This window comes from Podarcis erhardii (assembly GCF_964252035.2).
Source record: "Podarcis erhardii genome assembly, chromosome: 8".
In the NCBI taxonomy this organism is placed as follows: domain Eukaryota; kingdom Metazoa; phylum Chordata; class Lepidosauria; order Squamata; family Lacertidae; genus Podarcis; species Podarcis erhardii.
In genome coordinates, this window is record NC_138499.1 from 14,558,404 (window position 1) to 14,621,799 (window position 63,396).

Consider the following 63,396-nt stretch of genomic DNA (forward strand, 5'->3'; position numbering starts at 1 on the left):
GATGTCAAAGAGAAAAACAACTACCAGACTTTTAGAAGACATCTGAAGGCAGTCCTCTTTAGTGAAGCTTTTAATGTTTAATAGATTATTGTATTTTGATATTCTGTTGGAAGCTACCCAGAGTGGCTGGGGAAACCCAGCCAGATGGGCGGAGTATAAATAATAAATTATTGTTGTTGCTATTTTTGTTGTTGTTGTTGTTGTTGTTGTTGTTGTTGTTGTTGTTATCTGTTTTTTCGCTTAAAGAAGGTAGATTTTCAGAGGTGGGGTGCTGAGTAACTTTTTTCTGAAATGGGCGCAGTAAGGCTAAATAAGCCTGGGAACCTCTGCTCTACAAGAATACTGGTTTCATGCCAATATAACTAATACCAACATAACTGCCATGCTTTTCTCCAAAGACCCTGATAAATATAATTTTAAGGGAGCTGAACATTCTGTTAAAAGACCCCCAGAAAACTACAATTTATTGGGCTGTGGGGTTGTTGTTTTTTAAAGACTGCTGTGCAGTTTGTCTGGGAGCAAGCTCTATCAAGCACAGAATGAATAACCAGGATATTGGCTCTTTATCAAGCATTCCAGCCTGATTGGTTTATGGGGAGGTTAAATGACATTGTGCCAAGAATGGCTGCTCAATCTTTTCAGGTGGGCGGCGATTGAGGACCTTCACCTCATCTGCCGTCCCCAGCAGCAAAAGCCCACATGTTGGCCAGCGATTAAGGGAATTCCCTGGTTAGCAGAAGTTCCGAGAGGGATTCCCACCAGAAAGTCAAGATGAAATGGGCCAATCAGAGGCTGTGCTGGAGGGCAGTGCCTTGCTGCCTGGCTGGGCATTGGCTGCAGCACTTAACAGCTGGATGCTCCTGCCCTCCGCAGCGCAGTTGGTCAAAATTCCACCTCCACCTGTTATTTAATAAAGTTGTGGCCATTTTTGATCCTGACCGTTGTCTGTCTGAGTTTGTTTTATCATAGCTCTTAGTGCTCATTTCCTGGGGGCAGGTGGCACTGTGAATGGCACCGCAAAGCATTATCATGAGAGATTTTACTTTCTTGGGCTCCATGATCACTGCAGGTGGTGACAGCAGTCATGAAATCAAAAGACACCTGCTTCTTGGGAGAAAAGCAATGACAAACCTAGACAGCATCTTAAAAAGCAGAGACATCACCTCGCCGACAAAGGTCCATATAGTTAAAGCTATGGTTTTCCCAGTAGTGATGTACGGAGGTGAGAGCTGGACCATAAAGAAGGCTGATCGCTGAAGAATGGATGCTTTTGAATTATGGTGCTGGAGGAGACTCTTGAGAGTCCCATGGACTGCAAGAAGATCAAACCTATCCATTCTGAAGGAAATCAGCCCCAAGTGCTCACTGGAAGGACAGATCCTGTAGCTGAGGCTCCAATACTTTGGCCACCTCATGAGAAGAGAAGACTCCCTGGAAAAGACCCTGATGTTGGGAAAGATGGAGGGCACAAGGAGAAGGGGATGACAGAGGATGAGATGGTTGGACAGTGTTCTCGAAGGTACCAACATGAGTTTGACCAAGCTGTGGGAGGCAGTGGAAGACAGGAATGCCTGGCGTGCTCTGGTTCATGGGGTCATGAAGAGTCGGACACGAGTAAACGACTAAACAACAACAAACTTTCCCCATTGTTATCCTTACCACAAAAAAATCCCATCCTGAGGATTCCCATTGTCCAAGAGCTCCCAAGCAGCTTTAATTGCACAACCTAAATTTGCCAGGATGTGACCGAATTCCACCCAAATGAAGCAACAGGCTATAGGAGCCCTGAGCCCCACTGAAAACAGCAAGGTAAAGGTAAAGGACCCCTGACCATTAGGTCCAGTAGTGACCGACTCTGGGGTTGCGGCGCTCATCTCACTTTACTGGCCAAGGGAGCCAGCGTACAGCTTCCGGGTCATGTGGCCAGAATGACTAAGCTGCTTCTGGCGAACCAGAGCAGCGCACGGAAACGCCGTTTACCTTCCCGCCGGAGCAGTAACTATTTATCTACTTGCACTTTGACGTGCTTTCGAACTGCTAGGTTGGCAGGAGCAGGGACCGAGCAACGGGAGCTCACCCCATCGCGGGGATTCGAACTGCTGACCTTCTAATTGGCAAGTCCTAGGCTCTGTGGTTTAACCCACAGCACCACCCGCGTCCAAAATCAGCAAGAGTTACTTTTAAATAGGGATGGACAAATTCTATCAATTTCATTTTCTCTCAGCTTTCCATTTTTAAACCAATTTTATTCTCCACATTTCCACAGCAATGTATGATTTCTTTTTTCTTTTTTTAAATAAAAAGCCTAATGAAAATTTGTCAGGATTTTAGTATTTCTCCCCCACACACCTACACACATTTTTGCTAAGCAATTCCCCCTAATATAATTCATACTTCGGTTTTATTTTAACTAACATATGCATAATTATGCCCCTAATTATATACATTTTTGTACACCGTGTCTCCTCGCAGAACTGAATCGCAACATTGGAGAAGTGCCGATTTTGAAGGATAGTTTCGTTTCAAGAAGTGCAAATTGGGTAGATCATTAAAATGCCAGCAAAAACAAATCTCTCCCTATTTCCTGCTTCTGAATAAACATATATCAGAATGCACTGTTAACATAGCAACACCATGGGTTACATTACGTATGAGCAAAATGTGGAACAGTTTGTCATGGAAATTATCCTGAGCTCCTGGGGAAGTGGTAGAGATATTGCTACAAGTCTTAGAAAGCTGGTGTTAAGAGTGATGCATGTTAATGTAGAGGAGATAGCATGCTTTGAATTAATCTTTCATCCCCCCCCCCAAAAAAAAAGTCTGCCAGCTTAAAGCAGACATCTCTTTTGAGGAAAGAGGGATTGCCATATTTATTCAACCCATGCCAGCTGACTTCACCTCCTGATCAAACACAACAAGAGATATTAAGATGACAGATGTCATGCACATCCTTTAGTCCCTGTTCCTTCAGTGAAAACAGACACACTCATCTTTTATTGCCTTGGAGAATTCTTTGGAAGAAACCCAGCAGCGTGCATGGCAAACAATGGGTGCGTGGGAGAAAGGAAAACAAGGAAAGAGAGAGGCATCTCCAGGGCTGACAATGTCTGCTTAGTGCCAAGTGCCAGAGGCAGCCTGGAGAATATGGTTTGAAAAGAAGGCCTGAAGCAAAGGTAGAGAACATGTAACTCTGTATATAATCTTCAGGGCCGGATTTAGGTTTGATGAGGCCCTAAGCTACTGAAGGTCATGGGGCCCTTTATATGTCCTGCTGTCCTTTGTCAACTCAACAACGAATTGTCGCTGTTTTTTTGTGTTGAATATATGCTATATGGTAATTTATGGACCTAATAGGTATCTAAAGCCATTTGCACATAACAAAATATGTATTTTATCAAAGTAATTGTTGAACTGAAATACAATTAAGAAGAAGTATATTAATAGTGAAATAACTATTAAGCTCTAACTGTATGTAGGTTTTATTTTACAGTGGTACCTTGGGTTAAGAACTTAATTCGTTCCGGAGGTCTGTTCTTAACCTGAAACTGTTCTTAACCTGAGGTACCACTTTAGCTAAAGGGGCTTCCCGCTGCCGCCACGCGATTTCTGTTCTCATCCTGGAGCAAAGTTCTTAACCCGAGGTGCTATTTCTGGGTTAGCGGCGTCTGTAACCTGAAGCGTCTGTAACCCGAGGTACCACTGTATTTGTTTTTTTACCTTATATTTTGGAAATGTACATCCAGTGTTTTTTCCCTTTAATTTTTTGGGGGGTCCCCAAGAGATTGGGGCCCTAAGCTATAGCTTGTTTAGCTTATATGTAAATCTGGCACTGATAATCTTCCTATGTCGTCATATGACAGTGTTCTTTCATCAGAGTCTCATGGGAAGGCTCGCAGCAAAGGACTTGAGGTGTGGCTGCTATTAGAACCCCCCCCAATACTTGCTTGCATGCAGGATTGCATGTCCCAGATTCCTGAGCACTGTTTGCCACTGCTTGCATGCCAAACTTAAGTAAGATTGCTTCCAGAGGACCCGCCTACTGAACTTTCGTTCAGATTTGTTTGCACAAAGCCACTCCCGACATAAGAAGGGGGGGTTGCGGGCTCACGCCCCCTGTCTACATTCTCGCGGGGCTGGCTGCAGCCCCGCGGGACTCAGGGATTCCCTGGCTCATCAATATTCATTTCTTACTGCGCCAGCCAATCAGCTGGCGGTGGGGGTGGGCTCACTAGGGGGCATTTAAGGTCGGGGCAGCCCTGGCTCGCCTGTTTTCTTTCCTTTTAGCAGCTGCGGTTTCCCACCCACCCACCCTTTAGGTTTGCTCTTGGACTTTGCTATGGGCTTCGGCTGGTCGCCGCAAGGGGCCTGGTAGGAGTTTTTCCATTTGGCTAATTGGCTGTATTTTGAAAGCCACTTGGTTTTTTCACCTACCTCGTAGCAAAACGTCACAACACCTTTGGTTTGGGCGGTTAGGCATGGGCAGGGGTATTGTTATGCAAATGAGTTGGGGGGGAGGAGCGCCATCACCTCCCCCAAAATCATGAAGGGTAGTTCGTTAAAGGACTCCGGGGGGTGTCACCTCGTCCGAAACCTATGGAGGCTAGGGCCTAAAGTGCGCTCCCGATGTGCATCTCGGGGGCTCCCCCTGTTGGTGCTTAACCCTTCCCGGTTATACCGGTTAGTCTGATAGGGCCAATGCCTAAAGCCAATACCGCTCTTACCTGTAATCAATAAAGTTGTGGCCATTTTACGCTTATTAACCTTAATTCTGGTGTCCTGTGTCTTTATTTATTCCATCTGTGGGAGGGGGCGGGAATCGCCACACAAAGTTTGTGGGGAAGTTATATGGCTGTTTATGGAGTGTTCATTCCGATCTGTTTGCCGAAAGTTCATATGGCGTTGTGTCAACCAGTAATTGTTATCCCACCCTTTCGAGTGCGTGTTCCTGTCACTTTCCTTACTACAAAATGTCTGGTGTGGTTTTGGTTTTTTTTTAAAAAAAGATGAGTTTGTTGTGTAAGAGCACTAAATTCAATTCAATTGCACAATCTGAATTCACCAGTATGCGACTAAATTCTCTCTACAAAATAGCAAGAAGCTGGAAGTGCCCTTAGCTTTTCCTATATCTTCATTTCAGGAAAGAAGAAGAAGAAGAAGAAGAAGAAGAAGAAGAAGAAGAAGAAGAAGAAGAAGAATGGGCTTCCCCAGTCACTCTGGGTGGCTTCCAACAAAATATTAAAATACAGTAATGCATCAAACATTAAAAGCTTCCCTAAACAGGGCTGCCTTCAGATGTCTTCTAAAATCTGGTAGTAGTTGTTCTCCCACATCTGGTGGGAGGACATTCCACAGGGAGGGGTGCCACTACCGAAAAGGCCCTCTGCCTGGTTCCCTATAACTTGGCTTCTCACAGTGAGGGAACCGCCAGAAGGCCCTCAGCGCTGGACCTCAGTGTCTGGGCAGAATGATGGGGGTGGAGACGCTCCTTCAGATATACTGGACCGAGGCCATTTAGGGCTTTAAAGGTCAGCACCAACACTTTGAATTGTGCTTGGAAAATTTCACTTAGTGAATTTATGTGTGCCAGCCATGTACACACTAACCCTTGAAGACCCCCCCCAAAAAAAAAAGACTCCTGGGAACTGTACTTTATTCCACATAGAATAAAAATTCCCAGTACCCCTAAAAAATTACAGACCCCAGCATCCTGTAGAGGAAAAATGTGCTTTAAGTTTATGAGAAGGTGTGTCACATAACCATTAAGTTCTGAGAGGTAGGTTCTCTTTACAAAATTCAGGTGCCTGACAAATTCATGTCAAGAAACTAGCTTAATCAATAAGGCTCCTCAAGGCAGTAGCCATTGATAGCACTACTCTACAAACATTTCCTCCCAGTTCTGCTCAGGAAGGTTTGTTTTCCTTTGATTACGAGAGACGTGGGACATGTAATTTTTGCATTCATTCTTTAAGTGGCTCTGCCGTCACAGGTAAAGTAAATGTTTATTGAAGGTAAAATTATAGCTGATATCTCAAAGGAACAACAGGCAGTCTAATTATTTCCAAATCCACCGCAGTTGGGCAGTACCTTTATTTGGCCCAACTAAAAACCAAAAACCACTAAAGCAGGTTTTTGAGTTACAGTACTGGAAGTAGAATCATAGAACCATAGAACTGTAGAGCTAGAAGGGAACCCGGGGGTCATCTAGTCTAACCCCCTGCCATGCAAGGATCTTTTCCCAATGTGGGGCTTGAACTCATGACCCACGGCCCTAAGATTAAGAGCCTCATGCTCTATGAAGGTCAATGTTGGCACCTGGAATGAGAGAGGAGTTAGAGCTGGCATGGGGGAACCTCAGCCTTCCTGTTGATGCTCATTGACCATGCCGGCTACAGCTGTGGGAGATGGGAGGCCACAGGTTTCCTACCCCTGGGTTGGAGCCTGCCATCCCTCCAACATTTCAGAGGGAATAGGGATACATATGGAGGGTGGTGTTATGTACTGAAGTTCTCACCCTGGGCCAGCAGGGGGATACTTTTCACTCAGTTTCACTCAGTTTTCACTCAGGTCCACATATGCAAATAAGGAATTGAAAGTGACATTCAGTGATTGGATAGTTACAGAAAGTTGTTACTGTTGCGTTGTAGTGGAGCTCTATATAAGCAGGCTGGCTGAACCCTTCAGTTCAGTTCTGTTCTGGGTCTGTGAATAAACAAGAGCTGTTTGAAGAATCGCTGTGTCGTCTGATATGTTCACCCACAACTTAACAGGTGGGGAAGAAGAGGAGGAGATATTATGTGGGTATAAATAAGAGGGAGAAATAGCCCGGTAATCACAGTTTTGCCTCGGACAAATGGCAATGTATAGGTTACAAATTTATTGTAATGTATGATGGTGGTCTTTGTTTTTGTTTTGCTTCGGTTCCTGTCTGTCTTTTGTAAGTTTTAGCGATCTTAAATTTGGAGGTTTAAGTATAATATGTTGGTATGGGAAACTGTCGTGTAACGGGCCAATGGCCGTAATAAAGATCAATCCAATCCAATCCTCGGACAAATGGAAAGATGTCTGCAGCGGCTGATCTGCGATTGCACATTCGTGTCTGGAAGAAGCCATCACATGATGTTATGGTCCTCAAGTGAGGAGTTTGCATGTGTGAACCAGCCCACAGTCTTTCCCCATCGGGCAGTGAAATTGTAGGGCAGGTTTCGGCCCGTTCCGTCCCCGTTCCTCCCTCTTTCAGCACTGAAAATGGCGCATGTGTCAGCAGTTGCGCATGTGCTGATTGTGCACAATTGGGGAGGTGCCTGTTTTCTTTTTTGGTCAGTTCCTCTACTTACTGTATAACAGCAGGAAATAAATTCAAAATATAACAATGGTATCGGTATCGGTGTTAGTCTTCCTCCATATATTTCCTGGCTTCTTAAAGTGCCCCCCTTTTCTCTATTTTCTCTTCCTATGTCGTTTCAGGACAATATTTTATTTCCTTAGAATAAAATGAATTGTTGGTGAGCCTAAGATAAACTATAATGGCTATACTGACATATAATAGAGCCATTTTATTTGAACACCATGCTTGCATTTCAGCAGGTCCAAGGAAACAAAATATTTATTCTGGTATCGCTTGCAGATAAACGGTTCTGATGTATGATTCATCACCTCTCTATTTCCATGCAAAAAGAAAACTGAATAATGTTGATCACACATTTGTCTGCTTCCTATGTTATATTGCCATTTCTAGAAGACCTAATATTTCCTCCCAGCTGATCCCAACCCATTTAATAACTGCCTTTAAAATAGAAGTATGTGAAAAAGCTACTGTTCTTGTCCTAAGCACAATACTGTTTTGCCAGACAGTTGCGTACTTCCTCTCGCTTTGATATTGCCACTAGAACAGCCCATTCCTCTCCCACTTCTATACCTCTGCTTTTGAAAGCTGCAGGTTCATGAAAGGTTGCTGCCAAAATCTGAGAAAAGAAACAATTTGGTGGTCGATCTCAGGTCGTGGTCAGACAAAACCCACCATAGAATGGGAGTGGGGGCAATGAATTTCAGAGCTCCACCAACATTTCACAGGCAGAAATAGGGCGTTTGTGTACTTGTAATGTGTATTCTCACCCCCATTGCCCAGCCTTGTGCATATTTCCTCTCAGCAGCACCTTAGAGACCAGCTTTGTTATTGGTGTGAGCTTTTGTGTGCATGCACACTTCTTCAGACACTTCTTCTTCACATGAAAGCTCATACCAATAACAAACTTAGTTGGTCTCTAAGGTGCTACTGGAAGGAATTTTTATTTATTTATTTATTTATTTACTATGGCAGACCAACATGGCTACCTACCTATAAGCATTTTTCCTCTGTTAGTTCTGCATGTGTACTGCTGGACAGACAAGGAATTCTATGATTCTGTTAAAAACACAGCCATTCATCAAGGTTTGTGCTTGTTCAGATTTTGCAGCTTATTTCTCTAACCAAGTAAATACAAAATGTAAGGGTTTGGGGGGTTTTTTGTTTTTTTAAAAAAAACCAAAAAAATATAGTGGGGCAAAGTGTCCATAAAAATGAATCTATTAGTGGAAAGAGCATACAAAAACACATTATATCTCAGAAAATTGCTTTGGAAATATGTGCATATGAGGGGAAATTGTATACAGATGTGTGCTTATTAGGAAAAACATACGCTGAAATGCTGGTGGGTTTTCATAAGGACTTATTTTTCGATTGCAGGCTGATGTGGAAATGCAGAGAACCAGCCTTGACTCTGCGATGGGTGCCCAGGATGTGCCAGTGTCACTGGGTCATGTTCGCGTTTAATGTTGGCACCCCCCGTGGTGCACTGACATCACTCACACACCGCTGAGTGGAACCTGGGGGCCCCTGGCCCTTTCATTTTAAATTTGTGGGTGCCTGGGCACCCAGGGCCCCGCATAGGCACCTATGTAGAGAACTGAGAACTAAACCTAAGATCTGAGAAACAAAAACTGAGAGGAACCAAAACTGACAGATTTACCCATCGTCAAAGTGCAAGTAGATAAATAGGTACCATTCCGGCAGGAAGGTAAACGGCGTTTCCGTGCGCTGCTCTGGTTCGCCAGAAGCGGCTTAGTCATGCCGGCCACATGACCCGGAAGCTATACGCCGGCTCCCTTGGCCAATAAAGCGAGATGAGCGCCGCAACCCTAGAGTCATTTGCGACTGGACCTAACGGTCAGGGGTCCCTTTACCTTTACATACATATTAAAATTCCTGTACATAAACAAGTATATTTTGGCTTTTGGAACCAATTTCTACTCCTGAAAAATGAATCTTACTTTGACACTTGCCTATTGCTACAAATTTGTTTGTTTCTCCTTCGTGGTTTTTTTCTAAAAAAATATTTTAATTCTGTGACCTTTAAAAAAATTGTTATTGTAAAGTGCTGCCACATTCAGAAGTTGCAATCCTTACCAGTAATTTGCTTTCTTTAGTTCCTCTTTCATGCATGCTTGAAATGAGTTCTCTGGGTATACTGAACTATGCTTGAAAGTGATGGTTGGTTAGCCATGGTTCTCTTGGAGAAGAGAGGAGTTAAAATGCTGAGGAGGGGAAAGGTTGTAGGCAGAAGGGAGCAGAGTTGCACAACCTTGATCTGTGCTCCTCCCTGTGCCCTTTTCCAGCCCTGCATATTATTTTCCTGGAACAGCTTCTCAAAGGGTTCTCATTTGTACACAAAAGGAACCGTTCTCCTACGACAACACCTTCCTACGATCAATGCACATTAGAATAATAGAATCATAGAATCATAGAGTTGGAAGAGACCACAAGGGCCATCGAGTCCAACCCCCTGCCAAGCAGGAAACACCATCAGAGCACTCCTGACATATGGTTGTCAAGCCTCTGCTTAAAGACCTCCAAAGAAGGAGACTCCACCACACTCCTTGGCAGCAAGTTCCACTGTCAAACAGCTCTTCCACTGTCAGGAAATTATTCCTAATGTTTAGGTGGAATCTTTTTTCTTGTAGTTTGGAACCATTGCTCCGTGTCAATTATCAACACCAATGTAGAGCATAAAAAAAAGAACAAAGCACATCGTGGCCTTTCTTTGCACAACACGGTGGCTCAGTTTCACCAGGAAGACAATTAGTTTTGACGCCTCTGCCCGACAGGATCATGGGAAGAACTTCCCCAACATATCAGTAATTGTGGGTCAAGGTGTCAGTAAAAAGCTGAAGTTGCTTATTTGACACAGGGAAGGGTGTCATCCCATCAGAAGCAGGGCTAGATTAAGGTACTAAGCTGTTTCAGGTTTAAGAGTCCCCCATAGCATTTCCAAAAATGTGTATTATTTTAACAGAAAGGGCAAGGAAAATAGAAATAACAAAGTGAGCGCAGTCTGCATTTGACTTGAACCGAGCCTCACCTGTTGGATAGCTTATGAACACCTGTCCTAATGCAATTTCAGTAAAATTATAATTTATTGCATAAATTTTCATAATTATTTCTGCCATGCATCTGGTTGGCTACTGTGATAATAGGATGCTGGCCTCATCATCTAATCACAATTGCATTAAGCTTGGCTGGTTTGGAGAGGCAAGATTTCTTCCTGATTGCCCGGTTTTTCTGAAGTCATTTGCATGTTTCAGGTCTTTCCAAGGTAAACGCATGATATCATTTTGACTAAGTCATGCTGTAGATGACTTCCTCAAACACACCTGCTATAGCAGCAGCACTGATGGATCCTTGTAATCCGAAACAACTATTTTATTTACTTGTTTCTTTCCCACACTCTTTGTATGATTTTGCCCTTGCCTTGTTGAACACAGCGAGTTTTAATTCTGCATAAACATTAACAGTATTATTTATTACATCAGCAGAAAACCCCCTTTTTTTGCAGAGCAACAGAAAAAGACAAATCTCTGCCCCAAGTAGCTTACAATCTAAACATTGACCGCAAAGACTGTGGATGAAGGGAAGCACAGGCAATAAAGGATGAATACAAGAAAGAACAGTTGTACTTAGAACTGGTTTCAGCTATACCAGGCATGGCCAAACTTGGCTCTCCAAATATTTTTGGGACTACAACTCCCATCATCCCTAGCTAGCAGGGCCAGTGGTCAGGGATGATGGGAATTGTAGTCCCAAAACATCTGGAGGGCCGGAGTTTGGCCATGCCTGAGCTATACAGCGGTACCTTGGTTTAAGAACAGTCCGGTTTAAGAATTATTTGGTTTACAAACTCCACAAAAACGGAAATAGTGTCTTGGTTTGAGAACTTTACCTTGGTCTAAGAACAAAATCCGAACAGTGGAAGGGCACCGGAGGCGGAAGGCCTGATTAGGGAAAGTGTGCCTCGGTTTAAGAACGGTTTTGGTTTAAGAGCGGATTTCCAGAATGGATTAAGCTCGTAAACCGAGGTACCACTGTAAATTGCTTCAGCAAATTACCGGGTAGTCACATTTATTTTTCCAGGGGAACATTTTCAGCCTAAGGGACGCATTATCTTCTGGTAATCTTCTGGGGGCCACATACCAGCAGTGGGCGGGGGCCAGAGGCGGAAGTGCGCAGAGCAATGAATATGCGTTCTACCTTTGTACAGCAGGCTACCCGCACTTACACACTCCTTTCAACCTTTATCTAGGCAAACAAGAGTCATTATCAGAATTCAGTGACACATCTGAGCCATGCAAAACCACTCAGGGAGGGTGTGAAGCAGAGATGGTGAGGTTGTGCCACGCCACTGACCTGGCAAGAGCCCCAAGAGACAACTATGGAGTCCTGAGGTTCCCCACCAGTTCTACTCCGGTTCTTTCTAAAAGAAGCTGGAAAATTATTTCTCCTTCTCCTCCTCCTTCTGTCAACAACATCATCATCTCGTTCTCTGTGTCATTATCCAGGGAGAGCTAAGTTTCAGGAGAAAAATAAGTAAACAACTACTACACAAAGCAAGTGCCTGTCTGGAATTGGAAACCTATCTGCAGTAACTAGCTATTAGCAATGCAGAGTGGTGTTTTTAAAAGGCTAAATACTTATTTAAAGGTTAGAAAGCTGCTGAAAGCGATAAGAACCTAGCAGCCTAGCATCTCCAAGGTACAATAGTCAATAAATACCATGTGCTATGGAGAGGCTTTATGACACATTTCTCAGTTCAGAAGATATCCCTGTAGGTTGGAATATACAATTAGCATGACGCTGTTCTTGAGAAGGGAGATTTATGCCACGACTTCTCTGGAGAACAGCACATATTTTTGACATGGTTATAGTGTTCAAACTGAGAAAGTAAGGAAATGTTCTCTCTTGTGAAGCTCCAGCTTGATTCCAGATGGCCAAAATAACCTCATGTGCCATCTGCTCAAAGACACCAGGCACAGTAAAACAATACTATCCTACATACCGTATATTGCTTCTTGAGTACATCATTTCATGGTAGGGAGCAGATGGCGCTGTGGTCTAAACCACTGAGCCTCTTGGGTTTGCTGATCACGAAGATTGGTGGTTTGAATCCACACGACGGAGTGAGCTCCCGTTGCTCTGTCCCAGCTCCTGCCAACCTAACAGTTCGAAAGCACACCAGTACAAGTAGATAAATAGGTACAGCTGCAGCGGGAAGGTAAACAGTGGTTCCGTGCGCTCTGGTTTCCATCCCATTGCGTCAGAAGCGGTTTAGTCACATTGGCCACATGATTTGGAAAGCTGTCTGTGGACAAACGTCGGTTTCTTCGACCTGAAAAGCAAGATAAGTCGTCTTTGACTGCACTTAACCATCCAGGGGTCCTTTACCTTTTTTTTTACATCATTTCATCTAGTTTTAAAATGTGCATACATTCCCATAGGAATGTAATAAATTAAGAAGAGCGTGCTGGATCAGACCAGTAACTCATCTAATCCAACTTCCTGTTCCAGAACCCTCTAAGTGTCCCTATTTTCCAGAGACCGTCCTAAAATTACAGAAGCCATCCCAGTTTCTGATTTGATCCCAGAATGTCCTGCTTTTCCTTAGGACGTCCCTATTTTCATTGGAGAAATGTTGGAGGGTATGCTGTTTTCATAGGGGCCAACCACATGCCTGTGGGAAGCCTTCCAGCATGAAAACTGCCAATATTGGTGGGGGGGGGGCATGATCTGGATGAGTTTCTGACCTTCAGCCTAAATCCTCCCACTTTTGACCTTATACCTATATATTACAATCTTGGTCAAATACTGTTGCAGTTTTTGGTCAAATACTTCTGCCTCGCCACTGCAACATACATACTATGTATCCTCATGTAGGAGCCATGAGAAACTGTTGGGGCGGGGGGGGGGGGGATAACAGCTGTTTATTCCTTAAATTTTGACCAAACTGCGGGAGGCAGTGGAAGACAGAAGTGCCTGGCATGCTCTGGTCCATGGGGTCACGAAGAGTCGGACACGACTAAATGACTAAACAACAACATTCCTTAAATCTTCTCCCTTTCTGTGTTGTCTATTGAACCTCGAGAGCCAGATTCAGGTTTCACACAAGTACATGGTACTTCAGTTTTGGAACGTCTCCGTTGATTAACGTTTTGGAACTTGAATGCTGAAAACCCAGAAGTAAACGCTTCGGTTTTCAAACGCGCCTCGCAAGTCGAACAGGAAACGCAGCTTCTGTATTGAGTTTTCCGCTTTGAGGCTTCCATTTTGAGTTTTCAGTTTTCAAACGTTTCAGAACTCAAATGGTCTTCCGGAACAGATTATGTTAGAAAACGGTGGTACCTCAGGTTAAGTACTTAATTCGTTCCGGAGGTCCGTTCTTAACCTGAAACTGTTCTTAACCTGAAGCACCACTTTAGCTAATGGGGCCTCCTGCTGCCGCCGTGCCGCCGAAGCACGATTTCTGTTCTTATCCTGAAGCAAAGTTCTTAACCTGAAGCACTATTTCTGGGTTAGCGGAGTCTGTAACCTGAAGCGTATGTAACTCGAGGTACCACTGTATTGGTAACTTAACAGGTTTATACAACTCCCTGCTAGTGTTCTTAGTGCAAGCCTGCAGCAGGGCTCTTCCCTGGCACAGGAAAGGAGGGGTGGGTGAAATTCAGAGACTGGTTTGTACTTACGTCAGGAGTGGGGAACCATGGCCCTCCAGCTGCTGCTGAACTATAACTCCCATCTCCCTGGCCATGCTTGCTGGGGTTGATGGGAGTTGTCGTTCAGCAACATCCGTAGAGCTAAAGGTTCCTCACACCTATCTTAAGTGAACAGGACAGTTCAAAATTCATTGTGCTTGGCTAAAGCTCACTTTCCCTGGCAGCAGATGTTAAGCAAGCAGAAGACAGCATTCCGTCGATTAGCCAAGGGCAGAAGTCCAAATTCCTAGTTTATATGGCAGATGTGACCAAGCCGGAGACTTCATACCACTTTCCAGTCCACAGGGGTCAGAGTTGCTCCCTGCTATTCCCTTCCATAGGGACGCGGGTGGCGCTGTGGGTTAAACCACAGACCCTAGGACTTGCTGATCAGAAGGTCGGCAGTTCGAATCCCCGTGACGGGGTGAGCTCCCGTTGCTCAGTCCCTGCTCCTGCCAACCTAGCAGTTCGAAAGAACACAGGTGCAAGTAGATAAATAGGTACCACTCCGGCGGGAAGGTAAACGGCGTTTCCATGCGCTGCTCTGGTTCGCCAGAAGCGGCTTAGTCATGCTGGCCACATGACCCGGAAGCTGTACGCCGGCTCCCTCGGCCAATAAAGCGAGATGAGCGCCGCAACCCCAGAGTCAGCCACGACTGGACCTAATGGTCAGGGGTCCCTTTACCTTTACCTTTTATTCCCTTCCATGGCTAAAGCAGGCTTTGTGAAAACACAACAGTTTTATGTAAGCACACAAGGTGAAGTTCTAACCTCAGCCCTATAAGTTGATGGTTCAAGGCCTCTAGAGTCTGATATTTAGGAAGGAAATGATTGTTTATTATTTGGAAACAGAAATTGTGGTCTACTTGCTTTGCACCATTTAGCATGCATCTGAGCATGTCTCCTTGTTTAACTTTGGCCATGTTCACTCCAAACAGACCTGGGGGAAGGAAAGCAATTAAAACTTCAGCAAATATGCCTTCACCACCATTCTGTTTTCTTCCTCTGGCTGCTGATTGCATAAGAGCAGCCCGTCTCTAGTGCTTGTACTAGCTGGTTTTGGCTGCAGGCATTCACAGGACCCTTGCGATTAAGACACTTTCAGACTTCAATTAAACGGTGCTCCCTACTTGTGGCAAAAGCAACAACTGCTGCTACTTATTTCGGATTAATTACTTAGCGTTATTTGAGTATGTGGGAGCCTGTCTCTGTGCAATTGGATGGATTCGATTAATAGAAAGTCCCAAACTGTCCATTCAGCTCTTTTTAATTAAAGGATATGCACAAATGAACACATTGTCAATGAGTACCTAGAGAGCACTTTTCTCATTCTGAAAGATGGATTCATCCTTTAACCTGAGTTTAGGGATGTTCAGTGCATATGTGTGTGTATTTCAGTCAACAACAGGAACTGTATTGCTCTGTTGCAGCCAAAACAACAATGGGGTTCGTTCTACCTTAAAGGCTAACAGATTTATTATGTATTATGTACCCCTGTATTATGGCAGGGAGTGCCAACATGGCACCCATAGGAGTAATGGCACACGAGGTCTTCCCCAGGTACCTGGAAAGCTTCTGAGTTGCCTCCATCCACCCACATTGCCCGCTTGGTCATGAGGCATGAGAGTAGTTACCTTTCTCTCCCTGGTAGATGGAGCTAAGAGGGACACGGGTGGCGCTGTGGTCTAAACCACTGAGCCTAGGGCTTGCCGATCGGAAGGTCGGCGGTTCGAATCCCCACGACAGAGTGAGCTCCCATTGCTTGGTCCCAGCTCCTGCCCACCTAGCAGTTCAAAAGCATGTCGAAGTGCAAGTAGATAAATAGGTACCCCTCTGGCAGGGAGGTAAATGGCGTTTCTGTGCGCTGCTCTGGTTTTGCCAGAAGTGGCTTAGTCATGCTGGCCACATGACCCGGAAAAGCTGTCTGCAGACAAACGTCGGCTCCCTTGGCCAGTAAAGCAAGATGAGCGCCACAACCCCAGAGTCGTTCGCAATTGGACTTAACTGACAGGAGTCCTTTAACTTTACTTTTTACATGGAGCTAAAGGAAGATGTTGGAAGAGTAGCAGTTCCACTAGTGTTCCCCAGCATGCTGCCTCTGGTGTCGCAGCGCCAGCTGAGCAAGCAGGGGCTAGGAGTCTCTGAGGAACACTTGCCTGAGAGCAGAATCCATATATAAAGTCAGACAGTCTAGAGGTCAGGGAATCCTGTTGATTACAGAGCCAAGGACCCAGATGGTGAGCAGGAAGCAGCCCGGTAGGGCCAGGAACCACAGGCACTGTTTCTAGCGTCTGGGTGCTGCTGAGAGACCTATTTAAGGAGGCTGAAGCCAGCTGGTTCTCATCAGTGCCTTCTACTCCTGTTCTTGAAGCAGTGGTGTAGCTAGCTGCTTGGGCAGCCGGGGCAGTGCTCACGCCCTGCATCTGGGGGCAAGGCAAGCCAACCATTGGGCACGACAAGTCAGGGCAGGGCTCACTGCGCAGAGCCTTGCTGCCACCTCCCCCTCAGCTGTAGGGCAGCTGAGGGGGAGGCAGCAGGCACACACAAGCCCCATGCTGTCATTTCGGGCAGCTTGGAGCCTGTAGGCACCTAGCCACTGTGTCACTTCCAGGAGACATGTGTGGCTCGGGTGCGCTGCAGGGCCTGCAGTAAGTGCCGTGGTGTGGCGCCCAGTGGAGTCATTCCACCTTTTCTCCCTTCTTCTGGCAGCTGTTCAGCAGGTGAAGCTAACTTCTGGCCAATGACATCTGGTACTAGACAGCTGTTGATAGCCTTGACAGACACAGGGCCTTCTCGGTAGTGGCGCCCACCCTGTGGAACACCCTCCTTCAGATGTGAAGGAAATAAGCAGCTATCCTATCTTTAAAAGACATCTGAAGGCATCTGAAGTTTTTAATATTTAACGCTGTACTGTTTTAAACACTTGATTGGAAGCTGCCCAGAGTGGCTAGGGAAACTCAGCCAGATGGGCGGGGTATAAATTATTATTATTATTATTATTATTATTATTATTATTATTATTATTATTATTAATTTGTCGAATGTAAGAACCCTGTGATGTTCTTGAAATGTTAGGGGTGCTCAGCAACTTTTGGGGTGTCTTGGTTTTTACTGTTTGAAATATGGAAATGCTATGAAATGCCCCAGATTGTACAGAGAGTAAACAGACTTGGGGAGTTGGTGGATGGATCAGAACAATCAGGAACATGTTCAGCATCTGGCAATGTCTCTTCCACCCCAACTTTCCTGATCTGTTTTGAAGTTTATGAATGCTGTTGGTGAAGAAGGTAACATGCAGAGGCCTCCTTAGACAAGAAGTAACTCTGGACTGACGAGACACCATCATACAGGATTTGATCGAATTTTAGGCACTGCTTTCGTAGGTTTTAATGCTGACCTACAAACAACTGTTGCGGGCTCTTTCTGTATGGTAAACTTTAGAACGTAACTCATTGTTCTCTGCTCCAAACTCTTTTGGTGGAACTGAGGAGGCTATTAATCTTAATAGCTTAATATTCCCCCATTCTCAACACTATCATGCCATCAGCCCACTCAAAACCAATTTCCCCAAGGGACTTTTTGTAGACTATGTAACTAGACAGTCTGAAAAATTGGTTAATTGGGCTTATAGGCGTTTTCCAGCACTAGGTGTGCAAAAGCCAATTAAATATGGGGCCAGCTGAAGACGAGAGATGCTTGCTTGTTTAGGCATCAGTCACGGGGTATGCCTGCAGCATGGCTCTAAAGTGAGGGGAAACCAGACCTGGCCTCTGTATTCTCCAGATCGAAGTCCTCCAAGTCAGCAGTGGAGGCTGGAGGCACCAGGAGAACAGGAAAAAAGTCCTGCTTTGTTGCTTCCTTCCTACATTCTCCCTGTAATATGCTCTTGAGCTGCCAGTCGTCTGTTCCCAGCTTAGTGACTCTCCTCAATAGGGGGACCACTTATCTTGGCATTGCCAACCATGCCGACGGTAGTACAGTGGTACCTCGGGTTACATACGCTTCAGGTTACATACGCTTCAGGTTACAGACTCCGCTAACCCAGAAATAGTACCGTGGGTTAATAATAATAATAATAATAATAATAATAATAATAATAATAAATGTTATTTATATCCCGCCCTCCCCAGCTGAAGCTGGCTCAGGGCGGCTAACAACACTAAAACAGTGCATAATAACTTTGCTTCAGGATGAGAACAGAAATCGTGCTCCGGTGGCAGCGGGAGGCCCCATTAGCTTAAATGGTGCTTCAGGTTAAGAACAGTTTCAGGTTAAGAACAGACCTCTGGAACGAATTAAGTACTTAATCCAAGGTACCACTGTATTTAGAATTCTGAGAAAGTGCCATGGGTACCGGTCACAAAATGGCTACCCTGGGGGTGTAGCATATCACAAAAAGGATGCCGTGGGGGTGTAGCAAAACACAAGATGGATACGACCTTCTTCAGGCCCCATAGCAGATAGACAGGGGCACACTGTCAACTGCAGGAACTGCATTGGCGACCCATGTCTTATGAATTGCCAAAAAGGAGGGCACAGATTTGCATAAATTTTGTGCATCACTGCAAATTCAGAAGTAAATATCATCATTTAAACAGAGACGGGAGTATATTTCACCACAGTTTGGGTGCTAACTGTTGATGGGCAACTTCAAGAAAGATCTCCTTTCTGATTATCTTTTATCTTTAAACTGGATGTGGTTCAGACAGTTCATTAAGAGAACTCCTTCGTATGTGAAGGAAGATACAGTACATCCTACTTCCTCAACTGTTGGTTTTTGATTCCTTTAGGATGGGCTTTCTGATGTGTGGGAGGAAAATGAAAGAGAACTGAGCTTCAGTTGCTGTCTTCTTCTGAGCCAAGTGGGAGGTTAGACAGATGAGAGAGAGAGAGACTGATGGGTTTGTTCGCTGGAATGTTAATGTTCTGTAACATTTAATATATGATGCTGTCTGTGGGCTTGGGCGACTCTTCACTTTATTAGCTCCGTGTTATGAGCAAGTCCCCAAAGAACCACACTGACATTTCTGCTGGATCATTTACATTCTGATAGTACTCAGTGTCGTTCAAGCAAATTAAGCTTAAGTACTCTGAAGAATCAAAAGATGGATTCAGATCAGAATATACTATGGCGAGATGTGTTTCTGTTTCAATGACAACTATTATTTCCGAATTTGCATCTATACATATGAATGAGCATATGCACTTTTTATTCAAGTACAGTACATGTCCTCTTTTGTCTTCTTTTCTCCTTCTGTGATGCAATTCTTCTTTTGAGGAGATGCATTAAGTGGCCACCGGGCCAATTTCATTTCCTTGGAGGAGCCTGCCTGTGCTACTGAAGTTAAATGGAACACATCATATGCATGAAGAAAGAGTAGTACTTGTTGTTTAAAAAAATTAAACCACATTATGACAGAAGAACCAGGGCAGGGATGGAGAACCTCTGGCCCTTTTGATGTTGCCAGACTACAACTCCCATCATCCCCTGATCAGGTGAGCAGGGCTTATGGTACTTGGAGTCCAACGTCATCTGCTGGGCCACAGGTTCCACATCCCTGAACCTAGAGCTTGTAGCCTGTGATTTAGCACTGAAGACTTAATATGGCATATGGGGCAGCCCAAATTAACCCTCCCTTACAAATTTAAGGAAGAGGCTTGCCCTGCCCTGCCCTGCCCTGCCCTGCCCTGCCCTGCCCTGCCCTGCCCTCTAGTTTCCTCCATTCAGGGCGATGGATTCCTTTTTTATATTTATACATTTTTATTGCTTTTTTAACATATCAGTTCCAACAATCATACAACATATCTTCTCATCTTATACAATGTTTTAGACTTCCGTCAACACCTCTATGATTTTCCGTTCTTTATCACTTATTCTGCATTTCTTAATTTCTATATTGCATTTAATGTCTTTAACTAATAATTCTTTTCATAATCTTTATTGTAATATTTCAGATAATCCACTTTACAAAACTTCTTGCAGTCCTACTAGTGTAATCAGGGTGATGGATTCCACCTGCTGTGTGGCACAACACACTGAAACAGGAATTTTGGAGGAAGGAACAATTTTGAAATTTATAGGGTACATGTGTATATAAAGGTGCATATCACCATCATTGTTGTTATTTAAACATTAGGCACTTATTACTTAAAAGGTCTCAAAGTGACTTATATTATACCAGTGGAAGTACACATAGAACAGATACAACACACACAACTGCCACAGGAAGCTTTGGCTTAGTTCAGCAAAACCACCTCCGTCCATCAAAGGCCCAAAAAAGATAAGTCTTTACTGGCAACGCCGAAATGATGTCAGCAAAGTTGTCAAGTGGACCTCCCAGAGGTAGAGAAGCCCGTTGGTGTAGTCTAATAGCTGAGATCTGGCAATATCTTATTCAAAGGCCTTCCTAAATAGAGAGCCATAGATGGCCATATAGTAGCTATGCAAAAATGGGCAAGGCCAGATTACCCTTCCGTTGGTCCCATCTAAGCAGACCACTAAGGTTTATGGAGCACATAAGAGGGCACATTCAGTTTGGGAATTTTGTCTGTAGATTTTCATTCCGATAGATATGCATAACTTTTAAAGCTAGTTGTTTAGGCTTCAGGATAGGGCGAGCTACGAGTCTAAATATAAGTGAGCAGCTTTGGCAAGTGTCCAGAACTGCAAACACACTTTCAAATGCACCGCCACTTTCCACAGGAATGAATCAACAATCTCTTGATGTGCCTTCTCCCAGCAACTGGTGAGTATTAAAATAGCGAATGACTGACACCTGCAGGTTGAAAAGAAAATTCCAAGTATTATTTGATGATCATAGGAAACATACTTTTTACCATAGGTTGGCCATTGCACAATGTTTTTTGGAGTTATGAATAGAGTGTCAACAATGGGTATCCCAAGCCCAAACTAGACAAGACACTAATTGCATGAAGAAGGGTCATGGCTCATGCAGAAGGTCTCAGGTTCAGTCCCCATCCTCTCCAAGTAGGGCTGTAAGAGACCCTTGACTGAAAGCTTGGAGAGCCACTGCCAGCCTGCGTAAATGAGGCTGAGGGAGATAGACCAGCAGGCAAATAGCAGGCAGTCCAGAAAGGGTTGTTTTTCAAAGCTCTTTGATGCTGTTGTGGTCCCAATCTGGATTACCCCACACTATATGCATTGGAACAGTCTTCCATTGGTATGAATTCTTCTGGGCTCATCTTTCTGGTGCTTTGGACCTGCCCCTTTGCACACATGTACAGACGAGCATTGCAACTTCTTATTTTATTCTCTCTTCTGCTTGGTTTTAATTTTGCACCATAAACCACTTTGAGACCCCTTTGTGGAGAAGTGACTAATGAATGCAACATCTCTGAATTCAGCAGCACTTAGCTCAGAGAAGACACGCAATGTCTGCTCAGAAATAAATCCCATTCGGTTCAATGGAGCCTTATTCTCAGATAAGCAGGTGCAGCATTTGAGCCCAGCAGACATGTTAGCGCGTACAGTGGTACCTCGGGTTACAGACGCTTCAGGTTACACACTCCGCTAACCCAGAAATAGTACCTTGGGTTAAGAACTTTGCTTCAGGGTGAGAAAAGAAATCGTGCAGCAGCGGCGCAGCGGCAGCAGGAGGCCCCATTAGCTAAAGTGGTGCTTCAGGTTAAGAACAGTTTCAGGTTAAGAACGGACCTCCGGAACGAATTAAGTTCTTAACCTGAGGTACCACTGTATATACTTTCTGGGCAAGAGTCCACCACAGGAGATGGACAGAACACCATCCCTAGCTGGAAGAGGTGTAATATTGTTATTATAAGATATCAATATTGCACGATAGTAGGGTTAGAAGCATGGCTGGACAGCTCAGCTGGTATAGCATGAGACTCTTAATCTCAGGGTTGTGGATTCCAGCCCCACATTGGGCAAAATATTCCTGCGTTGCAGAGGGGTGGAATAGAGGACTCTTGTGGTCCCTTCCAACCCTGCAATTCTCTATGATTGATTTTAGTTCTTATGCTGAAGGCTATTCATAGATCTAGGCCAGTGTGGTGTAGTGGTTAAGAGCGGTAGTCTCGTAATCTGGGGAACCGGGTTCGCGTCTCCGCTCCTCCACATGCAGCTGCTGGGTGTCCTTGGGCCAGTCACACTTATTTGAAGTCTCTCAGCCCCACTCACCTCACAGAGTGTTTGTTGTGGGGGAGGAAGGGAAAGGAGAATGTTAGCTGCTTTGAGACTCCTTAAGGGGAGTGAAAGAAGAAGAAGAAGAAGAAGAGTTTGGATTTGATATCCCGCCTTTCACTCCAAACTACTCTCTTCTTCTTCTTCTTCTTCTTCTTCTTCTTCTTCTTCTTGGCATAGCTGCTGTCAACCTTCCCTTTTTTGGCGGGAAATTCCCTTATTCCAGCACCATTTCCCGCTGCTATCCCGGATTGTTAGATATCCCCGTAGATTGTCCCCAGAACAGGTGAGGCTGCTGATCTCTTATTTTTGAGGCTCCCAGGGACAAGTGAGGCTGCTGATCCCTTATTTTCAAATCTGAAAGTTGACAGCTATTGAGCTAGGAATTCACTATAAGAATCCTGCATTGCAGGGGGGTTGGACAAGATGATACATTTCTATGATACAAAGCAGAAATATCCCCAGTGAAAGCAATGTGTGTGTGCTGGGGGAGCAGAAGAAACAACTTTAAATCTTGAAAATAATATTTTAGGAGGGGAAACGTCAGAAAACAACAAAGTTCCACAATTTCCCTGGTCAAAACTCCGAAGGGGAAATCGGGGGAGAGAGAGTTTAGGACGTTCCTGGTCGACTCCGAGGGGAAACGTCAGAGATGGAAAGAAGAAAAGTCCAGCTGCCATGGAGACGTTACCTTTTCACCCCCCTCCCAATGTATTGACTTCAGACCATACTCACGTTCGTAGATGTGCCTCGTGGATCCCGGGATCCTTTCTCTTTAGCCGGCTTGACCTTGCCTTTGCTCCCCCTGGCTGGGCTTTTGGTGACGATTGATTACCGCCCACAAAGAAGAGGAGGCAGGGAGGGGAAGAAGGATCCCTGGGCTAAGGTTGCCCAGTGGCGCCCGATCCCCTCTATCTCCCCCCTCACCTTCACAGGAGGACCAAGTGTCCCTTTGTGGTCGCCAAACTGTTACTGGAAAAATCTGAGGGCTCCCTTGGACAAAAAGTAAAGACACCAACCAGAGTAAATCGGAGCAAATCAGCAGCCTGTAGGCTTGGCCTTTATTGACTGTTGCAACAGGGTGCTCCCCTCACTTGCAGGTGAGAGGAAAGACACAGAAAAATGGTGTGCAAGACCTTATAAAAACTTTTGAAATTCCCCTCCTCTAGGTCAAGCCCACCCCCAGAAACATCATGCATACATTACAGAAAGGAGGGGTTGAGGGAGGAGTTGCAGTGGGAACCTGATTCCCTTCTCTCCTGGTTCCCTTCTCTCCCCCTCCCCATGAGTCACTTCCAGGAGACAAAGGGGAGTTGGCAGTTTCCTGCCCCCAGAGGCAAGATCTGATCATTGTCCTTTGTTTCAGTCCATGCTGAATCCACTCCCATATGCAAGTTCTTTGTGATCTTGATTGTCTTCTGTCTAGGACCATCAGGGTTGGCATAGCAACTGGGCAGGGCTCCTGAGGATGTGCTGGGATGGTGAAGGGATTATGGGTAGGGTATGTAGTGTGTGAGGGTGAGTGTGTGTGAAGTTTGTACAAACAGAATGATTGGGGGGGGGGTTCCTGCTACACTGTTAGTGTTTCCCAACGTTGGGCCTCCAGCTGTTTTTGAACTACAATTCCCATCATCCCTGACCACTGGTCTTGCTAGCTAGGGATGATGGGAGTTGTAGTCCAAAAACAGCTGGAGGCCCAAGGTTGGGAAACACTGCAAAGTTAATTAAAGTTTATATTTTATTTTCTTCAGTAATGCTTTATTCTGGTTTGTTTTATTTGATGTTTTAATGTGGCTCGAGTTCTTTCTTTAAAAATATAAAGCGATATGCAACTGAAACGAAGGACGGTATACAAATTCAATAAGTAATAATAAACAAACAAATAAAGCGGCCTTGTTCCCTCAGGCGAACCCTTCAGCCACGCTGCCAATTGTTACGTCACAAACGGAAAAAGGGAGGTCGTTTCCCGCAAAGCACCATGGGGCTTGTAGTTTCACAGCGGCCTGCGGCGGAGACGCAAAAGCGACGCGCCCGTGACGTCAAGCCTCCGCGGCTTTAAAAGCCCCCAGCCCTGCCCTCACATTTCTGGCGTACTGATTTAGAAAGGAGGGAGAGGGTGGAGGAGGAGAGGACGATCCCATTGGTTCTTAGAGCGGAGCGTTCTACTCCCTTGGCTCTCCGAGGCTCCTCCCACCCGCGGGGACCGGAAGCGACGTCGCGGGGAGGGGCGGGGCTCCCGGAGCCCGTAACGCGGAAGCGCGCTGTGAGGAGACCAGAGGGGGGAGGAGGAGAGGCGAGAAAGCGGGCTGAGCGAAGGTCCAGCTTTGGGCCGCCGCTGCCGCGTCGCTCCTCAAGGACCGGGGCCTGAGGCTGCGTGAGGGGCGGGGGGCGCCGCCAACCGCCGCCCCCGACCCTTCCCACCCCAGCCGGGGGAGCCTGCCATGAATGTGGACGTGGAGTTCCACATTCGCCACAACTACCCCTGGGCCCGCCTCCCCGCCAGCGTCAAGCAGGTACGGACTGACCCCTCCCGGCACCTGTAGAAAAGCGGCACTTAGCTCTCTCCCTATTATAACTGACCCCTCTGGCTTCCCGTACCTCGCCAATAGCCGTCTGCAGAGACCTCCGCCACCACTTTCGCTTCCCCTAGCAGGAACTATGTGGGATTTCCCTTCTGAGCCAGACGGGGGCGGGCAATGTATCCAACTTGGGACATACTCATTGATTTCAGTGGGTCTGCTCTCCAGTAAAAGCGGGGTCGGACTCCAGGCTCCTCGGACTCCGTTTTCGTTCTTTGCTAAGAAGTCCGAGGTTCCGCCAACGGCGAAGGCTTGAGCCCCCTGCTAAGCCCATTCGGGTTTTTTATGTTTTGAGCAGCAGAACTTGAACCCAGCTCTCTTCTGCTCCCGAGGCTAGTGGGTTTCATGTTACAGTGGTAACACTCCCCTATACAGGGCTGCTTTCAGATGTCTTCTAAAGGTTGTTCAGTGGTACCTCGGGTTACAGACGCTTCAGGTTACAGACTCCACTAACCCAGAAATAGTACCTCGGGTTAAGAACTTTGCTTCAAGATGAGAACAGAAATCGTGCAGCGGCGGCAGCAGGAGGCCCCATTACCTAAAGTGGCACCCCAGGTTAAGAGCAGTTTCAGGTTAACAACGGACCTCCGGAACGAATTCAGTACTTAATCTGTGGTACCACTGTACAAGCAAAGGAATTCCCACTAAACATCAGGGTGGGGACTTTTGGACAGTGGAACAAACTCCCGTGTGAGGTGGTAGCTTCTGCTTCCTTGGAGGTTTTTTAAGCAGAGATTGGATGGCCACCTGTCTCATATGATTTAGTTGAGTTCTTGCATTTCAGGGGGTTGGACTAGATGACCCTCGTGGAACCTTCCAGCTCCACAGTTCTGTGATTCTAAGTCCATTGCTAGTTACCCCAACGTTTAATTCATTTCAGCAGTGTAGTGGGGGAATGGGGAGTGGGCTGATCTACTTCAAATTACCCTTTTCACCCCTGGTGTGTAGAAACTTTTTCTTCCCAGGTACTTGTTTGTTCATTTGCTAGTTAGCTAAAAGCATCTCTGCACTGCTACATTGCAATAGGAGCCAACTTCTAGGGGCTGTGGGGGCTTCGACCCCCACAATAAAATATTTGAGGGGGCCAGACCCCACCAAGTTGTTGGGCATTCCCATTTAAATGGTGTGTGTGCACTGTGTCATGTGAATGATTATGCGTGGCAGGACTTATCTGGCCTCCCCCAAGTATTTATTCAAGTTGGCCCCCTGTACAGTGGTATCCAATATACATAATGTCACATGTGCCACAAAATGCGGTAAATAAAACAACCCGATAAAACTAAAATGCTAACTTTTCTTCACCCTTTTCTCCTCTCCCCCAGTATTAGGATAGGTACTGCCAAGTCAATGTTTGTTGTCAAACTTGTTGAACTTTGGCCCACCCTCACCTGCTCAAACTTCTGCAACTTTTCAGGGCCAGCCAACCACATTTTTCCTGCAGGCAGTTGTATGCATATTGTGATTAATTTGAACATGGGGTTAACAGAAGGTAGATGAGGATCTACAACACTAGTAGATCTTTTCCAGTAGGTCTGAAAGTATTTCCTTTCGTCCTTTTTTGTAGAATATTTCATTGGTATTGTAATAAAATGGCATTGATCAACTTCAGCAAAACCTGTAGTGTATTACAAGGAAAGAAAGAAAACTGAGTGGAGAAATTGTCAAATAATTGAATCAGTGGATGCATTGCCAAGGCTTCAACTATCTGTGACATAGCCCCTCCCTAAGTAAGCATGTGTGGCTTGGAGGTCTGATATTACTTCTGTTTACCTAGGTAATATATGGGAACCATGCCAATATGGAATTTTCCATTCATTTTTTTAAAGCATTTGCAACAACAAGGCTCTAAATTAGGTTGCTGAAGTGAAGAAACCTTGGAGAGGAAAGGTAGAAGTGGATTTTTGTGTGAAAGTGCAGTGAACTCCATTCAAATGCTAAAAGCAAATTTCTGGTGCGTGCTGAGGGACACCCTGTTCCTTGTTTTTTAGTGCATGTTCAGCCCCCCCCCCCCCAGTAGCTGACCGCAGTTGGTTGACATAGGATTTTGAGCATTTGTTTAAGTTTTATTCAAAGTAAACTCATTGAAATTAATGAGTGTTACTGAGTTAGGTCCATTAATTTCAGTTGGTCTGATCTGATCTTAGTTGAATACCAAGGTTCTGAAGTCTGTGGATCCTGCTGTAGTCTAATGCTATTGTTCTGTTGTACCTGTTTATTTTAATCCAACCTTTCCTCCAGAGAGATAAGGGGGGCACATTTTTTTTCTTCAGGAATGTCCTGTGACGTGGGCTAGTGAACACCCACAGGAAGTGAAGAATTGAGGATGCTTGTGTATGTGGTCTAGGGCAACACTCGAATTGCTTTACGCTGGTTTTTATGAGAATAAGCCGTATATGAACATATGAAGGTGTCTTGTGATATAGAGCCTTAGCACATCTAGCTCTGTATTTTCCTTTTGATTGGCTGGCAGCCGTTTCCCAAATTTTCCCTGGCCTTCTTGCTGGAGGTGTTTTTAACTTGTGATGCCAGTGGCTGAACATGTGACCTTATTTCTGCTAAACATGGGATCTTCCACTGGGTTACAGGCTGCCTCAAAAGCCACACATAGGAAAACATTGTTATCTACCACTTGCAATCTGCCTGAAATGTTTGATATGCTGTATGGAGATTAAAATATGAGGCAATCTGCCCAGATACTCACAATCTTATAGGCACAATAGAAAAGGAAAAAGCAGTGGTGTGGAAAGTTCAAGCACTGATTACGTGAGGGCAAAGCAGAGCTCTTCCCATCTCACATTAGGGTTGGAATGAGGAAGCTGTAGCTCTCCAGGTGTTGCCCAACCCCAACTCCCATCAGTCCCCACCAGTGTGGCCATTAGTCAGGGATTATTGGTGTTGTAGTTCAGGTTCTCTATTCCTGCATTAGGGAAATGATGGTGTATTAAGGCCATAGGCACCTGCACAAATCTGGAGGTGGGATGGTCCCCTCTGTGTCTCGTTTGTCAGGCCCCTGCAGGCTAGTAAATTATTTTTCCAGGCTGATCACTTTTTGTGGGCTTTTTTAAAAGGCTAATATATTTCCTAGTTTCTTGCAGGAGCTCTGTATTGATTTGTGTTGGTTAATTATCTGTAGAAGTACAAAAGCACCACTTTATGCGTATAGGTCAGACAAATCATCTAAAACCTAGTTGTTCGTCTAAGCCAAGTTGTTTGATAAAACTCTTGAAGGGCAGTCTTATAGTTCAACTTTCAGAAAGCCTGAGCTGTAAATTTATCTATTGGGCTGAGGATCAACAACTGGTCCAGCACTCAAGATCGACCAGCATGAGGAGGTTAGGACCCAGCACATCTGCAGCTGAGCTGGCTTAACTCCCTCATCCTTGGCTCAGATGGAGGTATGTGAGCTCATCCTGGCTCAGCCAGTCCTCAACTACCTGAGCCAAGCCCAGCAGATCTTAATCCAGTGTAAGCCCTGGAAAAGGAGTGTTCTGTGTTTGGGACCAGAAAGGGAAGATGTACACTGGATCCTAAGCCTGAGCAGCTCTGTCATGTGACTTGGCATAAGATAAGATGGTAGAAAGGGTGGTACAACTCTAAACACTAGTTTAAAGGCTTGTTTTTTTTTCTCTGCCAGGCTTAGGTTGATTCAGCCAGCGGTAGCCTCACTGCTGAATAGAGTGTGGATCTGGTGTAACTTTACACCAGGTTAAATTACATCCGTCTGTTCTACGCCAGCTTCTTGTGTACAGGATTGCTCCCTTACTCATTTCGTTAAATTTCTATGCTTTGTCTCGTAGGGGCTTGGAAACTCACAGCGAGACTATGAAAAGCAGGTTGTGCTCTATAGTATTCGCAATCAGCTACGGTACCGAAATAACTTAGGTGAGTAGAGAAACAGAGTGGGGGAAAGGGCTTTTGAAAACAGATATTGTCATATGTAACAGCTACATCAGAGAAACCTGTCCTCAGCTGGAGTTCAGTAAAATTGTACTACCACTACTGATCATTTTTGTATTAATTGTATTAATAAACACTTTAAAGTGCCAAGATAAATAAGAAGGAAATTAACAGGGGAAAGGGGGACACCGATGGGATGGATGAACAGGGCAGCTTCAGGCAGTGTCTGGAAGATTGCATAGGACCATTCTCCATGCCACAAGCTTATTCCAAGTTCCTTCTTCCAAAATGGACATACTTCAAGAGCTTTGCCAGTGGGCTGCCTTCTTTTTCAGACTGGATTGTTTGGAACTAACTCAGTGTCAAATAACGATAATTGCATTTGCCATAGGAATAGTATGTGGCATAGGATGTCCTCTCTTTTGTGCCATGAAGTGCAGCATACTTGCATAGCTTCCTCTCTTGGCGTTCTCTCCCCTCCCTTTTGTGTGTGTGTGTGTGGATACACAGAGCATGCTCCAAATCTCTGTGCAAATGGAGCTTCAGGTTTGCTCTGGAACCTGTCCCAAGTTCACATCCCGTAAAATTCTTGGCATTTCTAACTGATTTGTGGAGACTGTTGCTACAACCTGCTGACCCTTCTTTACTCTCCCAGTCAAGCATGTCAAAAAAGATGAACGCAGATACTACGAGGAACTGTTGAAATACAGCAGAGAGCACCTCATGTTGTACCCGTACCACTTGTCTGACATCATGGTGAAAGGCTTGAGGATAACCCCCTTTTCGTACTACACAGGAATAATGGAGGTGAGTTTAGATAAATGCTTAAACAAGGCATTTTGTGTGTCCCAGGAGTTTGTGGCGTTTCAGCGTAACATGATCCCTGCCAGCTGGAGTCACATGCCCATTATTGTTAGCTTTTTGCCAGGCTGCTGTTGGTAATCAGCAGCAGGAAATGCAGACCCATTTGCAGTGGCATTTTGGGCTTGCAGCCAAATTACTCTGATGAAAGAGCTTGCAAACTTCTATTCAGAGAAAGTAGCAAACGGCGCTTGAGTCACCTCTCAACATATGGGAGAAACAATGTGTAGCGTGGTGCAGATTTGATTGATAATTGCTGGTAATGTGTAGTTTGTGCCCTGCTGCTTCTAGTGAGAGTTTTGCCACTGAATTCCACAAAAATAGGCCATGTTTGCTTCCATTCTTGGACTGCAGTAGAGCACACTTGGTTACTGGTATTGCTAAAGCAGCATTTTGCATGGAGCAAGTGGAGCTGCTGTTATATTATCTCCAGTCCTTCCTTCGGTGAGCTCGGGGGGGGGGGTTGATTTATTCTTGGTCTGCCATTCTTCAAATGCATTTCCGTTACAACCTTTTGCTACGTTGCAAGGTGACTGGGTCTAGGATTACCCCTATGTGTTGAACTAAAGACCTTTAAGAAGAAGAAGAAGAAGAGTTTGGATTTGATATCCCGCCTTTCACTCCCTTTAAGGAGTCTCAAAGCGGCTAACATTCTCCTTTCCCTTCCTCCCCCACAACAAACACTCTGTGAGGTGAGTGGGGCTGAGAGACTTCAAAGAAGTGTGACTAGCCCAAGGTCACCCAGCAGCTGCATGTGGAGGAGTGGGGAATCGAACCCGGTTCACCAGATTACGAGTCTACCACTCTTAACCACTACACCACACTGGCTCTTAAAGATATCACGGAAGAGAATAATCCATTAGTCCTGTCTCTTTCTGTTGCTGGTGATGACTGTAGCATCTAATGTCTTGGCTAAAGTATATCTACCATAATCACCAAACTGGAATAATCCCAGAGCTGGTGCATAATGCGTACATGTTTTCATGTTCACCCATGAAGTTTACTGGGTGATTTTGGGCAAGCCCTCCCAAGATGTTTGCGAAGATGAAATAGAAAGGGGAAAACCTATGCACACTATGTCCTTGGAACACCGATAGAGATCCGTTGAAATTTATGCAGGGCAGCTCCAAAATCAGTGGCCTGAGGATCATGAGGTTCACATGCCTCTTGTGCCTCAATCCAGCACTCTGTTCTGAGCATGGGACCTGTGCCATTGTAGAGATAGATCACTACAATTCCACCCCCATTTTTCACTCTCTCTGCTCCCCCTCCCGTCTCCAAATGTATTTTGGTGAGGGAAGCCCTGAAATGCATTACTGTTGTGTTCACATCATTTTTCTCAGTTGAAATGAATAGGACACACTCTGTGCATATCTAGATCTGGTTGTAGTTTTTCCTAAAATCTACTTCATTTTGTGCATCTTATTTTAGGTCCTTGAGTTAGAATTTTGTTTTCACTAGGTTACATCCAGTGGACTTCCATTTCCTCTCCTTTCCCCTCCCCGGCAAGCAAGCAAGCAAACAAACCAAACAAACAAGCTAATGGAGAAACACAAAGCCTCCATAAACTGGGGTTTGGGTGTAAAGTAGTTTTCAAATATTTACTGATGTAGCATCAGTGCACAGTTGTGAAATGAAGAAGTACAGTGAGTCAAGCTGACACTGCAACTTTTCCTTTTCCTTTTCCTTTGTAAAGGATATAATGAACAGTGAAAAAAGCTACGATTGTTTGCCCAACTTTACTGCTGCAGACTGTAAGTATAAGATTTCATTCTGTTTCCACAAGCTAAACAAATTTCCATTTGGAAAACATGTTTTAAGAAAGTCTAGTTTTAAAAGCACAGCTGCATGACAATTCCTTTTTGAAGTTGTAACGTTTGTTTAATTGTGGGGATTACATGCCTGATGTTTGAAAAGAGAACAAAAAAAGATACTGATGAAAAAAATTTACCCCAAACCAGTTATGGAAATAAAACAGTAACCCACAAGTTAAGCACGTGCTTTTCTAATAATTGCTTGTTGCCTCAGCAATAGGCCATAAGAATTGCATTTATATAACTTAAAATTGTTCTACTTTACCCATTTAGCAGTGCAGCACATTAGCTTTAACAGAGATAGCTGTTGGCCCAGTAATTCTTGGGAGTAAATGAACCAGTGTGTAAATTATAATGTCTTTATCCTTCCCATTAACTTTGTTTTCTGAATTGCTGGCCTTTCAGCTACCAGAGGGAGACAGTGATAACTTCTGATGAGTTGCTCACTTCTGAGGCTACCCATCTTCCAGTTGTCACTTTTGACAGTGTTATTACAGAGGCAGACTAAATGGTGACATAAATAACCCCTTCTTGCTGCGCCAAATACAGATCTAAAGCCCACGGTTCCAATACAACTGCTAAGAGAGCGATCCTGTACACAAGACACATTAAAAAAGCTGACGTTAAGTTACGCCAGATCCACCTGCCATTCAAGAGGAAGACCGCTGCTGGCTGAGCTGGCCCAAGTCTGTCAGAGGAAGAACAAGACTTTAAAACAGTATTTGATTTACACTACCCTTTTTGCCAGAACACAAGGCTGAGTTGCACAGAGTCAGGGTCCATCTTAAGTCCCCCACTGCACCCCTTCCTGCCTCCACCATGCCCCCATAACACCTTCCTTTTTCAGGGCCTACACTAGCCTCGACTCAGGCTGAGCCAGGATGAGCAAGTTAATGCTGCTTTCCTGGGGCTGGGGACTTTATGCCAGCTGACCATGACTGAGCTGGCGACCTCTGCATCCTAAGCTGCTCATCCTGGCAGATCTTGCCATGGATTGCCTTTGATAAAAATGGTAACAAGGGCATGCATTGTCTGAAACCTAAGGGCTGCATAGGGCTTAAGAGGAAGCAGTTTATGTTTCAAGTTAATCTAATAATGTTTCCATTCGTGAGGGTGCTTTGGATGGAATTTCAAGGCATCTTTCGAGTCAAGGATGAAGCTATTTAGGGCTAAAACTGTATGATGTAAATGTGTGATAAGAGGATAGCTCAGGACAATATGCATGCTTGTAGAGAGAATACATGAAAAATATTTAGATGTCTATCTTTCTTTATAAAATCATTTATATGCCCCATTTGGGGGCATAACACATCCAAGATGACTCACAGTACTATAGAAGTGCAATGGAGTTATTAAAAAGGCCAGTTAAAAACCAACTGGAAGAAAAAATAACCGATTTAATAAAAGATGCTTTGAAAAAGGCCATGTTTTAAAACCTTTTTAAAAATCTGTGGTGTGGATATTAAAGGGGAGGACCATAATCTGGGGGCCACCACATAATAGGCCCTGTCTTTTGTGCCTGCCCGGATGAGTATATCCAATTGAATAATGGCAGGCTTCAGATTCATCTTCTCACAGATGGTGTATCTACCAGCCTTTCTGAAAATTCTGCTGTTTGTCTGCAAAGCAACATATGAAAGCAGTACTATGCAATAATGTTTCTTTGGCTCAGAATAGTTTTATAAGTATAGCTCTGTTTTGAGGGACTTAAAAACTTCCTTTCCCCCTCAGGCCTGAGACTTCTTGGCATAGGAAGAAACCAGTACATTGACCTAATGAACCAGTGTAGATCATCCAAAGTAGGTGTTCACGGTTCCCCTCCCTCTCTCCCTCCTCTCTTCTATGTGATTTAGTATTTGGACCAAGTTTGGTTTTCCAAAGTGTGGGTTGCAGCCCTAGCAGAAAAATTAACTAGTCGTTTACTGAGGGGAGCAAAACCCAGTGGCACCTTCTATAATCTTCGTAATCTTGCATAATGCGTCATTTGTGCCACTGATCTCCAAAAACCCTTCTGGATTGCCTTAGTCTCAAGCTTAACATCCTCTGTAATAGAAAATGGTACACAGTGTGTAAAAGGTGTTATTTCCGGGTGCCGGAAGTTATGCATCATAAATATGCACTTACCTTGCTTCAGAAGCTGGGAGAGCCCAAAGAAGAGCCTCTGTTGAAGAGATGAGTACACAGGAAATGCAGGTGGGAAAAAGCCAGCCTTTCGTCCTCCAGATGTCATTGGACTCAAACTCCCATTAGCTCCAGTTCATGTAGTAAAGGGTCAGAGATGATGGGAGCTGGTGTCCAGCATCATCTATGGAGCCACAGATTCCCCGTCCCTGATTTAAGGCTTTAGCATTAGCACTTTTGAGCTGTGCTCTGAAATGAACCAGTTGAATTGGGACTGGCAAAAGCTGCTGTATTCTGAGCTAACTGCTGTTTTCAAGCAGTTTTAAAAGGCAGTCATGTCCCATGTATAACATATTGCAGTAATTCGTTCTGAACGTTACCAGAGAGCCAGCGTGGTGTAGTGGTTAAGAGCGGTGGACTCGTAATCTGGTGACCCCGGTTCGCTTCCCCGCTCCTCCACATGCAGCTGCTGGGTGACCTTGGGCTAGTCACACTTCTCTGAAGTCTCTCAGCCCCACTCACCTCACAGTGTGTTTGTTGTGGGGGAGGAAGGGAAAGGAGAATATTAGCCGCTTTGAGACTCCTTAAGGGGAGTGAAAGGCGGGATATCGAGTCCAAACTCCTCCTCCTCCTCCTCCTCCTCCTCCTTCAGAGTCATTAAATGGATGTTCCACAGGCTTTGGTAAATTATGCCAAGCCTTCATCTCATCTCATTCAATGTATCCCTGTTCTGTGTGCTTGATACATGGATAGTATATAGCAAACTGTTCTCACCTGAGTTTGCAGGATTTGATGAAACATAGCGGAAGAAAACAACCCTCTGGAAATGTTAATCTAAGGGCATTGAGGTCTTCATAGAGCAAAAGCAAATCCATGAATTGTGTCCAGAGATTTATGTGCAGCTGCTTAGAGTTGGCATTATAAATAAGATCATTGAGTGCCTGGCATCCATTACATGTCTAGAGTTGTGTCATCAGCCATGGCATTCTCACCCTAGAGTGCATTATGTGAGCTTAACCTTGATATTGCAGAAATACAAATAACTGCTTTTTTAAAAAAACAACCTTTCCCCTCCCCTTGGAGTGTGTGTGAGTGAGTGAGTGAGAGAGAGAGACAGAGACAGAGACAGAGACAGAGACAGAGACAGAGAGAAATACAAGCAAAAAACAGAACTGAAACTTCTCTTTCTAGAATCTAACAGTCTTAATTTTATCCTGCATATTTTTTATTAAAAATGCAATGAAGGAGCCTGTAAATTTATTGCACAACCTGTTTCTCAGGATTAATGATGAAAAGTGGCACAGTTCCCCTCCCCATCCTTGTTATGGTACATTGTTCAGGAGGGTTAAAAACCTGAGTGTGCCATACCCAGAAATATGAGCATTTGTTAGTTACTTCTGCTTTGTAAGATAAGAATTTGGTTACTTCCTTGTTGTCTCTCACAAATGGACTGTACCCCTTCAGAAATTCTTCAGAAGGAAAACTGCCCGCGATCTGCTACCCACGAAGCCAGTTGAGATTGCAATAGAGCCATGGTGGGTGGTACAAGCTGGTTACATCACAGAGGACGACATAAAGGTATCTTCATACAAAAATCCAAAAATTAATCAGCCTGCATAAATGTCAGGCAGAAATCCTGTACACAATTACCTGGGAGTAAATCCATTTGAACACAGCGGAAATTACTTCTGAGTAAATTTGTTTAGGATCCCATTGCAGGTTATGTACTTTCGCTTCACCCTCTAAATCAGAATGTGTAAATACTTACTGCCACTATCACAAAAAGTTCTTGCTCCAAAGGTATTTCACACAGTTACTTTGCAGTTACAGCACTTACAGTATTTACAGAAAATGGGTCAAGTTGCCTTATATTTTCTGTCTGTGATGCTAGCTGTGTCAGTCAAAACTGCATCCCACATAAGGGCAAATAGGACTCCTTAAGTGTTTGTGGAAAATGACACATAATTCCATTTTAACAGCTGCCTGCAGGTGCAAACCTACATCACTATTAAGCAAACAGTGCTTGTTCTGGCGACTCATATGATGGTTCTGTTTAGTTCTCATGGCTGAAGACCATTTATAGATCTATACTATACGAATTTTTAAAAGCAACCTAAGTTAGAAGCTGTAACCACATCACAGGGGAGTGAATACCGTAATTATGTATTACAGAAGAAGTATTTCATTTTTGTCAGCCCTCCTCCTGCTTCCAGACATTGGCTAACCCTGAATTCTAGCTCTATGATATTTTTCAGGGGTGGGTCATCTATCAAAAAGTTTATTCTGGTACTTAATTGCCGCTTGATTAACCTACCAAACAAGCTCTCTATGTGGGTTGTTATACTTCATCATTGTCAAACTTTTCAGTCTGAAAGCTGCATGGACTAATAAAGATCTGTCAGTTACTCCAAATGTGTGATTTAATATGTACTTTTCTCTCTAGATTTGCACTACCTCTGAAAAATCGGCTATCGATAAGATCATCGATTCAGGTCCTCAGCTTGCTGGATCTCTGGATTACAATATAGTTCACAGTGAGTTTTGCTTTGTTTTGTTAAACAGATGAGTAATAAGATATGCCTGAGGTTATACTTCAGACAGTGGCCAGAATCTAAGCAACTTTTGCAAGGGATTCACACTAAAGCAGTGAAATTTTTGCTTTTTGTTACTAGAACTATGCTATGCTGTATCACAAAATTTCAAAGGCAGTTTTGTCATGTGGAATTGGGAGTAGTTTCAGAAGTTGCCCGAATCCTGATCAGGGTAACTTCTCTCAAGCCCTGAACATTTTTTATTTCCTCCCACCTGTGCAAAGCTGTGATCATGTTAGTTAAATGCACATAAATTGCGAGTTACCTGTATAACACATGTCATGAGTGCTCCTCATGCAGTTTTGTGGCACAGGCTTAGCTTCTATAGTGCTCTCTATGCGTAATGGTATAATGTTAAGTTTGATGGGGTTTTTGTGGATTTTTGTATAGTGACTTTATTTTTCTTTCTGTAGGTTTATATAATAAAGGCTTTATTTACCTTGATGTACCAATATCAGATGACAGTTGTATAGCAGGTCAGTATGGACTCGCTGCTTTCAGAATAAAGATCCATAAAGCAGTATTTCCCAACCTTGTGCCTCCAGCTGTTTTTGAACTACAACTCCCATCATCCCTGACTAGCAAGACCAGTGGCAAGGGATGATGGGAATTCTAGTCCAAAAACAGCTGGAGGCACAAGGTTGGGAAACACTGCCATAAAGGGTGCTACATGTTCAGGAGCGGATTGAATAGCAAAGTTGTGACAAAGGAGGAGTTGGAGTGTGGATTAAAATGGGACTGTGTGTAAGATGCGGGTTGTAGTGATGGTTAAAAGTACAAATTTCTGTTTGTTTTGCTACAACAAAAATGCAAAATAAGATTGAATGGCAGCACTTTTGTAGGTACCTAAGATGTAGACCTTGGTGGTTAAAAGGGATTTAAAGTGTGACATGCCTGGTAGATGTAAAGGTAAAGAGACGGTTGTTAAGTCTAGTCACAGACGGCTCTGGGGTTGCGGCATTCATCTTGCTTTACTGGCCGAGGGAGCTGGTGTTTGTCTGCAGACAGCTTCCAGGTCATGTGGCCAGTATGACTCAGCCGCTTCTGGCGAACCAGAGCAGCACATGGAAACACTGTTTACCTTCCCACCGGAGCGGTACCTATTTATCTACTTGCACTTTGTCGTGCTTTTGAACTGCTAGGTTGGCAGGAGCAGGGACCGAGCAATGGGAGCTCACCCCGTCATGGGGATTCAAACCGCCGACCTTCTGATCGGCAAGCCCTAGGCTCTGTGGTTTAGACCACAGATGTACGGGACCATAAAATTCCTGTTTTGTAAATGTAATTTGAAAGATCAAAGTATCTCATTAGCTTGGTGTGAGTCTCTGTTCTCTAGGTCAGATTCCTGAGAGAAAGAGAGAGATGCAGGAATAAACATTTTAATGCTGATAATTAATAAGCAAAAATTATATATACATCAATATACATTGATGTGTGTGTGTGTGTGTGTGTATACACACACACACACACACATACATTTTACATACAATACATATATACATTTTTATACATCAAAATTATATCCTTGAATCACAACCTTAAACATGGCTTCTCTTTTCAGTTCCCCCGCTTGAAGGTTTCGTTATGAACAGAGTGCAGGGTGACTATTTTGAAACCTTGCTGTACAAGATATTTGTTTCAATAGATGAACACACAAACGTGGCCGAGGTAAGTCATTGTTTCAGCGTTTCTCTGTGCCCTGCATACGAGTACCTGTCGGGAAAAGACATGCTAAATTAACTTCACGCGAACTCTCCACATAAGGGGGGGATTGGGATTCTGTCTGTCTGTCCTCCCTTGGCTAACTCCTAGGGATGTGGACCTTAAAGCTTAGCGCTGATATGCCTGACTTGCACAGGTGATAGAAGGTTGTGCAGATGAACGCACTGGATTTGATTTTTGAGAATTACCAGTAACCTTTTCCCTTCTATCCTTTCAGCTTGCAAATGTTCTGGAGATAGATCTGTCACTAGTGAAGGTAGGCCTCCTGTGTTGCTGCTTAAAGTGTGTGTGTGTGTGTGTGTGTGTGTGTGTGTGTGTAGGTGGGGCAACCCTTCGTTGCACCCATGTTTTATCTCTTTTGAAATTGTAAAACAAGAATGCAAAGTGCTGATTTGCAAATGTTGTCTTCACTTTAGAATGCTGTCTCCATGTATTGCCGGTTAGGGTTTGCCCACAAAAAGGGCCAAGTAATAAATCTGGACAATCTTCATGCATCATGGCGGAATGTCCCATCTATAAACAGGCTGAAGTAAGTATGTGTTCTGCCAACAACAGGCCTGCTGCCGGAAACCAGCTTCCCAAAGAGCACATCCTTGGGGATCTTGTCATCTTCCATTCTGTAGACATGACCAAGCCAGCATAGATGTGGCTGGGACAGGAGTTGTGAACATGCTGGGAATTAGGGTTTAGGAGAGCACATTGCTGCTTGAGCCTTGTGGTGCCCAATAGATGTGCATATCGTTAGGAGCTCAATATCAGTGTGTCTTGTGAGTTGTACTGTTTAACAAAGTCAGGGCAGCCGTGTGTACATGCACAACTGGGAATAAACGCAATTGAATTTAGTGGCCCTTAACTTTTCAATAGTCTGGCTTATTATTAGCTAAAAGCCACCGGTCCTTGTCAAAATAGCTTGATAAAATACAGTGGTGCCTTGCAAGACGAAAAGAATCCGTTCCGCGAGTCTCTTCGTCTAGCGGATTTTTCGTCTTGCGAAGCAAGCCCATTGACGGATTAGCGCTATTAGCAGCTTATCGGCTTAGCGGATAAGCAGATAAGCGGCTTAGAAAAGGGGGGGGAACCCGCAGGAACTCGCAAGACATTTTCGTCTTGCGAAGCAAGCCCATAGGAAATTCATTTTGTGAAGCACCTCCAAAACGGAAAACTCTTTCGTCTAGCGAGTTTTCCGTCTTGCGAGGCATTCGTCTTGTGGGGCATAACTGTACCGTATTTTTCAGCCCATAGGGCGCACCTAGGCTTTTTTGGGAGGGGGAATAAAGAAAAAATATTATTTCCCCCCCAGGCACAGGAATGGGGTGGGGGAAGCCTGAGCCCCCAGAACAGGCTGCTATCTGCAAGCCTAGGGAGCCCGGCGGGAAGTCGCACCAGTCTCCCCAGGCTTGCGGATATCTTCCCGAAGCCCGGGGCACGTGGCTCAGCGCACCCCACCCAGGCTTCAAACCAGGTCGGGGAAACAGTGGGAAGGCGCGCTCCGCCTCCCCGCTGTCCCCCGAGCTTGTGGGGCTGGCGGTGGGGAAAGCAGCGCTTCTCCGCCTTGTGGGGGCTTGCGGATAGCTTCCTGAAGGCTGGAGAGCGAGAAGGGTCGGTGCGCACCGACCCCTCTTGCTCTCCAGGCTTCAGGGAAAGCCTGCATTCGCCCCATAGGACGCACACAAATTTCCCCTTCATTTTGGGAGGGGGAAAAGTGCTTCCTATAGGGCGAAAAATACGGTAATCACGTGACATTAATTTACAGCCCTACTAATTAAAGCTGGAATATAAAGCCTGAGATCCATGACTTGAACCAGTTTATCTTTGCTCAGATTCTGGGGACTTCCCAGGCCACGACCTGCTGCCAAATAGTGCTTCTTCCCAGGGTCACAGCATCGGGGTTGCCAGGGCTTGAGAGAGGGATGTTCTTACTTACGGACTCATGTTCTGCTGGTGCTTCTGGTCGAGCTGCTGGGGGAAACAAGAAGCTGGTCTAGACAGGCTGTTGGTCTGAGCCAGTAGGTCTCTTCTTATTACCCTTGTTCCCATTCTTAGAACTACTTTGGATCCACAGAAGATGCTGCTGTCCTGGGAGAGCTCAGAAAGCAGGAGTCCTGTACAAGAGGCGGGATCATCTGCTACAGATACCGACACAAACAGCCAAGATGATCCAGGTGAGCCGTAGAGCAAGTGGTTGCCCATCTAATAAGTTAGTGTGCATTGCAGTGCATTCCTTTTTATGTTCTGTATAGGTCAGTGCCTGTCATTCACTACTGTGGTCTGAATCGTGGGCTAGAGCTAGGCTACACATTAAAATATTTGCTTGAAAAAGCAGCTTGCTCTGCATATGGAAAATCTTTAAGGCCCCTCTTCCAATTGGCTTGTCCCTGCAAGCAAGGAAATCTAGAAGGGGTATACCCCTTATACCCCTTCTTATACCCCTTCTTCTACCCCTTCTTCTACCCCTTCTTCTACCCCTTCTAAGTGGGAAGAATTCCCCCTGTCCCACATGCAAGAAAGGAAGAGCCACTAGGCTGGGTTGGAAAAGAACCAACAAGGGTGTAGATGATTTTTATAGAGATATTATTCAGCATTCATTTTTATCATTTTGAGGTGTACAGCTTTATTCCTCTGTTAAAACATGTGCATTGGTAGATTAAAGCTTTGCAGAAGGGAAATATCCTAGCTACGTGCATAAGCTGCAAACATTGTTCAGATTTTTTGGTGAACTGTTCTGGGGTATCAAGGGTGACCTGACCCAACATTATGTCATCAAAACCCCACGGCATAAATAAAATCCCTTTACCGTTTGAATGTGGCCAGAGTTGGTCATGGATCTTCAGTTTGAGATGGTGAGGTTTTTTCCATTCATAAGTAGTCGGTTTCTTGACATTAGGTGAGCAAGCCTCTCTGTGACATCACAGCAGTTTAACCAATAGCACCCACAGGGATTGCACCACTTCAGGTCTTTCTCAGACGGTTCTGATGTCGCTGGAGGTGGAACACTTGCAGATGTAGCACAAGCCCGCTAAATAAGAGAAGGTCAGCTGATGATGTCAAGTGACCCTGGGCAAGTCAAGATGTCAAAGGTTCAAGAGGAGGGCAGACTCAGTGACAGACACAATGGCCTGATTTGCACATCCTGCTAAGCCAAACCATGGCTTAGTAAGGGGTCAGCAAAGTGTTTGTGGCTTGGGCCAGTTCATGGTCCTGCAGATGCCACGGTAGGCTGGAGTGCTGGCGCAGAGGAGGCGTGTGCAGCTTTCCATTGGCTGCAGGAGCTTCCTGTAGCCAATGGGAAGCCTGCCAAAGTCGCGGAAGGTGGTCCCTGCTCTGCTCTGCACCGGTTTAGCGCAGCACACAGCCTTCCAAGCGAGCAGCAAGTATCCCCGAGAAGGCCGGTTAAATGACCCCCCATGGGCTGCTTGTGGCCCATGGGCCTTAGGTTGCTGACCCCTGGCTCAGTGTGAAGGCCTGGTCTCCTGAGGATAAGATCAGGGCTGTTTTTGTTCTTCCTTGGTCATTTTGCTGCTGAGCTAAGCTTAGTGTTTCATCCAAACCTAGGTTTGTGGATCAGCACTCTTCTAGCTAATATCAGTTTACAACTCATGGTTTGCCCAGGAGAGCTGAACTTCAGGCCTGAGTTTGGAGGACATGCTAAGCAAACCATGGCTTACCTCAGCTCATCACATCAGATAAAGGAATGGAGAGGAGAGGCGCAACCACAGTCTTAGCGTGATGTACGAAGTGTGATGTTGCACTGTTGTCAAAACTATTTAAGATGGCAAATCTCTGTGTGTGTGTTTGCTTCCTTAGCCGATACTGCCAGTGTGAGCAGCTTGAGTCTGTCCGGTGGTCACACAAAGCGCATAGCCTTCCTGTTTGATTCAACGCTCACTGCCTTTTTAATGATGGGGAATCTCTCACCAGTAAGTTTCTTAGCTTCTTAATATTTAAGTGCTAAAACTCTTTAAAATATTTCTTTAGTGTTTTTTTTTGATAACTTTTAAAAGATAAGTTTTTAGATAAGTTCTTTGTCAAAATGATAACTACAGTCATTTTTTTAAAATAAAAAAAAACAAAGAGTCCTGACTTGCATTGTGAACGCTTATTGAATACTGGGTAGATTCATAATAATTCAGAACTCAAGGTTATGCAATTTTACCTTCCTTTGCAGAATTTGAAAAGTCATGCCGTCACCATGTTTGAAGTTGGGAAGTTGTCAGATGAGTCTCTGGACAGTTTCCTTGTAGAACTTGAAAAGGTAAATAATAGTTGGTTTGTTATTGTTAAAGGAAGGTGGTAGTCAGCACAACCTTTGCATGAGCAGGTCAGGCTATACAGTGGTACCTCTGGATGCGAATGGGATCTGTTCCGGAGCCCTGTTCGCATCCTGAAGTGAACGCAACCCACATCTGCGCATGCGTGGGTCGTGATTCACCTCTTCCGTGTATGCGTGTGACATCATTTTGAGCGTCTGTGCATGCACGAGTGGTAAAACCCAGAAGTACCGCACTCCATTGCTTCTGGGTCGCCACGGAGCGCAACCCGAAAATGCTTATCCCGAAGCTACTTCAACCCGAGGTATGACTGTATATAGTTAAGTTGATAGTATCTTGCATTAAAGGCTTTGGTAAAAAGGTAAAGGACCCCTGGACAGTTCGGTCCAGTCCAAGGCGGCTATGGGGTGTGGCGCTCCTCTTGCTTTCAGGCTGAGGGAGCCAGTGTTTGTCCACAGACAGCTTTCCAGGTCTTGTGGGCAGCATGACTAAACTGCTTATGGCGTTCTATTTATTAAAGGCTTCACAGTTACAGCACAAATGCATTCAGATTTGAAAGAGAAATTTAACATTAACCTTCAAAATAACTTATATGTTGAAAGCACCTTTTTCTTACGAGCGAAAGTTCGAACTTGGTCAATTCACCTGGAGCCACATAAGTCACTTAAGGGCGGATGCAGCCCATAGCCCATTGCTGAGCAGTCTCCCATAAGACGTTGCTTCCCTCCCACCCACTTGCTTTTAGTAATTGTGGCTCATCTGATCATTCAAATTGAAGAAAAATAGATAAGAAGCTTCAGTCATTACCCTTTGTATGATTACATTGTCAAATGGTGTTTTCCTTCTGCTACGGCCTGCACATAACATTTGTTTAAACTCTGTATAGGGTATCAAATGTATAGCTACACATAATTATGTACAGAAAACTGACCTGCAGATAGTTTGCCAAAGCTATTGAAAATACTATAGTCATAGTTTCCTTTTTTTTAATAGTGAAGATAACACACAAGTACTAGAAAATATAATCACATTTATTCATCTGACATGTAAATATTTTTTCTTTTCTTTTGAGGATCAGAGCAGCTGCACGGTCATAAATGCTGAGTTGGGAATGTTTTGTCATATCTTAATTCAATTTTCTATGTCAATAGTATTTGCACAAACAGCTCATGCAAAGTACTTTTTGTTGTTGTTGTTCCCTTATTTAGGTTCAGAGCACAGGAGAGGGCGAAGCACAAAGATACTTTGATCACGCACTTACCCTGCGAAACACTATACTGTTTCTGAGGCACAATAAGGACCTAGTGGCTCAAGTTACACAGCCTGAACAACCCAATAATGGTACAGTGAAGACATGCTTTTATTTTACGTGTTCTGTACTTTTTACTCTAATGACACACTTCCACCAGCTTTGAAAACATGCTCCAAACTTGTACTTATAAGTATAACCCCTTTGGGAACAGAGGTCCCATTGTCCATTATTAGCTGTATTAGGATGCTAAACATCAATCTTGGCATGCTATTATCGTTGCGATAGACCCTGGAGTCAGAAATGTACTCTGTATAAGGCCAGTTAAGAATCTAGGCGACTGAGAAGTCATCTCATTAAACAAAGTCGACCTGACTTATTTATAAACCTACGCAAGTTCTAGAGTTTGCAGGTAAACATATTGGAAAGCATTGTCCAAAGAGTGCATTAATTTATGCATCAATGTTCTAAGCACATAGTGTTTGCATTAAAGTTTTAAGAGTAGATCCCAGGTGTTGGTTATAGCAGTCACATGGGAAAGAAAGAAAAATTGTTTTATTTCTTTTTCATTCCCACCATCAGATGATAGCAACCTGCCTCTACCCTGTTACATTCAGCAAGCACAACTTTTGGACCCTTTGCTTTCCACTTTGCAACTGCTAACTTTCTCCCTTCTCCCTATTTCCCTCTCTTTCTTGGTCCAGATGCACCAGTAATTCAGAAAGTCACTTGAGAGAATATGTATCCCATGTAATCTGTAGGTCATCACATGCTTCTCGGGGGTTTACATCGCAAAATTTGTGCACTTTTAACTGCATGGGCGATACAATATCCTGCACCATCTTTTTGGCCATAGCCATGTTATTATGGGAGAATGCAGCAGCTGTAATTCCCTTTAGCTAGAAGCACTCAGCCCCCTCCGGACTTAATAAATCCCGGTGACCATCAATTTCCTGCAGGGCTGAACAAACATAGTGTGCGTGTTTGTACACCTCTCGAGTTAATTTTGTTTTAATGGGGAAAGAATTTATCTTGCTCTGTCAGTTTTTTACCCCTTTAAAACATTCAGCAGCATGGGCAGTCATTAAATCCAGTTGAGTCCTATCAAAAACTGTCAGATTCCGGGGCAACAGCATTTAAAAGTGTTGTTGTTGCTGTTTAGTTGTGTCCGACTCTTCGTGACCCCATGGACCAGAGCACGCCAGGCACTCCTGTCTTCCACTGCCTCCTGCAGTTTGGTCAAACTCATGCTGGTAGCTTTGAGAACACTGTCCCACCATCTCGTCCTCTGTCGTCCCCTTCTCCTTGTGCCCTCCATCTTTCCCAACATCAGGGTCTTTTCCAGGGAGTCTTCTCTTCTCATGAGGTGGTCAAAGTATTGGAGCCTCAGCTTCGGGATCTGTCCTTCCAGTGAGCACTCAGGGCTGATTTCCTTCAGAATGGAGAGGTTTGATCTTCTTGCAGTCCATGGGACTCTCAAGAGTCTCCTCCAACACCATAATTCAAAAGCATCAATTCTTTGGCGATCCGCCTTCTTTATGGTCCATCTCTCACTTCCATACATCACTACTGGGAAAACCATAGCTTTAACTATACGGACCTTTGTTGGCAAGGTGATGTCTCTGCTTTTTAAGATGCTGTCTAGGTTTGTCATTGCTTTCCTCCCAAAAAGATACAGAGCATGAACCCCAATTATGGTGGAGGACTCTTCACTACCAATTCACTCTTATCAGTGGATAAAGTGTCTTTTGATTATTTGAGAGGGTTGGAGGAACAGGACATGAACTAATACTGTTAAGATAATGAATTGCTTAAATAAGCCTTCACTTGTCATAATATCTACAGCTCAGGGTGGGGGGTGGATACTATTTATGTAGCTTCCAGCTGCTTATGCGGTTGGTTTACTTTTGAAGTTGACCTTGCACAGTTGGTTTATGCCCCCTGGAGAAGCTTAAAAGACATTTATCTTTTTAGACTTGAGTATGCTTTAAATTTCCTAAATCATGTTGGATAGTGTTCTTGTATGGGGTACTATGGTTTAAAATTGGCAAAGGCTAAGGAATGTAGTAGGGACGCGGGAGGTGCTGTGGGTTAAACCACAGAGCCTCTTGGGCTTGCCGATCAGAAGGTTGCCGGTTCGAATCCCTGCGACTGGGTGAGCTCCCGTTGCTTAGTCCCTTCTCCTGCCAACCTAGCAGTTCGAAAGCATGTCAAAGTGCAAGTAGATAAATAGGTAGCGCGCCATTGGGAAGGTAAACGGCGTTTCCATGCGCTGCTCTGGTTCACCAGAAGCGGCTTAGTCATGCTGGCCACATGACCCAGAAGCTGTACGCCGGCTCCCTCGGCCAATAAAGCGAGATGAGTGCCGCAACCCCAGAGTTGGCCATGACTGGACCTAATGGTCAGGGGTCCTTTTACCTTTTTAAGGAATGTAGTGCTGTAAATCCATATGTCCTATTCAAAATAGGATTTCTTGTGACCAGCATGTATATGCTAGTTTGGGCTAGAGAAAAGAATAGTATAGAATAAAATTTTCTTCACCGAATATATAGGAGCTGGAACAGACCAAAGGCCAATTTAGTCCAGCGTCCTGTTCTCTCTGCAGCCAGCCAGATGCCTATGGGAAGCCCAAAACCAGGCCATGAGCGAAACAGTGCCCTTTCTCAGCTGCTGGTATTCAGAGGCACCCTGCCTCCCATAGTGGAGGCGGAACATAGCGATTGTGGCTAGTAGCCACTGAAAGCCTAAAACCTCTTGAGTTTGGAGAACAGTCATTGCTAAGCAGTAGACCATCTGCTTTGCATGCAGAAGGTGCACAACATTGTAGACAATGTTCCAATGGCCTGATTTCCTGGTTCCAAATTTGGCTAAATTTGGTTTTAAATCTGCCCAAGCTGGTGGCCATCCCTGCATCTTGTGGCAGCAAATTCCTCGGTTTAACAGCGCACTGGGTGACGAAGTATAGATGCATTTGCCTGCCTTTAATCTCCCTATAGAGCCAGTGTGGTGCAGTGGTTAAGAGCAGTGGACTCGTAATCCGGTGAACTGGGTTCGATTCCCCACTCCTCCACATGCAGCTGCTGGGTGACCTTGGGCTAGTCACATTTTTCTGAAGTCTCTCAGCCCCACTCACCTCACAGAGTGTTTGTTGTGGGGGAGGAAGGGAATGGAGAATGTTAGCCGCTTTGAGACTCCTTTGGGTAGTGATAAAGCGGGATATCAAATCCAAACTCTTCTTCTACTTCTTTTTCTTCTATGTTCAGCTTCACTGAGTGTGGTGCTGATAACACCAAGGTTGCAGGTTCAATCCCTGTATGGGACAGCTGCATTTTCCTGCATTGCAGGGGGTTGGACTAGCTAGACAATCCTCAGAACTCTACTGTTCTATGATTCTATGACCCCAGGTTCTAACTGTGTGTGTGTGTGTGTGTGTGTGTGTGTGTGTGAGAGAGAGAGAGAGAGAGAGAGTTTTCTCCCAGTTTCTCCACACAGTGAATAATTTTATGCGCCTCTATAATTTCCCCTTTTTTCTTTTAAAAAAAACAAAACAAAATCCCCAAGCGTTATAACCTTTCCGCATAGAGGAGCTGCTCCAGCCCCTTGATCATCCTTCTGAAAAAGTATCCATGGTTGGAATCCAAAGAACTGCCCAGTGAGTGAACAGCGGTTCAAGAAATTCAGATATACATACCCATGGAGAGCCTGTATTTATATTTATTGAACAGCTGTCTCCTTGGTTCCTCATAGTCAGAACCCCTTCAGAGCAGAGGGGCAGTTCAAAAGCAGTTGTGGAAGGAGATCCTGCTATTCAAAGGAGGGCAAAGTAAATAAATAAAAAAACCCATTTGGTATGCATGAAATAACTCTTTGGTTCAACAGTTATTTCCTTTTGACATGTAACTTTCCTTGTGGCTGGTAGTATGTGTCAAAGCTGATTTACCATGGGGTAGGTGGCATGAACAGTGCCTTCTGTATGCTTATGGACTCCAGTTTCCATCATTCCTGACCATGCTGGCTAGGAATGATAGGAGTTGTAGTCTGACAACATCTGGAGGGGCACCATCTTACCTACCCCTCCCTAGCTGATAGCATCTTTAAGTCGTTGTGTTGAGATTTTATCCAGGAAGAGAGAAGAGACCCGTCTAAATTTGTATTTTTCCTCCCCCCTTCCTGTACCCCTTTCAGTTGTACATGTTCGTTCTCTATCTGTATTCCAAGTGTCTTTGACATCGTTGATGTAGGTTTCCCTCTGGATTTGCTGCGCTGCGAAAGCTTGCTTGGCTTGGACCCTGCTACCTGCAGCAGAGTTTTGAACAAAAACTACACGCTGCTGGTCTCCATGGCGCCTCTCACCAACGAAATCCGACCCATCAGCAGCTGCACACCCCAGGTAAGAGAGGAAATCTCCCCAGAAATGAAATGGGAGGGTTCCTTCCTGTGTGACGCTTTGCTTTTAGTATTTACAGAAGGCTTTTGGTCAGCAGTGTGCATGCACTCTTTATCTGTGTTTCTGCTTTTCTTCCCAGCAGTTGACTTTATAGTTTTTGCATGGTTTTATCCAACTAGACCTCCACAGCTGGAAGACAGCCCCTTCTGTTTGCGGAGGGGTCTGGCAGAGACTCTCCCCCCACTCCCCAGAGTACAGGGCTGGAACAACATTTTATTTTATTTTTGCCTGACTCCCCTTCTCATTGCACCACCATGCACTAACATTCCTTACTGCTTCAGAGGCTCCCCATGCCCTGCATGGCAGATCTTTGAGGGGCAAAGGTGGTGCAAGGGAAGGGAACATCAGAAGTTTCCTTCTACCCATTCAGACCACTGGTCCATCTAGCTCGGGACGCAGGTGGCTCTGTGGGTTAAACCACAGAGCCTAGGACTTGCCGATCAGAAGGTCGGCAGTTTGAATCCCCACGACGGGGTGAGCTCCCATTGCTCAGTCCCGGCTCCTGCCAACCTAGCAGTTCAAAAGCACGTCAAAGTGCAAGTAGATAAATAGGTACCACTCCGGCGGGAAGGTAAACGCCGTTTCCGTGTGCTGCTCTGGTTCGCCAGAAGCAGCTTAGTCATGCTGGCCACATGACCCGGAAGCTGTACAGTGGTACCTCAGGTTACATACGCTTCAGGTTACAGACTCCGCTAACCCGGAAATAGTACCTCGGGTTAAGAACTTTGCTTCAGGATGAGAACAGAAATCGTGCTCTGGCGGCGTGGCGGCAGCAGGAGGCCCCATTAGCTAAAGTGGTGCTTCAGGTTAAGAACAGTTTCAGGTTAAGAACGGACCTCCGGAATGAATTAAGTACTTAACCCGAGGTACCACTGTACACCGGCTCCCTCGGCCAATAAATGAGATGAGCACCGCAACCCCAGGGTCGGCCACAACTGGACCTAACAGTCAGGGGTCCCTTTACCTTTACCATCTAGCTCAGTAATGTCTACACCAGACATAGGCAAACTCGGCCATCCAGATGTTCTGGGACTACAACTCCCATGATCCCTAGATAACAGGACCAGTGGTCAGGGATGATGGGAATAGTAGTCCCAAAACATCTGATGGGCCGAGTTTGCCTATGCCTGGTCTACACTGACTCACAGCAGCTCTCCAGAATTTCAGACATCCCCAGCCCTACCTAGAGGCACCAGGGATGGAATATTTTACATGTAAAGCATGTGTTCTATGGCCCAGTCAGAGAAAAATGCCCCCCTCCCTTTCCGCTGATGGGGGTGTCTTGCTGATGGAACTCTCCCACTCCTGGGACACTCCCACCAGTGGAATCTTAGGCAGGATCGAAGCCTATGGTTGTTTCTGTCCCCGTCTTTCAACAAGGTCCCCATGCCTGCCCACAAGAATTTTTCGGAAAACGCAGAAATCTTTATTCTTAAAAAGCATTTTACACTGCTTTCCTTCACGGTTTAGTTTCAAGCCAAAAAGCCACCGACAGGAAGGTGACATAGTTCAAGCTGGTATGAAAAACCATAAAGTCATAATGAGTCGGTAAAGGTAAAGGGACCCCTGACCATTAGGTCCAGCCATGACCGACTCTGGGTTTGCGGCGCTCATCTCGCTTTATTGGCCGAGGGAGCCGGCGTACAGCTTCCAGGTCATGTGGCCAGCATGACTAAGCCACTTCTGGCGAACCAGAGCAGCACACGGAAATGCTGTTTATCTTCCCGCTGGAGCGGTACCTATTTATCTACTTGCACTTTGTGCTTTCGAACTGCTAGGTTGGCAGGAGCTGGGACTGAACAATGGGAGCTCACCCCGTCGCAGGGATTCGAACCGCCGACCTTCTGATCGGCAAGCCCTAGGCTCTGTGGTTTAACCCACAGCGCCACCTGGACAATGAGTCTGTAGGAAGTGCTTAAAAGGCTTTTCTGAAAAGGAAATGATGCTGCGAGCTTTACACCCAAACCGTGGCTCTGCCATGCTGCAAGTGATTTGGATGCAGCAGAGGTCTCAGTCCAGTTCTGCCCAGCGCTGCTGGTTTCTGCTGGCAGGGAAGCCTCACCAGTGAGGAGTTACCAACATGTCTTCCCAAATGCTTTTTTGTTTCTTAATATTAGTCAGGTGTGAAGCTGCAGTTGCTGTTAGAGGAAGCCTTGTTACTGCATATCAAGGTTATAACAGCAACGTTCGTCTTATTCTTGCTTCAGTGAGTGCCTTTTTCATCTTTCCCTAGCATATTGGACCAGCTATTCCAGAAGTCAGCTCCGTATGGTTCAAGCTCTACATTTATCATATTACTGGACAAGGGCCTCCATCTCTGTTGTTATCTAAAGGAACGAGACTCCGGAAACTTCCAGATATATTTCAGGTAGGCATTACATATTTGGAGTGAATGAGAGTCTTCTGTAATAGTATTGATTCTATGAGTCAGTAATATCAAAAATAACACGATGGCCAGAAACAATTACAATGTGAATAATCACATGAGCAGTGTTCCAGAGTATTTTTCATTCTCATGTATATTATATCTATTCGAAAAAAAGATTGGTTAATGAAGAAATTACATATCTTTCTACTTACGGGTGTTGAACTAATTAGCTGATGAAGAATTCAACAAAACAGTAGTTGTTATCCGGAAACACTCTTCAGCAGAGTTCAGAGTTGGACATCAGAATTGGACATTTGCTGATTATACAAAGCTTCACAGCTTGTTCTCCGCCGGGTAAAGTCTGGCACCATGATTCGTTCAAGGACTTTCAGAGACTTCAGTTTGTTAGTTTTGATGTTTTGAATTATTCCTATAAAGTTTTTCACATTGTAATTGTTTCTGGCCAGCGTGTTGCTTTTGATATTGCTGGTTTCAGCAAGGTAAGCTGTTGCACTGGAAATGTGGGCAACCTTAATTCTGGGGTAGAGGCCTTTGGTCGTGTTCAACTTTTGGGTTCAGATCAGTGTTTTGTATAAATAGCTCTAGAGCAGGCATAGGCAAACTCGGCCCTCCAGATGTTTTGGGACTACAACTCCATCATCCCTAGCTAACAGGACCAGTGGTCAGGGATGGTGGGAGTTGTAGTCCCAAAACATCTGGAGGGCCGAGTTTGCCTATGCCTGCTCTAGAGAGCTGAGATGGCTCAGTCAGCAGAGCATGAGACTCCCAACAGCATCTAGGGGGCCACAGGTTCTGGTGTTAATAGGTAATACAGACATGTAGAAAACAAATTGTCTCTAAATTAATTGAAAAGCATGTGTGCCAATAAATCAGTACAAATAGGATGATTGCATTACTTTTCAGATTTTTGAAACAATTCAACTTGCACAAATAAGATTTGGGATATTTCTTTTTTTCCTACCAGCAGAAAAACTAAACCCCTTTAACTGAGGCTGAAAAGAGAGCTTGAAAAGCAAAGCCAGATGGATGCAGACAGTGGAGGACTTTGCTCTTGCTGCAGTTCTATAGACCTTTCAGTCTTAATCTGACCGCTGTGTCTTCACTTCTGCTCCCTAGGGCTATGACCGCTTGCTAATAACATCTTGGGGGCATGACCCAGGAGTCGTCCCAACTTCCAATGTGCTCACCATGCTGAACGATGCTTTAACCCATTCTGCTGTTCTGATTCAGGTAAGGAACAACTTGTATAAATATGAAACTGATGATATTTCTCCTGGACCAGAGAGGTGCAGAGGATGTGGCAGAATTAAAGCTAGTTTGCATAATATACAGATGTCCAATGGTGGCTGGAAGATGGTTCATTTACTGCAGTTTCTTATTTGAGGTGCTTGTAATTAACTCTTGGGATATGAGAACAGACTATAACGTGATGGCGTGTGGCTCAGATGGTTTTTTTAGACCAGACTTAGCCAGCCTGGTAACCTCCCAGATGTTGTTGGATTCCATCACCTATCTTCTCCCCTTCCCCTGACTCCCAGTTCTTGATCGTATCTCTCAAGAAAAAGCATCCTAGCTTGAAACCATACTGGGATTTTTTCCTTACTATTAAAGGAACCTTGATCTTACTAACTGAACTCTTTATCAAGCAACAAAAGAGAGTTTCCATTCTTTTAATTCTGCAGAATTTAGTATTAATAGAGAATCATGGCACCTTAGGTTCTTGGTTCTCTGGCAGTAATTCCCCATGATCAATGAGGGCTAGGCGCCTCTGAAAAGCTGGAGATTGTCACGTTGACATGGATTTTGTGCCTTAACTCTCACTTTGGTGTTTAGGGACATGGTATGCGTGGTATGGGGGAAACTGTCCATATGCCATTTCCATTTGATGAAACAGAACTGCAAGGAGGTAATTCATGTTTTCTTGTACTGGCATTCTCCGCTCAGAGACAATTTGTGCGTGATTGAATCCTGCTCACAGTTACTGCTCACAGTAACAAGGTGAAACTAAAGGGTAACAAGGAAAGGGGGAAATTAGCAAGTTTCTCTCCAGGATTTCAGGCATTTCCCATTGCCTGCTGGCTGGAGACGCTGGGGATTGAACCTGCGAAACACATGCACGCAAAGCATGTTTCTCTGCCACTAAGCTATAGTACCCCTCTTTGCTTTTGGCTTGGTGGGTATCAGACTTGTATGTTGCTGTGAGAATTTAATCACTACCTTTTGAATGATATTTTGGTTAGGAATAATGTAACTGATAATACACTTTCCCAGAACCCCCCCCCCCCAAATACAACATGATGCAGACATAAAAGCCACTGATCATTGCTGTCAATTAACAATGATTCCAAAAACTTGCTTCTCTCCCCCACTCCCTTGCACTCTTCTGCATTGTCTTTCTTTGTGGGAAGGAAAGGGAGGGGGGACTTTCTGTTTTGCTAGATTTCTTTGCCACTGCAATCTCTAATCTTTTTAAAACTGATGGCTGTGGTGATGCAACCTTTTTTCTTCTTTTCTTTTCTTTTCTTTTCTTTTTGCTTAGTAAAATTGCCATTTGACATGACAGGTGTTTTCCCCCACATGTTTGTGTTTAGATTTTTCTCGTCTCAACATGGGCGTTCACAAAGCGTTGAGGATATTAAGGGAAAAGATGGATTTGCAGCACTTCTGCGGCTACGTAACCATGTTGAACCCTTTCAGCCACCACGTGCACAGAAAGCTGAGTGATGCTTCTGATGGAAAAGGTTGGTCAGCAATAAACCTTGGTTGTCAAGACGTGGAGGCTTCTAGCATTTGGATCTGTGCCGAATTCCTTGTGTGCAGCGAATGGAAGGTGGTGGAAGGGAAGCAAGCCATACTGAGCTTCCACAAGTAAACATGTAGCTAAGGGGGTGTATTCCTGAATCCCACACCTTCAAGGGTTCTGCTAAAAGGAAGCATCCGAGCACAATTCAAAGTGTTGGTGCTGACCTTTAAAGCCCTAAACGGCCTCGGTCCAGTATACCTGAAAGAGCATCTCCACCCACATCGTTCTGCCCGGACACTGAGGTCCAGCACTGAGGGCCTTCTGGCGTTTCCCTCCCTGTGAGAAGTGAGGTTACAGGGAACCAGGCAGAGGGCCTTCTCGGTAGTGGCACCCACCCTGTGGAATGCCCTCCCACCAGATGTCAAAGAGAAAAACAACTACCAGACTTTTAGAAGACATCTGAAGGCAACCCTGTTTAGGTAAAGGTAAAGGTACCCCTGACCATTAGGTCCAGTCGTGGCCGACTCTGGGGTTGCGGCGCTCATCTTGCTTTATTGGCCGAGGGAGCCGGCGTACAGCTTCCGGGTCATGTGGCCAGCATGACTAAGCCGCTTCTGGCAAACCAGAGCAGCGTACGGAAACGCCGTTTACCTTCCCACCTATTTATCTACTTGCACTTTGCCGTGCTTTTGAACTGCTAGGTTGGCAGGAGTAGGGACTGAGCAACGGGAGCTCACCCCGTTGCAGGGATTCGAACCGCCAATCTTCTGATCAGCAAGTCCTAGGCTCTGTGGTTAACCCACAGTGCCACCCGCGTCCCGCAGCCCTCTTTAGGGAAGGTTTTAATGTTTAACAGACTACTGTATTTTAATACATTGTTGGAAGCTGCCCAGAGTGGCTGGGGAAACCCAGCCAGATGGGCGGGGTAAAAATAATAAATTCTATTCTATTCTATCCTGCACATGGCCAGATACCAGATACGCCAAGAATGTTCATAATAGAGAAGCCATTGGGGATGTGAATGCACAGGGCATACCCAGAGCAATACTGTCTGTGCGCAAGCAAAACAGACTTGAGGGACCCTCAAGAGCAGATTTTGAGCGCACACGGTAGGAGGAGAGGAAGGTGAATTCCTGGTGTGTGAGCTTGTGCAGCGCTGTGTTCCATCCAGAGCTGCTGGATCATAACAGCTGTTGCTCAAAAATATAGCTTAAATGGCTTGTTTCGTTTGCTCTAAGGCGAGCCAGAGCTGGCACTTGGCTCAGATGTCAATGGGAGCACGGAATCATTTGAAATGGTCATTGAAGAGCCACCCATGGATTCGGCAGCTAAGCAAAGTCCCGAAGGTAATCCTTTTTTAAAAATAAAATAAAGGATTAAATTTGTTACTGCGAAGATAGTGCTGGCTGGGGCAAATAAGCTGCAGTCCAAATTCCACATTGCCTCATCTCTGTATCTGTTCAGTTCCCACAACAGAGCAGGAGTGGGTCCCCCTGGAATTGTGCTTTGGAATTCCACTCTTCAGCTCCGAGTTAAACCGGAAAGTCTGCCGGAAAATTGCAAGCCACGGACTGTGTAGCAGAGAGAGGTGAGGACTTGCTGGGACCTAAACTGTTTGCCTGCAGATCTTTCAGCAGAGGTAGAAATGAAGCAGTTAGTGTTTAGCATGCACACAGATCCCATAGACTACTTGTTTGACGTTATATATGTTTTCTAATCTTTCAACAGCCTTCAAAAACTGTTACATTCCAGTAGAAAACTTTCTCTACAGGTCCTTAGCTTTGTTCATTCATTCCAGGTAAATATATATTGTTTAAAAATTGCATATGCATTACTATTTACATAGAAGTTCCTTTTTGACGTAAACACATTGCAAACTTGCATTTCTTGATGTTCTTTTTAACCAATGTAATGCTAAAGGGTGCTTGCTGAATGAGACTAGGAAAAGCATCTGTCTGGTTCTGTAGCTTTATTCTCCATACCTCCCTGGACAATGTTGTGGGTTTGTTTCATGACTTTGTACTTAGTTTCACCTTTTCTCAATCTGAAGGCCATCAGGACCACTGGTGTTATCAAACCCCTTTTCTGACAGACTTGCATCCACATAGTGCCTCCTCTGCTACCTTTGTCTGTCCTGCCTGCTAGCCTAGTTTCTCTAAAGGGCCTTCATCTCTACTTGGCATAGCAGTGGTGACATAGTAGTTGCAGGATCCTAGGCTTTAAGAAGCCCTTTCTGACACCAAAAGCCTCTGGGCATGTGCCAAACGTCACAGCTCCACTACCTCCTATAAATTTGGCAAGAGAATGGAGAAAGGAAAAAGGAAAGAATGGGAATTGTCCTGGGTCCTTTGGCCATTAAAGAGGAAGCTGTTGGGTTAATAAAAGAGAAGCCAACCAAGGCTTACTACGTTTGTGAATACTAGCAAGACCCCTGTCTCTGCTCATCAAGAGTCAAAATTGCTAAAGGACCCCTGGCACTGGCACCTCCCTTTGTCAAGGACATCTGAAGGCAGCCCTGTATAGGGAAATGTTCAATGTTTTATTATGTTTTTATATATGCTGTAAGCTGTCCAGAGTGGCTAGGGCATGGGTAGGCAAACTAAGGCCTGGGGGCCAGATCCGGCCCAATCGCCTTCTCAGTCCGGCCCACGGGCGGTCCGGGAATCAGCGTGTTTTTACATGAGTAGAATGTGTCCTTTTATTTAAAATGCATCTCTGGCTGTTTTGTGGGGCCTGCCTGGTATTTTTACATGAGTAGAATGTGTCCTTTTATTTAAACTGCATCTCTGGCTTATTTGTGGGGCATAGGAATTCGTTCATTTCCCCCCAATATAGATAGATAGATAGATAGATAGATAGATAGATAGATAGATAGATAGATAGATAGATAGATAGATAGATAGTCTGGCCCCCCACAAGGTCTGAGGGACAGTGAACCGGCCCCCTGCTGAAAAAGTTTGCTGACCCCTGTGCTAGGGCAACCCAGTCACATGGGCGGGGAATAATAGGAATAATAATATGCAGTAGCCAGTCGAGAATTGGGGACTGTGAGTTACTTGTTTGGCAAAAACGAATACCAACCAGTAATCCTACTGAAGCACATTTCCTTCTTTCCCTCCTCAGGAAAGCATTTCAACTATGGAATTACTTTCAGAAGCCAGTTTCTCCTCTTCCTCCTCTTCTGCTGCAAGTTTACTTTCCCACCCATCCTCTGCCGACGCAGGGGTTCCCCTTCCAGCCAAGAACCTGATGTTCAAGGACGGTACATTGTCAGAGTGGAACGGGCGGTCTCCTTCCTCTGTCCTTATTGCAACTGTGCCACCCGAACACCTGAAATAGCTCGAGGGGTTCGCCCTGGCGTGGTTCACATTTTGCCTTTTCCTTCCGGGTAACCAACTGCATTCGACTTACAGTGCCAACCTCCCTGGAAGTGTACTGCTACCCACAGCATGACCTCTGCAACAATAGTGTTATTAAAGTGTGTAGTGCTGCACTTTTAACCTGGGGGAGATGCATCCTCTCTCACCTACCTGTTCATTACTGCATGTCATGCTGCAACAAAAAGCTTCTTAGTTGTCAGCCTGCCTCTCTTTTTATCTCAAGACAATCGATCTTTCTTTTATAACTGAAAGCGCTCTTCGTAGGCTTTCTGATGTTTGAATTTCTATACTGTCACAGTAGATAATAGTAATTTTATACGTTTGTGGTGCAGACCTTAAACTTGCTTTTTTTTTTTTTTTTTTTTTTTAATCGTATTAACACACAACAGTTAATAGCTTTTGGCATTAGAAAGGCACAAGTTGTATTAAAATAGTTTAACAAAGGTATCAGTGACTGATGGGAGAGAGGGGGAAGGCAGGGTTCTACCGCTGACGTACTTAATAATTAGCTATTAACTACCTGATTAAAAAGGATAGTTAGGAGGTAGTCACATCAGTCTGCTGCTGCTGCTTTTTAAATTATTTTAATCTGAAGCTTAAAGGCACCTACAGAAGCGTCATAGGAAAACTTAAGAGAGATGGGACTAATATTTTTTTTTTGTCCTTGCAGTTTGATGGGATTACAGCAATGTTAAATGTGGTGCTGTCTGTACGTAGAAGTTCTTGTTGATAATACACTTTATTTTCTCCAGCTTCCTTTGTTGGCACAGTAAACCGGAAGGGTGAAGGCAGGAATTGAGAGCCTTTTGCTCTTGTCTCCTTTCGTCCAAAGCTAATTGAGAGAATCTCGACCTGTGATGGCTTTCATCCCATAACAAGCCAGATGTGTGAATCCACTGCCATGTCTGGAATTCAGTGTCTTGACTTGCCACTTCTGCCCCAAGACCGAATCTGCACGTGGCGGTGACTTCCCATAAAGTTTCGAGCACGCCTTACAGGGGAATGTGTTTATGTGAATAGGTTCTAAGCAGGCAGCGACACAGAATGGTTGGTCTGCTATAGAGAACACTGGCTGAAATCCACGAAATATTTGCACTGCGTAGCATCTGATCCATGCTGCGGAAGCTGCGTTTCTTACAACCAGTGGGCTCTTCCCTCTGATGACTGATGTGGTTACTGGAGAAAGGAATTAAATGCCCAGAATCAGGCCAGGCTCACATTGAGCCTCTCCTCTTCCACGTAGGAATAGACAAAAACTAACAGAGCTGTAACTGTAAGCAAGCCTGGTCTCTCACTGGAAGAAATTGGGCACAATCTACTGGGAAATTTCCTACGCCCCATAACAGGCTCAGCACAGGAAATGCTCTTTTGCAACTCTCACTTGCTCAGTTGGGCTTCTGCAGGAAAACTTTTCAGTGGATTGTGGCCATACCTGGGGGATGGCTGGTGTTTCATCATGAAAATAATGTTAATTGGCAGTTTCATTTCAATCCTTTCTAGATTTTATCAAGGTTCCCATCCTAGGAAGGCAAGAGAAATGTATGCAGTGTTGTGTAACAGTTAGATTTGCGTAGTTTATACAAAAACTGTCCTGTGGTTCTTCTAGTTTCAGGGTCTTCTCAACAGCTGCGAAATGTTGAAAGGGGGGGAAAAGCAGCTGTGAAAAGTTAAGAATAATATCCTTTGTTATAAAAATCATTGTGGTCCAAAATGTTTGATATCAGGGCTTTGGGTGGAAAGGCGGTTATTTGCTTTATTGGAATAGCAGTTCTGGGACTGTTGTTTTTTAATGCACATCAGCAGGGATGTTTTGGGGACCAAGAACCCAGAAAGCAACTAAGTCACATTCATAAACAGATTGCAGTATTTAGCAGGCTCCTCTCTTCTTCTTTTCCTTTTCTTAAAAAAATACGGAGCAATGGCAGAGGATTTATTGGGCGTATTTTGAAACTGGGGGGGGGGTGTAGAAAAATTACCTTGCATTCTTATGGTTGGAAATTGAATCTCTCCCCCACCCCCAGTCATTTCCCCTTATTATCATTTTTACACAATATTTCTGGAAGTGAAGGTTTCCCTTTCATTTGAAAATCGGGAATGAGTAAGAATTTGCACAAACAGTAAGGTTTTTTTAGCCATCTCTCACTTTTTTTCTGCCTTTCCTGCACCTGCAGGGAATGGGACTCTGAGGCTGCATGCAACGCAGAGCATCTCTTGAAGTAATTCAACGTGCACATGAGTACCTCATTGACTTATTTTTTTTTTTTTAAAAAAAACAGTTTCAGCTCAGCCATCATACTGGAAATAGAGCAGTGGCTGTTTTTCTCACCTTCAAACAAAAGGTGGGTTTATGATAGGTGATCTACGGCTGTCAAATAACCAATCAAAACAGAACGACACGAGCCTGACTTCCTCCTGCCTTGCATCTTATAGCCGCTTGATATGCAGAATCAGCAGGCTGAAGACTTCCGCAGCAGAAGCATCTCTTCGCCTGCTAATGCTAGCATATCAAGCTACCATCGGAAGCCACAAGAGCAGAAATCAGTAAATCAGTTGGCAATCTTCAAAGCTGATGTTTCAAAGAAACGACATGTGTATTGCAACTACAACATTCCAACCCCCCATGGAAATGCAAGGAGGACAGAAATAAGTTGCTTTCCCACCCCTGGGAACTATCCTAAGAGGAACTGTTTTGCGCACCACCTGCCCAGCTGTTAAACCTGCACATGATGCAAGAGATCCATTGGTTGGATCTACTAACACCTTTTTATTTTATTTTATTTTTGCTTTTACTTTAAAGCAGCCACTGAGGCCTCGAAACATGGTGAGAGAGCAGTAGTTGGGTGATTAACTCACCTATGCCATTTTCCAAGTCTCAGTTGCCCCCCAGCAAGCAAAAAAAAAATATTGAAAATTTGGACACTTCCAACCCCGCAACTAGTTTTAAAAAGAGCAAAACGCTAGGAGATCCAGGGATTCCCCACATCATATAATGTTTAAACTTGGAATAAAAGTTCTAATTGGTGGAGCAGGGAGGCCTTAATGAAAACGATGCCGTAGCATAGCTTTGTAATTTTGATAGTGTTCTGCTTTGTGGAAACTTGAATGAGGAATGGCATGCTGGGTCAAGGCTCATCTGGAAATCCCAAGCATTCTGGAGCTTTATCTCTACTGTTATAAGAGAGGAGCTGAAATCCCCCTAAGGGTCAACTTGAATAAACTTCCCTATTTTGTTCCCCAGCCCCAAGGCTGACCCCTCTCCTCTTTTCCGTGCAACTATAATCTTCAAACCTCACTTAAAGCTAGTGGCGTGAGTGCCGCCATCTTGGATCCTGGCCTGGCTAGACGGCTTTAAGCCCAAGATGGAAAACTCTGTGGCAATGCCTTTGCTACTGATGCCATCACAGCCTGCGTAAGAGTCACGAAAGGTGAATCTTAAATTGGGTATGCCGGTGGTTGTTAAAAGTATCCGTAATGGCTATGTGCCATGGGCAGTTTGAGCGGGGTGGGGCAGTAAGGACATATCTGAATTACTTATAAGTACTGTGAACAAAGACGACAACTTTATGCAACCAAAAAAAATATTTTTTAATCTGTCGAGCCTAATCCTTTTTTTTTTCCCTCCACCAGCTTTTCCCTTGTCAAAAATCAAGTTTGCGACGTTTTAGGCCTTAACATTTCATTATTCATCTATGTGTGCTTCATGACTAAGATGTATTTTGCTGCTTGAATCTGGGAATAAATGAGACATCCATAAATAGTATTTTTAACTGGACTTGCCTTGGGAGGCTTTTTCAAGGCAGTTTCACTGGGATTATCCCTTTTTTTTCCTATGTATATATGTTAATCTTTTCCATTCCGTCCCCTCCCAACTTCCCAGGAGTTTGAATTCTTTATTTCCACAGTGCACTTATAATTCATTGTACTTCTTTTCCTTCAGTGTTTCTGATACTATTTTGAAGGTTTTAAAAGCGTGGGAGTCCGGCAGCCCTAAAAGCAACCCGGTTGCTTTGTTCCCAGTCCGACGTAGTTGATAGTATACAGTGAACTGTACAAAAACCTGGTATTTGATTAAATTATTGGAATATGTAACATAAATGTTTACAAATAAAACTGTGTTGCTGGTCAGGACCTTTTCCAGAACGGCTTACTTGATCCTACAAATCAAGCTTTTTGGCAGGGAGTGAGTTCATGTGTGCGATTATGTTAACTTGGTTGCAGAAACTTGAATGTGTGAGCTGACTCCATTCCTTGGAGTGGAGCAGTGTGATTTGCCAGTTCTGTATGCAGTTGATTCTATACGGTGCCCTTCCAAAGGTCCCCAGAGTGACTTACAAGAATGCAAAATTACAAGAAAAGGGAAAACGTTAAAACATCACACTATAAAAGGGTGGTAGAATAACTTTTGGCGCAATTAAGACGCCAAGTAGCAAATACTGCTGAAAATAGCAAACAGAACTGCGTTATATTAGGAAAACATGTTTTCAGGAACGTGAATGTTAGGAGGGAAATGGCACATATAAAAATGGTGCATTAGGAGAAATGAACACTAAAATGTCGGTGTTCATTTTTGTGAGAACCTTTTCTCAAAACATTTGCAAAAATGATGCAAGAATGTGACCAACTTAAGGCTTGAAGAAAGATGAATCTGTCGGTTTCAGCTTCTCAATCTCAAGAGGAGGGTTAACCCTTTGCCCTAAGCCACTCTTAATTAAATGGCTTCTCTCGCCAATCTCCAAAGCAGGGCAAAAACACTATAAAGGCATTTGTCACTCTTTCTCTAGCTGTTCAAATAAGAGTTGGGGCAGGGGTTGTAAACAGAGAAGGAGCCCCAATGGAAACGTTCCAGTTTCTCACTGGCGCTGCCCCAGTTCAACTCTCTTTCCACACACCTGTTACATTAAAACTTCAAGAATTCTGATCATGGATCTCTTGCATTTGTTGTAACCCTTTTGTCTTACAGAAGGCTGCTGTGAGGCATTCAGCTGGTCTTAAATGAGTCCTCTTAACTATTGGAATGATACAGAGGGAAAGCCAGCAGTTGCCTCTGGGCTGCTTTCAGGTCCACAGGCTGGTTTGTGGTGTTATACGGTATTTATTAAATTTGTATATTGCCCTTCATCTGTAGATCTCGGGGCAGTTCACAACATAAAACCACAGTATTCATAATAAAATTAAGAACAACAACAAACCAAAAATCCCTGCTACCACAACACATGTAAAAGGGTAAAAGGTAAAGATAAAGGGACCCCTGACCATTAGGTCCAGTCGTGGCTGACTCTGGGGTTGCGATGCTCATCTCGCTTTACTGGCCGAAGAAGTGGGTGTACAGCTTCCGGGTCATGTGGCCAGCATGACTAAGCCGCTTCTGGCGAACCAGAGCAGCGCATGGAAACACCATTTACCTTCCCGCCAGAGCGGTACCTATTTATCTACTTGCACTTTGACATGCTTTCGAACTGCTTGGTTGGCAGGAGCAGGGACTGAGCAACGAGAGCTCACCCCGCCGCGGGGATTCGAACCACTGACCGTCTGATTGGCAAGTCCTAGGCTCTGTGGTTTACCCCCCGGGGCACCACCCATGTCCCATTTAAAAGGGTATTGGGTGTCAAATCAACCCAAAGCCTGGATGAAGAGGAATGTTTTTGGCTGGTGCCTAAATTTTTCTAATGAAGGCAGCAGGTGAGACTCCCTAGGGAGAGCATTCCACAAGCGGGGAGCCACTGCAGAACAGGCCTGTTCTCAGCTTGCCACCCTCCAGACTTCTCATGGAGGAGGCACATGAAGAAGGTCTCAGATTATGATCACAGGAACTGGGTTGGTTCATACGAGGAGAGTTGGCCCTTGAGGTGTTGTGGTTCTGAGCTCACAGCCATTCACCAACACACAAGTAAATCCAGAAAGAAATTTTAGCTGCCTGTTTTTGTGTGTGTGCCTGAGCATCTGATGACAAAGATAGCCGGAGTCTCCCATTTCTTGGCTAAACAAATTAGATACTCCTTTCATTTTACTAGCTCTAATGTGCAAGTGTTTTAGTCATCTTTTTCATGGGAAACACATCTTTCTTTCTAAGCCTGCAACCCCAACTGGATTTCCAAAACAAATGTGTTAGTCTCTCATCAGAATTAGTGGTGATTAGTGATTTAGGCCTGAGAGCACAGTAAATCTGCCTCTTGGCCTTTACATCAGAAACGTTTACTGCTGTAGTATTTTCTTGGCTGGAGCTTCAGCCATTTATGGGAAACACATGGGTCCCCCCCCCCATTTTTGGCAAGTTCTCACCATGTCAGTTAATCCTTTTTCACAGCATCGGAGCTTCTGACACGTAGCTTTTTTCATCAGAATTGGAAGTCTCTGTTTCTGTACAAAACAATAAAGAAATCCAGAAAAAGGGAATGAATTGCTTTGACTTTTGGGGTGAGGGAAGGAGAATGGCTTTTGCCACCTCAGAATTTAACAGACCTCGAACCCGTCACACAAAATGCTGACAGGCTGGAGGCATCCTTAGTCGTGCTTAGAGTGGACTAATTGGAATAAATGGCACAGGTGTGTTTCCACTATCCTAGGGGCAGGCAACTAGCTGGCCAGAGTCCACATCTGCTTGGTTTCTTGTGCATGTTAGTTGCTTTCTTCTGAGCTGAGAGCAGAGGGCCCTTGGACTCCATCCCACCAGTATGAACAGCAAACGACCCCCTGTTTGATCTCCTGTCACTCAGCTGCTCACTCTGATACGTAACAACCCAAGACATCATCCAGTGGGAGTAAGCAGCTGAAGTGTGCAATATCTAGGAGGATTTCAATTCCATTTGCATTTAAACCCTTAACTTTTCTAAACGATGAAGGAAACAAAACCCAAGCGTTCTTCAAAATTCGCACATCCCTGAGTTTTGCAGTGCAGTTCACCAGCCAAGTAGCGTGTTCAAAAATGCAGTAAAGGTAAAGGGACCCCTGACAAAGTTAAGTCCAGTCACGAACAATTGGGGTTGCGGCGCTCATCTTGCTTTACAGGCCAAGGGAGCCGGCGTTTGTCCGCAGACAGGTTTCCCGGGTCATGTGGCCAGCATGACTAAGCCGTTTCTGGCACAACGAAACACCGAAACCAAAGCAGCACACGGAAACACC

The 63,396-nt window shown here is 44.7% G+C and overlaps 1 protein-coding gene across 1 annotated transcript; it reads left to right on the plus strand.

The window, feature by feature from the left end:
• The first annotated feature begins 24,369 nt into the window (after positions 1 to 24,369).
• FAM91A1 (family with sequence similarity 91 member A1) lies at positions 24,370 to 60,405 on the plus strand. Its single transcript, XM_081874144.1, has 24 exons — positions 24,370 to 24,729; positions 28,593 to 28,677; positions 29,348 to 29,499; positions 31,250 to 31,307; positions 33,099 to 33,166; positions 34,953 to 35,066; positions 35,932 to 36,022; positions 36,493 to 36,555; positions 37,641 to 37,747; positions 38,019 to 38,057; positions 38,218 to 38,330; positions 39,845 to 39,963; positions 41,606 to 41,718; positions 41,967 to 42,053; positions 43,278 to 43,410; positions 47,560 to 47,708; positions 49,999 to 50,133; positions 51,271 to 51,384; positions 51,988 to 52,060; positions 52,746 to 52,895; positions 54,136 to 54,243; positions 54,362 to 54,485; positions 54,626 to 54,695; positions 56,021 to 60,405. The coding sequence occupies exons 1-24, from the start codon at positions 24,658 to 24,660 to the stop codon at positions 56,234 to 56,236; spliced, it is 2,553 nt and encodes an 850-aa protein (XP_081730270.1). The 5' UTR covers positions 24,370 to 24,657; the 3' UTR covers positions 56,237 to 60,405.
• Positions 60,406 to 63,396: the final 2,991 nt, after the last annotated feature.

Coding starts and splice junctions, on each gene's coding strand:
- FAM91A1 (XM_081874144.1), top strand. CDS start 24,658: ATGAATGTGGACGTGGAGTTCCACATTCGCCACAACTACCCCTGGGCC. Junction 28,678..29,347: donor ACGGTACCGAAATAACTTAG/GTGAGTAGAGAA, acceptor TTACTCTCCCAG/TCAAGCATGTCAAAAAAGAT. Junction 38,058..38,217: donor TAGATCTGTCACTAGTGAAG/GTAGGCCTCCTG, acceptor TCTTCACTTTAG/AATGCTGTCTCCATGTATTG.